Source organism: Pecten maximus, chromosome 13, assembly GCF_902652985.1.
Source record: "Pecten maximus chromosome 13, xPecMax1.1, whole genome shotgun sequence".
NCBI classification, from domain to species: domain Eukaryota; kingdom Metazoa; phylum Mollusca; class Bivalvia; order Pectinida; family Pectinidae; genus Pecten; species Pecten maximus.
Window position 1 is genome coordinate 18,704,528 of NC_047027.1, and position 72,089 is coordinate 18,776,616.

The window sequence follows — 72,089 nt, forward strand, 5'->3', positions numbered from 1 at the left end:
CAAACCTACACTACAACAATATAAATTTTATCCTTTGAAGATAGAAGCTGTCAGTTCAAGATATAATGTACATTGATATCAGGTTTTAGACGAAGGAAAAATCAAGTAAAATCAATTATTATATAATAGATAATAATGAACAGTTCAACCATGAAGACCGGTATTTAATGACGGATATTAATGTTAATTTGCGCTCAATACGCAAAGGCCTTTCCGTCGCGAAAATCACGTACACTCCACTCCCTCCTTCCTAGCCACACGTATTATTTGGTGACGTATATCGTATTTATAAAACAGATGAAAAGAAAAGTTCGCGGAAATAACCCCACGCGTATAGATTACCTTTCGAAATCGCCAATTTAAAATCCGCATAAAAAATAATGTTTACAATATATAAAATATGGAGGATTTTTATTCTGCACGCGCGTGGCGTCATGGGATGACCATCAAAGGCAATCGGCCGTTTCCGTAATCAAGACACATTCACGGAAAGTTACGATTTGTCTTTGACCGATTTGGTTTGTTTATATTAATGGTGTGACTATAAAACGCTCCGTAAGTAGGTTTGATTGTCACACATAGCTTGTTTATATATCAGTCTTTATGGCCTTCATTCTGTAGGGAACTAAGACTGACCGCGTGAGGCCGAATGTCAACAATACCTGTGCGTATTTAAACCTCGGGACAATACACCATAAATACCTTATGGTAGTCTGGACAATAGAAGTAATCCTAGCTAGATTTCTTTGATATATCCAAAACCTTTCTAATTTAATTACAATTTAATTCATTTTTTCTCTATTTTCAAATATAATTTTAATAGAAAAGTTTATTCCTTATTAAAATATGCCAACCAAGTGTTCGTTAAACCTTGAAACTCTCCGGTATTTCGGCTAAGCTATGAGTTGTAACCGTGCCGTTGAGACAGCGTGTACCACACAATGGTAAGGAAATAAGTGTACAGTAATTATCGACAGGGTAGGTGTCCGGGTATTTATTCTCCGGGTCTTTAAATCACAAACATACTGTATTAACGTTCGGTAACTATGTAGCATGTCCAGACGTTTGTGTTGCCAAGTGGATTTGTCGATCGTGAAGAAGAGAATTTAGTTCCGGGAGTAACACAAAACTAGAAGGAAGGAAGGTAAGTAACTGTTATTACTTTTACGTATTATTTGTATATTTACCAACTTTTACAAACATTTATATTATACAAAAAAGTAATTTATTCACTAGTTTCAATAGTTGAGTATATATAATTGTAAACTTTTTCTTTGGTGATCAAACATGAAGATTATAGCTTATCTTAATTCCTCTCGAAAAGTACCATACACGAGTATATATGGAAGGGAATGCTTGGCCACGTCCCTGAGTTAATATATAACTGTAATTTCATATTCATACATTAATGAGAACACGTATAACCAACCCCCCCCCCCCCCCCCCCCCCCCCCGGCCGTTCCCCTCTCACCCTACAACTCGGACCACCCTAATATCATAACAACTTAATAAGATGAGTGACACACACTTCTATGTATCTGTGTAAATAGTGGTTTGATATTAACTGCACGTGAAATTTCACTGTCTATTGAAATCAGAATATATTTTGACACAGATGTTCCCTAGCTGTCGGTGTTAGCTTTGCTGTGCCGTACTGTAGGTCACAAGTCGTATGCATTATAGATGATCGAACGTGTCAACTCATATAGCGGATTTCCTTGTCTTTGTTAAACAAAACAGCAGCAGACTAGTCCCCAGCAATAAACATCAACACCTAACCCCCAGCCCTTGCCCCCTAACTCCAACACCTAACCCCCAGCCCTTGCCCCCTAACTCCAACACCTAACCCCCAGCCCTTGCCCCCTAACTCCAACACCTAACCCCCAGCCCTTGCCCCCTAACTCCAACACCTAACCCCCAGCCCTTGCCCCCTAACTCCAACACCTAACCCCCAGCCCTTGCCCCCTAACTCCAACACCTAACCCCCAGCCCTTGCCCCCTAACTCCAACACCTAACCCCCAGCCCTTGCCCCCTAACTCCAACACCTCACCCCCAGCCCTTGCCCCCTAACTCCAACACCTAACCCCCAGCCCTTGCCCCCTAACTCCAACACCTAACCCCCAGCCCTTGCCCCCTAACTCCAACACCTAACCCCCCAGCCCTTGCCCCCTAACTCCAACACCTAACCCCCAGCCCTTGCCCCCTAACTCCAACACCTAACCCCCAGCCCTTGCCCCCTAACTCCAACACCTAACCCCCAGCCCTTGCCCCCTAACTCCAACACCTAACCCCCAGCCCTTGCCCCCTAACTCCAACACCTAACCCCCAGCCCTTGCCCCCTAACTCCAACACCTAACCCCCAGCCCTTGCCCCCTAACTCCAACACCTAACCCCCAGCCCTTGCCCCCTAACTCCAACACCTAACCCCCAGCCCTTGCCCCCTAACTCCAACACCTAACCCCCAGCCCTTGCCCCCTAACTCCAACACCTAACCCCCAGCCCTAAACCTCAACTCCTAACCCCCAGCCCTTGCCCCCTAACTCCAACACCTAACCCCTAGCCCTAAACCTCAACTCCGTACCCCTAGCCTCCAGCCCTAAACCTCAACACCTAACCCCTAGCCCCAGCCCTAAACCTCAATTCTTAACCCCTACCTCTTGCCCCCTAACTCCTAACCCTCAGCCCCAATCTAATTAAAATATTTTAATTAGATTATACCAGCCCCAACTCCGAACCCCTAACCCCTAGCCCTTACCCCAGCCGCTAACCTCCACCCCCATCGCTCTCCCATCCTGCCCCTGCCCCAGCCGCTAGCCCCCACCCCAGCCGCTAGCCCCCACCCCCATCGCTCTCACATCCTGCCCCTGACTTGATTTAGTGTACTCCCTCCATTTCATTGTCACGACGCCAAATAAAGCATGTCGATGCAACACAAATGGAATTTCTCTGTCACCAGGAAGTCTTTTAATAATGTATAAGATCCTACCTGGCACACACGGTAGAGAAACCGAGAGAAAACTTATAAATTATACATGTACCAATATACTACAGAACGTGGCGTATACCTACCACAGCTACACTCTCCGACATCTTACCTTGACTGTGGCAAAACATTCAACTAACCATGCGGCTTATTACACATGGCTACGCATGATGAAATATTTAGTGGTGAAATATTCGGGTTGCGAACTTTGAACTATAGTGAAATACTCAACTTATTCTGCTTACGTATCTAGCACTTTCAGTGAAATATTCGATCATTCGACTTACCATTGGTTTCCCTATGGTTAATGAATGTTAATGAATGTACTAGATTAAATACGGCTCACGATTCCTGAACTATCGCCAAAAAAAATTCTTCTCGCCCCACTAGCACGCATTTGTACCTGATACTCGACTCTTTTGACGCCGACAAATCGAAGTTCCGCCCTTCTCTCATCTTTTACATCGACATAAAGCGATAATTTTCACAATCTAATTAAAATCAAGATGATCATTATCACTCCGTTACATGAACATCTAACAACATCCCATAAGGAGTCACGTCAGGGTGACCTTTGAAATGTGTGTATTTCACTTTCAGGGCGAACTGTCAATTTGTCGATGTCATCGAAGCAAAACATTTCGTCACAGCATGCAACTGAAGCAAACCATTTCGGCACAGCATGTATATAGATATACATGTATGCTTTGTGGGACGAAATGACTTGAAACAAATTGAGAGATTATGCCAGCTATGCACTCTAGTCAAACTAATTCGGACATATAAAATTCACTTCCAAGATTCTGGGAGTAGTAATTTGATTAGCTAATCCAAAAGGTCACCCTGACGTGACCCCTTTTGGGATGTTGTTAGATGTTTATGTAACGTAGTGAGAATGATCATCTAGATTTTAATTAGATTGTAGTTTTCATTTGTACATAAGATATCGCCTGATTTAGTTTATTATGTCTTGATGACTTAAAAAACAATATACAAAACAGTCTTTAATCAATTAAAATGATAACAATATGTTAATCAAATATCTATATCACAACGAAAACAAACCCCCGTATTGAGTAAACACACCTTCAGTTACACACAAATCATAACTTATGTTATCACATCAAAGTCATATTTAATATATATATAATTTCTATGCAGTCGAGTGACCCCTTCAATGCAAAATGTTCAGCGCTCAATTACAAAATTCTCGTTTGCCGTTTAATTAAGCTCTTAACACGCATCGCGTCAATATCGCCCTCTCAGGTATATCAAGTCACTCCCGAATTAAACACTAATGTCTTTTTGATATAGCATTACATTAAATCTACCAATGAGTGTCTGTCTAGTGAGTAAAGGCCTTTGCTCCTTTATACAAACATCAAATGATATGATCATCAAAATGCGAGTTCACCAGAAATAAATATCTACACAAATATCGTCACGGCTCGGTTGACAAACCAATACCTGTAACATGATCGATCATTTATTTTAGGAGACTATAATATTCGTGATCTATATACACCAGTGTGTGTTATGTTTGATCACAGAGCCTTGGCACCCCGTGATTAGGATACTCCGTTAATGGCCAATCAGGATTTCATTTCATCAAAATAATTTTGTAATCGACGGAACGAATTTTAGTGATGTCCTCAGCACAGAGATTTGTCGGTATTTATTTAACTGTGATAACCTCGGTATGTATTTAACTGTGATAACCCCTGTATATATTTAACTGTGATAACCTCTGTATGTATTTAACTGTGATAACCCCTGTATGTATTTAACTGTGATAACTTCTGTATGTATTAAACTGTCATAACCTCTGTATGTATTCAACTGTCATAACCTCTGTATGTATTTAACTGTGATAACCTCTGTATGTATTCAACTGTCATAACCTCTGTATATATTTAACTGTCATAACCTCTGTATGTATTTAACTGTGATAACCTCTGTATGTATTTAACTGTGATAACCTCTGTATTTATTTAACTGTGATAACCTCTGTATGTATTTAACTGTGATAACCCCTGTATGTATTTAACTGTGATAACCTCTGTATGTATTTAACTGTGATAACCGCGGTATATATTTAACTGTGATAACCCCTGTATTCATTTAACTGTGATAACCTCTGTATGTATTTAACTGTGATAACCTCTGTATGTATTTAACTGTGATAACCTCTGTATGTATTTAACTGTGATAACCGCGGTATATATTTAACTGTGATAACCCCTGTATTCATTTAACTGTGATAACCTCTGTATGTATTTAACTGTGATAACCTCTGTATGTATTTAACTGTGATAACCTCTGTATGTATTTAACTGTGATAACCGCGGTATATATTTAACTGTGATAACCTCTGTATGTATTTAACTGTGATAACCTCTGTATTTATTTAACTGTGATAACCCCTGTATGTATTTAACTGTAATAACCCCTGTGTGTATTTAACTGTGATAACCTCGGTATTTATTTAACTGTGATAACCTCGGTATATATTTAACTGTCATAACCTCTGCATGTATTTAACTGTCATAACCGCGGTATATATTTAACTGTGATAAGCTCGGTATGTATTTAACTGTGATAACCTCTGTATGTATTTGACTGTGATAACCTCTGTATGTATTTGACTGTGATAACCTCTGTATGTATTTAACTGTGATAACCTCTGTATGTATTTAACTGTGATAACCGCGGTATATATTTAACTGTGATAACCTCTGTGTGTATTTAACTGTGATAACCTCTGTATTTATTTAACTGTGATAACCTCTGTATTTATTTAACTGTCATCACCTCTGTATGTATTTAACTGTGATAACCCCTGTATGTATTTAACTGTAATAACCCCTGTATGTATTTAACTGTCATAACCTCGGTATTTATTTAACTGTGATAACCTCTGTATGTATTTAACTGTGATAACCTCTGTATGTATGTAACTGTGATAACCCCTGTATTCATTTAACTGTGATAACCTCTGTATGTATTTAACTGTGATAACCTCTGTATGTATTTAACTGTGATAACCTCTGTATGTATTTAACTGTCATAACCGCGGTATATATTAAACTGTGATAAGCTCGGTATGTATTTAACTGTGATAACCTCTGTATGTATTTGACTGTGATAACCTCTGTATGTATTTAACTGTGATAACCTCTGTATGTATTTAACTGTGATAACCCCTGTATGTATTTAACTGTGATAACCTCTGTATGTATTTAACTGTCATAACCGCGGTATGTATTTAACTGTGATAACCGCGGTATGTATTTAACTGTGATAACCTCTGTATGTATTTAACTGTGATAACCTCTGTATGTATTTAACTGTCATAACCGCGGTATATATTTAACTGTGATAACCTCTGTATGTATTTAACTGTGATAACCTCTGTATTTATTTAACTGTCATAACCTCTGTATGTATTTAACTGTGATAACCCCTGTATGTATTTAACTGTAATAACCCCTTTATGTATTTAACTGTCATAACCTCGGTATTTATTTAACTGTGATAACCTCGGTATTCATTTAACTGTGATAACCTCTGTATGTTTTTAACTGTGATAACCTCTGTATGTATTTAACTGTCATAACCTCTGTATGTATTTAACTGTGATAACCGCGGTATATATTTAACTGTGATAACCTCTGTATGTATTTAACTGTGATAACCTCTGTATGTATTTAACTGTAATAACCTCTGTATGTATTTAACTGTGATAACCTCTGTATGTATTTAACTGTGATAACCTCTGTATGTATTTAACTGTGATAACCTCTGTATGTATTTGACTGATAACCTCTGTATGTATTTGACTGTGATAACCTCTGTATGTATTTAACTGTGATAACCTCTGTATGTATTTAACTGTGATAACCGCGGTATATATTTAACTGTGATAACCTCTGTGTATTTAACTGTGATAACCTCTGTATTTATTTAACTGTGATAACCTCTGTATTTATTTAACTGTCATCACCTCTGTATGTATTTAACTGTGATAACCCCTGTATGTATTTAACTGTAATAACCCCTGTATGTATTTAACTGTCATAACCTCAGTATTTATTTAACTGTGATAACCTCTGTATGTATTTAACTGTGATAACCTCTGTATGTATTTAACTGTGATAACCTCTGTATGTATGTAACTGTGATAACCCCTGTATTCATTTAACTGTGATAACCTCTGTATGTATTTAACTGTGATAACCTCTGTATGTATTTAACTGTCATAACCGCGGTATATATTAAACTGTGATAAGCTCGGTATGTATTTAACTGTGATAACCTCTGTATGTATTTGACTGTGATAACCTCTGTATGTATTTAACTGTGATAACCTCTGTATGTATTTAACTGTGATAACCCCTGTATGTATTTAACTGTGATAACCTCTGTATGTATTTAACTGTCATAACCGCGGTATGTATTTAACTGTGATAACCGCGGTATGTATTTAACTGAGATAACCTCTGTATGTATTTAACTGTGATAACCTCTGTATGTATTTAACTGTGATAACCTCTGTATGTATTTAACTGTCATAACCGCGGTATATATTTAACTGTGATAACCTCTGTATGTATTTAACTGTGATAACCTCTGTATTTATTTAACTGTCATAACCTCTGTATGTATTTAACTGTGATAACCCCTGTATGTATTTAACTGTAATAACCCCTGTATGTATTTAACTGTCATAACCTCGGTATTTATTTAACTGTGATAACCTCGGTATTCATTTAACTGTGATAACCTCTGTATGTTTTTAACTGTGATAACCTCTGTATGTATTTAACTGTCATAACCTCTGTATGTATTTAACTGTCATAACCGCGGTATATATTTAACTGTGATAACCTCTGTATGTATTTAACTGTGATAACCTCTGTATGTATTTAACTGTAATAACCTCTGTATGTATTTAACTGTCATAACCTCTGTATGTATTTAACTGTCATAACCTCTGTATGTATTTAACTGTAATAACCTCTGTATGTATTTAACTGTAATAACCCCTGTATGTATTTAACTGTGATAACCTCTGTATGTATTTAACTGTCATAACCGCGGTATATATTTAACTGTGATAAGCTCGGTATGTATTTAACTGTGATAACCTCTGTATGTATTTAACTGTGATAACCTCTGTATGTATTTAACTGTGATAACCTCTTTTTGTATTTAACTGTGATAACCTCTGTATGTATTTAACTGTGATAACCTCTGTATGTATTTAACTGTGATAACCTCTATGTATTTAACTGTGATAACCTCTGTATTTATTTAACTGTGATAACCTCTGTATGTATTTAACTGTGATAACCTCTGTATGTATTTAACTGTGATAACCTCTGTATGTATTTAACTGTGATAACCTCTGTATGTATTTAACTGTGATAACCTCTGTATGTATTTAACTGTGATAACCTCTGTTTGTATTTAACTGTAATAACCCCTGTATGTATTTAACTGTCATAACCTCGGTATTTATTTAACTGTGATAACCTCTTTATGTATTTAACTGTGATAACCTGTTTGTATTTAACTGTAATAACCCCTGTATTTATTTAACTGTGATAACCTCTGTATGTATTTAACTGTAATAACCTCTGTATGTATTTAACTGTGATAACCCCTGTATGTATTTAACTGTAATAACCTCTGTATGTATTTAACTGTGATAACCTCTGTATGTATTTAACTGTAATAACCTCTGTATGTATTTAACTGTGATAACCCCTGTATGTATTTAACTGTAATAACCCCTGTATGTATTTAACTGTAATAACCCCTGTATGTATTTAACTGTGATAACCTCTGTATGTATTTAACTGTCATAACCCCTGTATGTATTTAACTGTCATAACCTCGGTATGTATTTAACTGTCATAACCGCGGTATATATTTAACTGTGATAAGCTCGGTATGTATTTAACTGTGATAACCTCTGTATGTATTTAACTGTGATAACCTCTGTTTGTATTTAACTGTAATAACCCCTGTATTTATTTAACTGTGATAACCTCTGTATGTATTTAACTGTCATAACCGCGGTATGTATTTAACTGTGATAAGCTCGGTATGTATTTAACTATGATAACCTCTGTATGTATTTAACTGTGATAACCTCTGTATGTATTTAACTGTGACAACCACTGTATGTATTTAACTGTGATAACCTCTGTATGTATTTAACTGTGATAACCTCTGTATGTATTTAACTGTGATAACCTCTGTATGTATTTAACTGTGATAAACTCTGTATGTATTAAACTGTAATAGCCTCTGTATGTATTTAACTGTCATAACCTCTGTCAGGCATATATTATAATAATATTATGATGAAAAAGAAGTATCGTACGTAATCATATGTCACGAAAAAAATCACGTTCGTAAACTTTTCGTAAACGCGTAAGTTATAGAATAGAGAACATTCGTTCGTTTCTTCCTCTCGTCCGCCCATCCATCCATCCATCCATCCATCTAGTTATTTCTTTAATATGTTAACAACACGTATTAGGAAATTCTAAATATTTTGCCAGAGGTGGTTGTTATTCATGGCTAAGATATTATATATGTCACGGTTCCCCAACAAACACAAATATAACTGTAGCGCAAATTTCGATCTCCTAGTTTGATACAAGTAAGTGTTGAGACGCCAGGGAGGGGGTTGTTAAAAGGTAGAGTTTCTAATCGTCGTAAATAAAAGCGGCTTTCCAATCTCCAGATAAAGAAGGTATGTAAATACTTGTCTTATTGAAGTCCGTAACAAAGCACCACTTAATAGTAGGGTTGTAAAGATTGTGTTGATAACATTTACAGTTTAAAAAGAGTCATAAACTTTAAAATGTACAGACTAAACATTCAACAGCGGATACAATGTTCAGAACACAGACGTTCAGAGGGGCTTGACACTTTAATACAGGACACAAAATAAAATACCTAACCCCAAACCCGACCCCAAGATCAGTTATTTGGACCACAGAGGTTTGACACGTTCATATATGAAATATTTAACCCCAGTGTCCGAACCCCATATCACTTATTTGGGCCACAGGGGCTTGGCTAGTTAGCTCCTGTTGTCCACGTGAAATGAAGACCTCCCTAGTGTTTGTTTAATTAGTGGAACAGTCATTTTCCAGATAGAGCTATTGGTACCCAGTGCTATATTACACAATTATGACGTCATAATTATAATGTTGTCCAAACCTTTCATTTGTAAGATGTTCAAACTAAAACAAAAAACAAAAAACTCGTATATAAGATTACGTAGGAACTATATTTGAACCACATTTTGTGACGTGTGGAATACCGTACAATGGGGCCATGGCATTCATGGGGTGATGAATGTCATATGAGATTGTAAGGGCTATATAATCATTGTATATTATTGAATATCATTCATATTTCTTTTTGGCTATAAAATGATTATTAAGTATTTAATATTTCTTTATTTCTTTTCAAAATTCATTTCAGTCTTTCTCCAGCATGGGTGTTATGCGTACAGAGAAGCCATGTTTATGACAGAAATACGAAAGAGATAAGAATCGCCATGCTGCGAAAGACGATTAAAAAGCTTCTGGTCGTGGTCTCCATGGTGACGTTTCTTGTGGTGATGTACATGGTCACGTGGTCTTACGACGCCGGATCGCTAAATCGTAATTATCATCTTCCAGCACAGAAGCAAGTGCCTCTGTTGAAAATGGTGACGTCACCTACTGGGCGTAAAACGTCATTACTTGAGAAGTCTGACGATTACGTGGTACCCAATATTGTCCATTTCACGTGGATTGGAGAACGCTTATATTTACAATTTCATCATTTTCTGAGTATAAAGTCAGCAGCCATTTTTATTCGACCGGACTACATCTACCTTCATTGTGACTATGAACCCGTTGGTATTTGGTGGAAGACCCTTCGGAGCATCGTCAAAATACAAGTGATAAGGGTAAATCCACCATCTTCCATATTTGGTCATAGGGTGAAACGCCCTGAACATAAATCCGATCTTATAAGGTTAGATGTTTTAAAGGAACAAGGTGGTATATTTCTTGAGAGTGACATCATCGTGTTAAAGTCGTTTGCGCCTTTAAGGAAATACGATTTTACAATGGGTTTGGAATACCATGGAAACCCGGGTAGATTAAATAACGGCATTATTATTGCTAAGAAAAATGCAACATTCTTGAATATTTGGCGGGAAACATTTCGTAATTTTACAGAACGTGAATGGGACCAACATAGTTCTATCATACCGTACAACTTACAATACCAGTTTCCGCACTTGATACACGTGGAGGAGAAGAGCCTGAATTATCCAAGCGGACCAGACCGCCGGCTCATTTATGATGACATTTACGACTGGAGAGGTAACTATGCTATACATCTGTGGTATGAACTTCACGCGCTCACGCACTCGCCAGTTGATATAAAGTCCATGAACACGACATTTGGACAAATTGCCCGGTATGTGTATTACAACTCGACGAAGCTAATGTAAAAATACTGTATGTGAATCTGTTGGTGGGACCGTTTTAAGAATGACGTTCGGAGCAACATCTCGAAGTTGACATGTCAAAATGTCTGATTATTTTGTCATTATCACTTTTAGCCCTTAATGGAGTTGGACTGTGTCGATTTGTAATGCATGGAAATAATTATGAATGTCAATATTGACCAACATAAGCGACATTTTAGAGAGTGTGGCAAGGGGATGAAAAACAGCCATAGGCATGTTCTAATATTCGGTGGCACATTACCTACACTTACAGGTACACACTTAAACAGCTTACCTGTGTCATGGCGCTACAACAAAGGACGAACCACAACACACTAACACTGAATACAGGATATGAGAAAACGCGTTCGCGTATGTCTAACTGTGATAAACTATTTATTGTTTATTTATTTATTTGACAATCCGAAACAAATTAAGTCAACTGATGCTAATCACTCTTGATGGTTCGGCCAGAACACGAATGGTCTTACTGTGGAAAGAAACTCAAGTCCAACGAGAAAATCCATGTGATTTGGCAAGTGTCCTCATGCCTTTTCACGTCCGATCGGGGAATCGAGCCCCGGCCGCCTAGATGAAAGGCAGGTGTGTTAACACTGTGTCACCCGACCACCCATCTATTACTTTTCGCGGTCCAGTTTGCCGAGAAAGCTTCCTTTTATCTAATCATCAATTGCAATTTTCACACAACGAACCGCCAATCGGAATACGTCGGCAACTATCGTTTTTTCCCCCGAGCTTTCCGAAAAGTCCCGAATATGTCCGATATATTTTTGTATCCCTAGTCATACTCGATTCATTTACCATTTGATCGTTATTGATTAAATCAAATAAATTTGTGATAAAATTAATTTGGTGGAAAAAAGTAAGTTATTGAATAAAGTTGTTACAAGTCTATCAACATGAAGTCATTGTATGTTGTTACCTTTTCGAATGCAAGTGTACCTCATGAAAAGGCATGAGGACACTTCATTTGTTCGATCATGATATCTATGGTTCGATGACATCTGACCTCTGATTTTCCGTTACATCTATAATATTACCTGTATGTTATAGTTTCTTCATGCGTGTTGGCGCTTTACCATAAAACTTGGAAATTTTGACACCGTGGTGCTTTTTGTCTTCGTTTGTTGACAGCGTGGTGCTTTTTGTCTTCGCTTCTTGACGCTGTAGTGTGTTTTGTCTTCGTTTGTGGATGCTGTGATGCGGTTTGTCTTCATTTGTGGACGCTTTAGTGCGTTTTATCTTTGCTTATTGACGGTTTGATACGTTTTGTCTTCGCTTGTTGACGCTGTAGTGTGTTTTGTCTTCGTTTGTTGACGCTGCGAGTTTTGTCCACGTATAGATATTTCGATAAACTTTGCTTATTTTACAATTGACGCCCTTTTGAGCCAACTAAAAAACCGAGAGAGAAAAAGTCATCATGTGATATAGAAAAAAGGGACAACTGTTATCCCGTGCTGATAATGTTAACCAGGTTAGAATGAATTCCAATACAAATCCAACTTTTGCCGATTTATAGTGCTACAAATGTACCTCACTGAAGCATACTGCCGAAGACACCAAGCAGGACACCCACCCGGTTACAGACTGACAACGGGCGAACCAGTCGTCCCACTCCTAATATGCTGAGCGCTAAGCAGAAGTAGCAACTACCATTTTAAAAGACTCTGGTATGTCTCGACCAGGGGACAGAACCCAATGTCTTCCTCACAGGGGCGAACTCACAATTAATGCCAAACGTGAGGCATTGTCAAGAGAGACATTAGGAAGAAGAAAGTTGTTCACAAAGAAAAGTAAAGATCCCATATTTAGTCGCCTCTTACGATCATGCAATGGGAGCAGCAGGTACAATTCTAACGCCCTACCTGCAGGGACAGTCTCAAGAAGAAATACGAGGACGAGGAAGTAACAAACCGAAACAACTGATTATGAATGTTTTAATGTCAAATACTATCCGACGATATCGACTTGCTGATACCGCAAAAGGATCACTGGGGATATGCCTTAGCGGCTTTACAGATCAACAAAAAATTCGCAACATTTTGGAATACAGAAGAAAGAAGGGTTTATGGAAGGGTATTAAAAGGAATTCGGCATTTCCTCGAAAGGAATGACTAGTAGGATGACATCGGCAAGAAAGACACAATCACTCGATACAAAATAAACAAAAAACAAACAAAAAACAAACAAAAAACAGAAGAGATTCCTGACAGACACATTGAAGAATCTTCATAGGAAATCTTTGTTTGAACAGACGACTGGTTCGCCCGTTGTCAGTATAATGTGACCGGGTGGGGTGTCCTGCTGGATGTCTTCGGCAGTATGCTTCAGGGAGGTAGCACTATAAATCAGCAAAATTTACGGCCTATCACAAGGAGACTTGACACGAACATACCGCAGCCTCCCAAAACACACATACGCACTCACCACACGCATACATGTCGCACGCACAGGAGGCCGTCCTTAAATGACTTTAGCTGTTAATAGGACGTTAAACTAAATAAACCAAACCAAACCAAACCACCCAGAATTACGAGCATCGTATGCACTATTTTGCAGAATGCGACCGTTTTGGAGTCTTTTTCCGAAAGCACAGGACAGAGAGACGTGTCTTTGCCAAAAAGCATGAAAATCTCCGATTGAAGACGGAACGATACGAGAGACAGTGCCCATTTCGGTCACAGTGTAGTTGCATATATTTCTAGGAAATCAATACCCTTTTGTTCGTTTGTTCGTTGTGGGGCAATTCTCGCCATGGTCCATCAGGTGTCTGGGCCCACACTCTGCAACTTTAAACTTTAAAAGTGAATATATACACAAATGTAAATACGTTTTGATGCAGAGTTCTTGCTCAGCATTTTAATAACCACTAGTTAGGTCCGACAGTAATAACCGTGACATATTTACCCCATGAAAGTCAACAGAAGTCAGTACGCAAATCATAAATATAATAGTTTAGGAATGCGACACATGTGAATACGAATGTATGTATTAAAACACAAAATAATAATTATATTTACATTATACGTCACATTTAAATCAATGTGAATGGACCACAGTATATCACAACCAATGCTTGACTTAAGCGTAGGTACTCTGTCGCCTTCAACGGAACGCGATGTTTACCTATGCTGGACTGTTGCCCCGTGTTAGCGGCTCGTTGGGACAGCATTTCACAAATATATACATGCTCTTGATGGTGTGCCGCCATGCGCTCGATCCGACCTTCGAGAAACGGCGACGTGAGGATTTGGAAAGTGTTATAACGAGACTGTTGTAATAGAGTATATAGGGTGATGAAGAGATAAACCTCCTGGTCTGGGCGATACTATCTCAATAGATAACGCTACTGTTTGTCTAGAATCATCATTGCGACCTGATCTTTGACATGAGACACCCGACAAAGAGCAAATCCCTGTCGATATTTTTGACGTCATTAATAGCATAAGCTCACCTACATGCTTTGATAAAGGTAGTGAGCCTTCAATTCCATTATAAGATGTGTTCATCAACTGACCCATTGACCCATTTTTATGTCATAATGCAATAATAAATTTCAGTGATATTAGCGATTGGTGGACATTTTCACTGATACTAACTTAATGCAAGGTTAAAACAAGAAAGCTTTTAATGATCAATTTTGATGAGGAGGGTTTGCGAAATAACATTTACCAGGTTTACTAGGCACATTGACAAAGAAATAAATCTAGTATAACACCACACCCGGTCACATCACATTGACAACAGGCGAACCTGTCGTCCCGCTCCCTAAATGCTGAGCTTTAAACAGGGACATCAGCTACCAGGCTTTCTATATCTCAATCAGGGGCGAACGCTCAGCTAAATGCTAAATGTCAGGCATTGTCAAAAGAGACATTAGGACAGAAACAATTGCTCAGAAAGATAATAAACGATGGTATCCCAAAGATAGTCGCCTCTTATAGTCTTTGACATTTTATGCCCTTCCTACACGTGTGAAAGATCGTAGATTTTATGCAAAAGTATTCGGTAAATACACAAGTAGGTACGCTATTGATTTGTAATTTCTTATGGGATCGCAAATATCATTGCTTCGTAAGGTCTGACGATTTGATAATGTACACAAATATTTCATATTGATAGGCTAATACAAAACAAACCTCTCAATCAGCGTCGCACGATCTACTAGGATCTACAAATCGTGCTAGTTTATATGATATATTGAGGTGTGCGATTTGCATAAGAACATAAGTAGATACCATGTACTTTTGTAAATTTTTAATAATTATGATGAAAAAATGTAAAATGTAACCAATTTCAAAACAATTACATTATTTATATCGGTAAAATTACCTTTAGTTTCATAATGGGTTTTTTTCATTGTTATGTAGCTCCAATTTCCCTAGACAATATGACAGATACGTATACATATGTATGTTAATTTCTTCACATGGTGTAAATTATGGAAATATAACGTTCAGGTGACGTGACGGGCAGATAAGCTGTAGGTATGAAATATCAAGTCGTCGTGGCCGAGTGGTTAAGGCGATAGACTAGAAATCTATTGGGGTCTCCCCGCGCAGGTTCGAATCCTGCCGACGACGGATGATTATTTTTGTTCTCATTCTCTCCCACATCCATCCATGTCATGAAACAATCTTTATATATTATGCCTTTATAATACCAGCAAGCGTGAAAGTTGACGATCTTTGGTTGTAAGAGTATCTTAATTTTATATCCACATTGATTATAATTCCACACTATGCTTGAAAACATTTCATTTGAACAAGCCTATATAGATTTTCTCCTATGATGGCAATTGGATTGTATAAATATAAAATTAATTCATAAATTTACTATGAAATGAAAAAAAAAAAATACATGTAACTAACATTTAAGGGAGATAACTCAAACATTCACACATCATTCATACATTTTGCTTATATATACATGTATACATAATATTTGATAATAAAATATTTAATATGAACTTTATCTATAAGAATAATTCATTGTCAGGCATTGACCAAAAGTCCATGTGCATGTATGCACAGGTCGTGCCTGTCAATAATTAAGCGAAAATAATATATATAAATGTAAGATATTATATTATAAATTGTCAGAAAATTACTATCAACCAAAATGTTTAGCAGATACTATACTTTGCATATATAAAAGACTTAGCATACTCAACTGATGACACATGTGATCAATGGCAATGAAGATGGAGGGATCTTTCAGGACATGTATACTTATACATTTTAACAAAAGATGAATGTATAAATTACTATATTATACTTATATTATATCATATATACCCCATATTTATTTAAATATAAGGTATATATTATATAACACAGTACAATACAATATAATATAATGATATACAATATATAATATCATGGCTTATATATTTAAAGCATATAGAGATGAAAGCGTCTCGATTTACCAATGATTAATTGAACATCATTTAATATTTGTATATTTACAAACTTATCACAGTCAGGGCAACTTTGTAAGAAAGTGTTAATGTTAGAATGATAATGATTTGCATAACTATCTACTGAAGTACACAGAGAATGTCTCATAGCATTATACCTAGGACATTCAAAGAAATAATGTGAAGCAGTTTCATTTCAATATCACAGGCACAGGTGGGAGAGTTTAATAAATGATCATTAAATAAATCAAAATTTAAACTGCTACATGAATTTCTAAGCTGACAAATAATGATATTAGTCTTTCTATTTCCTTCAAAGAAAATTTGCATTGAGTCACATTCAGCATTAATATTATTATTAAGTTTGCATTTAAAAGCTGCTAGAGAAGAAGAGTTGAAGAGGTCAGGAATAGCATTGTTAGTTGTGTGGCATATTTGGGGGAAGAAACTGTCAAAGTAATTGTTAGTTCTGCATAGAGGAGGATTGAATAGTTGTGATTGTCTTAGGGAATACGGGTTATCATTTTGGTTGTTAATAAAAGGAATAAGGATATCTTGCAAGTATTGTGGTGATAGTCCATGAATTATTTTGTACATCATTATGTGTTTGTGTTTATTTCTTCTATCTGACAGAGATTCCCAGCCAATTTCTCCATATGTGATGTTTCTGATCGGAGTCCTGTAATGATTCTGGCTGCTTCTAACCGCGGTGGCCGAGTGGTTAAGGTGTACCGACACTTTAACACTAGCCCTCCACCTCTGGGTTGCGAGTTCGAAACCTACGTGGGGCAGTTGCCAGGTACTGACCGTAGGCCGGTGGTTTTTCTCCGGGTACTCCGGCTTTCCTCCACCTCCAAAACCTGGCACGTCCTTAAATGACCCTGGCTGTTAATAGGACGTTAAGCAAAAACAAAACAAACCAAATTCTAACTGAACATATTCTAATAATTGTTTTGATTGGTGAGTGCAGTGATCCCAGATTATGTCTGCATATTCTAAAATTGGTCTTATAAATGCTGTATATATTTTGATTAAAGACTTACGATTCACTTTAAATTTTATGTATCGAAGAATATTTAATCTACTGTATGCTTTTCTATATATACTGAAACGAAAAAGAAACGCAACATGGAAAATTGTGATTAATTTTGTATTAAATATACATATCTGTATAAAAATCGCGGAAATAAACATGCACCCTGCCTAACACCCATACCAATCTTCAAAATCACCCAAGTGTGACTAGAGACCTATGCACTTCCGGCGCGGTAAAAACATCAAAAACCGTGCCTGTACAAACATATGCGTTCTTTTTTCATTCAAACCAGTATCAATTCATCACTAACATTGAGCCACATCATCGCCAATACTTTTGCAAACAATAATTCCTTTTACAATTATGCCACGGTTATCAAAGGTTGATAGAGGACGTGCTATAGCGATGCTTCTGGCAGGGAACACGCAACTTCACGTCGCTCGACAATTCAGAGTTCACAAATCGACTATTAGTCGATTAGTTTCACGTCTTAACGCAACAGGAAGAGTCGATGACCAGCCGAGATCAGGACGTCCACGCGTAACGTCGCGACGTCAAGACCAGGTTCTTAGGTTGGCACACCTGCGTAACAGGAGATTAACGGCCGCTGAAACGGCAAGGAATACGATTGGTAATCATAACCGTCGAATTCATCCCCAAACAGTGATCAACAGACTGCGTGAGGCTAATTTGCGTGCAAGGCGACAGTACGTTGGTTTACCACTAACACCGCAACGTCGAGCACGTCGTATGCAATGGGCAACGGCACATATGCCCAGACGTTTTCCTATGAGACGTTGGAGGTCTATGCTCTTCACCGATGAATCTCGATTCACGTTATTTCGAGCAGATGGCCGTCAACGTGTGTACCGGCGTCGAGGCGAACGTTTTGCTGACGCCTGTGTTTTGGAACACGACCGATTTGGGGGTGGATCAGTTATGGTTTGGGCGGGAATCTCCCATGGTTTGAAGACGCCTTTGGTGATAGTCAATGGGAATTTAACGGCCGTACGCTATCGGGATGAGATCCTTAGGCCCCATGTTGTGCCGTTTGTTAGGCAGCATCATCTAACCTTTCAGCAAGATAACGCGAGACCACACGTTGCAAGAGTCTGTAGAGACTTTCTTGCGACACAGAACATTGTTCCTATAGATTGGCCTCCATATAGCCCCGACCTGTCCCCAATCGAGCATTTGTGGGATGAATTAGACAGAAGAATTCGAAATCGCCGTAACCCCCCAAATACCCTCCCTCAGTTAGCAAATGCACTCGTCCAAGAATGGAATAACATTCCAATACGGAAAGTCAATGCCCTGATGAACTCAATGCAACAAAGAATTAGAGATGTGATAACTGTTCGAGGAGGACACACACGATATTAGGGCACGGTTTCAAAACTGCTGCCATTTCAACTTGGATTCACGTAGGGTACTACCAATCATGACCTTCTAGCAAAGTGACCTGTTCTTAAAAATCTCTAAACATTTAAAGGATGTTACATCAATATTCAATATTAACTATTACATATGAAATTTAAACATAATGCTCACAAGTATTATTTTATTAAACCTACAATTTGAAGTTGCGTTTCTTTTTCGTTTCAGTATATGTTGCATCTTTTTGTAGTGCAAGTCCAAGATGTTTGTGAACTGCTGTGTCTCTAATTTGTCTATTTTGGAAAGTTATTGGAGGGTGATTTTTGTTGAGTTTCCTTGAAAAGATAACCGATTTAGTTTTGTTAGGGTTAAATTTAATGTCCCAAATACCTGCCCATTCACCAATATTAGAGAGATCATCTGCTAGAGCTTGTGCTGGATTATCATCTATTATTACATACAAAGAAGTATCAACTGCAAAAAGTTTGATATTCCTTGAAACACTATCAGTGATGTCATTTATATAGAGGAGAAAGAGAAGAGGTCCAAGAACTAATCCTTGATGTACCCCTGCATTTACAACTTTGAATTGGTAGAGACTCTTTGCATTCTGTCCGAGATAAATTTTGAAACCATAAAAGTAAATTTCCATCAATTCAATACATTTTAAGCTTCTGTACAAGACTTTCATGCCAGACTCTGTCAAATGCTTTACTTAAATCACAGAAAATAAACCTGAGCTCCTTTCCCTTGTCCATATTACTAGTGATCTCATTATAAACAAGAGGCCCATGGGTCTTAACGGTCACCTGATTTTTGAAATATTTCAGTATATTTGATTGACACTTTTTGGCCTGACCCATCAGTCTAAGGATCAGTCAGGGCCAACATGCCCATACCATTACGCAGTCATCGCATGCGGATAATGTTAAAAAATTTAGAATGAATTTCAAAACAAATAAAACAAATGATAGTTTGGTTTGGTTTGGTTTATTTTGTTTAACGTCCTATTAACAGCTAAGGTCATTTAAGGACGGCCTCCAGTGCGTGCGACATGTATGCGTGTGATGAGTGCGTATGTGTGTTTTGGGAGGCTGTGGTATGTTCGTGTTAAGTCTCCTTGTGATAGGCCGGAACTTTTGCCGATTTATAGTGCTACCTCACTGAAGCATACTGCCGAAGACACCCAGCAGCACACCCCACCCGGTCACATTATACTGACAACGGGCGAACCAGTCGTCCCACTCCAAATATGCTGAGCGCTAAGCAGGAGTAGCAAGTACCATTTTTAAAGACTCTGGTATGTCTCGGCTAGGGGACAGAACCCAAAGCCTTCCTCACAGGGGCGAACGCTCAACTAAAGGCCAAAAGTGAGGCATTGTCAAGGGAGACATTAGGAAGAAGAAAGTTGTTCAGAAAGAAGAGAAAAGATAAGATCCCAAATTTAGTTGCCTCTTACGATTCTGCAATGGGGGCAGCAGGTACAATTCTTACACCCTGCCTAAATAATAGACAAAAATGTGATTTCCCTATATACACTATAGTAAAGTTTACCTCCTCCCCAGGGGCAAACGTGAGACCCCAGGGTCATGAAATTCACAATTTTCGTAAAGCACATTAAGACCCTTCCATTTATGAAGAGTATTTGATTCTACAATATCTGAGAGTAGAAAAGAAGATTTTTGAAATTTAAGTCAATTTGACCCTTTTTGGCCCCGCTTACCAGCCCCTGGGGGTCAACCAGGGCCAACATGTACATACCATCAAACTGTCATCCTATGCTGATAATTTGAACCAAGTTAGAATGAATTCCAACACAAATCCAACAAATAATAGCCAAAAATGTGATTTCCCAATATAAACTATAGTAAAGTTTGTCTCAGGTGACCTAATAAACAACAATTGATTAACTGTGGAATCACCTGGTATAAAACAAGACTGATGCTTTAAGATTGTATTTTCAATTAAATAGTTTAAAAGATATTTAAATATAATTTTTTCCATTATTTTACTGAAACATGAAGTTATAGATATTGGCCTATAGTTTAAAACATCATTAGATGACCCACTTCCTTTATATATAGCATTTATGTTTGATTGTTTCCAACTATATGGCAGTACTCCTGATTCTAGGGTTTTGTTGAAAAGAATACTAAGGGGTAAAATAAGAGAGTTACTAAGCTTCTTTTTTTTTACAATTTTAGGAACAATACCATCAGGGCCAGGTGGTTTGTTTACATTGAGAATACTAAGTTGGTCCATTACATCTTGCTCAGTGACGTGAATATTAGTTAAGGAGTGGGGAGCATATGGTTGTGCTTTCTGGGGCAACTCAGGGCAGTTCCCGGAGATAATCTGTTAGTATATTCACTCCAGTTCTAAGAACTTGCTGTGTGTTTGGACCGTTTTTCTCCGACACAATCCTATCTAAGGCTTCTTCGTCCAGGTTGTCAAATCGTGTTGATGAAACCATTTTGTAGCGTTCACCAGGCGAGTTCTAAACAAATTGTGAGACACAAACTGTGTCTGCTTCGTCATGGTCGCCAAAACGTTTTCGAAAAGCGCTTTCGGACTTTATCGTTAAAACAAGAGGTGGCAGTAGAGACGGTCCGAAGGGATATGCCAAATGCATTGTCCAATCAGAATGAATGGAGCAAAAAAACGCGAAAATATGAATGCGCTCAATCCAGGTAAATAACACTTTTGACTATTAACCTGGCTGCCCTGCAGGTAGGGCGTAAGAATTGTACCTGCTGCCCCCATTGCATGATCGTAAGAGGCGACTAAATTTGGGATCTTATCTTTTCTATTCTTTCTGAACTACTTTCTTCTTCCTAATGTCTCCCTTGACAATGCCTCACTTTTGGCCTTTAGTCGAGCGTTCGCCCCTGTGAGGAAGGCTTTGGGTTCTGTCCCCTGGCCGAGACATACCAGAGTCTTTAAAAATGGTAGTTGCTACTCCTGCTTAGCGCTCAGCATATTGGGAGTGGGACGACTGGTTCGCCTGTTGTCAGTATGTGACCGGGTGGGGTGTGCTGTTGGGTGTCTTCGGCAGTATGCTTCAGTGAGGTAGCACTATAAATCGGCAAAAGTTCTGGCCTATCACAAGGAGACTTGACACGAACATACCGCAGCCTCCCAAAACACACATACGCACTTACCCCACGCATGCATGTCCCACACACGGGAGGCCGTCCTTAAATGACCTTAGCTGTTAATAGGACGTTAAACAAAATAAACTAAACCAAACTATAGCTATGGATCTATAAAGATGTGGTACTATAAGTAAGACTATATACAGCTATGAATCTATAGCTATGACTATACAGCTGTGGCACTATAGCTATGAATCTATACAGATGTGGCACTAGCTATGAATCTATACAGATGTGGCACTAGCTATGAATCTGAACAGATGTGGCACTATAACGAAGACTATATACAGCTATGAATCTATAAAGCTGTTGCACTATAGCTATGCATCTATATAGCTGTTGCATTATACCTATGACTCTATAAAGCTGTGACATATAGCTTTGTAGTTTACGTATACCATTTGGCACACTGAGTCCACCCATCACAATCGTAGTTTACGGATACCAGTGAAAATTAAAGGGCACTCGTATTCAGTGTTCATATGTGTTATTTTTTCAGCTGGTTACGCCATTCCTCAATAGTGATGCCAAGAGACGGACAGTACCACTTCCCTTTCACTTGTGTCTGGCCCGTCTCTGTAGACTTGTTTTCCACATGTACTGCAATTGTATCGGTATTGTCGTCTCTTGGCATGGCGTTTGATGGGTGGCTCACCTCTTTCCAACTTCTCCTGGTCCTCTTTTGCTGCCTGCCTTTGTCTCCACTGTTGTTGGCGAGTAAGAGTCGCAAGATTGCTGGGTGAAAATTGTGTGGATGCCAGGATGGGAGGAGCAATTGGAATATGTGGTGGAGGCTGTTGAGGAGCTTGTGGATGTGACAGTGGTCCTGGTTGAGGGAATACATATGATGACATACAATATTGTTGCCATGGATTCAATGTTGGGTACCCTTGTAGATAATGAGGTGGGCCTGGCAAGGTACTAGGTAAAAAGATTGAAGACTGATGTGGCAGACTTGACTGAGAACCAGAGTCAGTGTCTGGCAGAAGCAATGTTTCTCTTTGTTGGGCGCTTCACAAACTGTCCTTCTCGATTTTCTGGCTCCACAAAGGTCAAGACCTCATGACCGGACTGTCTTTATTTTGTTGAAAGATCCTTAGCTTTTGGCAAACCCTTTTTAGCATCAGAGAGAGATGGCAGGTCTGTTACTTGTAATAGAGCTTCTCTGTCTGCTCGTTTCTGTCGCCAGTGAATCCTAATTAAGTGATATAAAAGCAATAATTAATGTTATTTATAGGATGGAGACATAGTGAACAGTAGAATGAATCAAAACAAGATACCCGAAAGGAAATGGGTGTCAGACCCACTTTTAAACGATGCCGTAACACATTTTTCCTTAAGAAAAATTCAGAGTTAAGAAATTTTTATGGTAACATAGAAAACTGTAGAGGGAATATTAGTAGGTGGTTTCCTAGTAGGATCACCAAATAAATCGGAATTTCCATAAATAACATACAATGATTAGTATTGATTACAGTAATTAAGATAAAAACTCAGTTACACTGGATCTGCCTTTCATTTTATGATTTAATTTTAAACTATCACCAATACAAAGATCAGCCCTGCAGGTAGGGCGTAATATGGTACCTGCTGCCCCCATTGACTGATCGTAAGAGGCGACTAAATTTGGGATATTATCTTTTCTCTTCTTTGTAAACAACTTTCATCTTCCTAATGTCTCCCTTGATAATGCCTCACTTTTTAGTTGAGCGTTCGCCCCCGTGAGGAAGGCTTTGGGTTCTGTCCCCTTGTCGAAACATACCAGAGTCTTTAAAAATGGTAGTTGCTGCTCCTGCTTAGCGCTCAGCATATTAGGAGTGGGACGACTGGTTCGCCCGATGTCAGTATAATGTGACCGGGTGGGGCGTCCTGCTGGGTGTCTTCGGCAGTATCCTTCAGTGAGGTAGCACTATAAATCGGCAAAAGTTCCGGACGATCACGAGGATACTTAACATGAACATACCGCAGCCTCCAAAAACACACATACGCATTCAGCTCATACATGCATATCGCACGCACGTGAGGTCGTCCTTAAAATGACCTTAGCTGTTGATTGGTTTGGTTTGGTTTATTTTGTTTAACGTCTTATTAACAGCTTAGGTCATTTAAGGACGGTCATTTGAGGCATTGTCAAGGGAGACATTAGGAAGAAGAAAGTTGTACACAAAGAAAAGTAAAGATCCCATATTTAGTCGCCTCTTACGATCATGCAATGGGAGCAGCAGGTACAATTCTAACGCCCTACCTGCAGGGACAGTCTCAAGAAGAAATACGAGGACGAGGAAGTAACAAACCGAAACAACTGATTATGAATGTTTTAATGTCAAATACTATTCGACGATATCGACTTGCTGATACCGCAAACGGATCACTGGGGATATGCTTTAGCGGCTTTACAGATCAACAAAAAATTCGCCACATTTTGGAATACAGAAGAAAGAAGGGTTTATGGAAGGGTATTAAAAGGAATTCGGCATTTCCTCGAAAGGGATGACTAGTAGGATGACATCGGCAAGAAAGACACAATCACTCGATACAAAATAAACAAAAAACAAACAAAAAACAGAAGAGATTCCTGACAGACACATTGAAGAATCTTCATAGGAAATCTTCGTTTGAACAGACGACTGGTTCGCCCGTTGTCAGTATAATGTGACCGGGTGGGGTGTCCTGCTGGGTGTCTTCGGCAGTATGCTTCAGGGAGGTAGCACTATAAATCAGCAAAATTTACGGCCTATCACAAGGAGACTTGACACGAACATACCGCAGCCTCCCAAAACACACATACGCACTCACCACACGCATACATGTCGCACGCACGGGAGGCCGTCCTTAAATGACTTTAGCTGTTAATAGGACGTTAAACTAAATAAACCAAACCAAACCACCCAGAATTACGAGCATCGTATGCACTATTTTGCAGAATGCGACCGTTTTGGATTCTTTTTCCGAAAGCACAGGACAGAGAGACGTGTCTTTGCCAAAAAGCATGAAAATCTCCGATTGAAGACGGAACGATACGAGAGACAGTGCCCATTTCGGTCACAGTGTAGTTGCATATATTTCTAGGAAATCAATACCCTTTTGTTCGTTTGTTCGTTGTGGGGCAATTCTCGCCATGGTCCATCAGGTGTCTGGGCCCACACTCTGCAACTTTAAACTTTAAAAGTGAATATATACACAAATGTAAATACGTTTTGATGCAGAATTCTTGCTCAGCATTTTAATAACCACTAGTTAGGTCCGACAGTAATAACCGTGACATATTTACCCCATGAAAGTCAACAGAAGTCAGTACGCAAATCATAAATATAATAGTTTAGGAATGCGACACATGTGAATACGAATGTATGTATTAAAACACAAATAATAATTATATTTACATTATACGTCACATTTAAATCAATGTGAATGGACCACAGTATATCACAACCAATGCTTGACTTAAGCGTAGGTACTCTGTCGCCTTCAACGGAACGCGATGTTTACCTATGCTGGACTGTTGCCCCGTGTTAGCGGCTCGTTGGGACAGCATTTCACAAATATATACATGCTCTTGATGGTGTGCTCGCATGCGCTCGATCCGACCTTCGAGAAACGGCGACGTGAGGATTTGGAAAGTGTTATAACGAGACTGTTGTAATAGAGTATATAGGGTGATGAAGAGATAAACCTCCTGGTCTGGGCGATAATATCTCAATAGATAACGCTACTGTTTGTCTAGAATCATCATTGCGACCTGATCTTTGACATGAGACACCCGACAAAGAGCAAATCCCTGTCGATATTTTTGACGTCATTAATAGCATAAGCTCACCTACATGCTTTGATAAAGGTAGTGAGCCTTCAATTCCATTATAAGATGTGTTCATCAACTGACCCATTTTATGTCATAATGCAATAATAAATTTCAGTGATATTAGCGATTGGTGGACATTTTCATTGATACTAACTTAATGCAAGGTTAAAACAAGACAGCTTTTAATTATCAATTTTGATGAGGAGGGTTTGCGAAATAACATTTACCAGGTTTACTAGGCACATTGACAAAGAAATAAATCTAGTATAACACCACACCCGGTCACATCACATTGACAACAGGCGAACCTGTCGTCCCGCTCCCTAAATGCTGAGCTTTAAACAGGGACATCAGCTACCAGGCTTTCTATATCTCAATCAGGGGCGAACGCTCAGCTAAATGCTAAATGTCAGGCATTGTCAAAAGAGACATTAGGACAGAAACAATTGCTCAGAAAGATAATAAACGATGGTATCCCAAAGATAGTCGCCTCTTATAGTCTTTGACATGTTATGCCCTTCCTACACGTGTGAAAGATCGTAGATTTTATGCAAAAGTATTCGGTAAATACACAAGTATGTACGCTATTGATTTGTATTTCTTATGGGATCGCAAATATCATTGCTTCGTAAGGTCTGACGATTTGATAATGTACACAAATTGATATTGATAGGCTAATACAACACAAACCTTTCAATCAGCACCGCACGATCTACTAGGATCTACAAATCGTGCTAGTTTATATGATATATTGAGGTGTGCGATTTGCATAAGAACATAAGTAGTGAAGATGTACTTTTGTAAATATTTAATAATTATGATAAAAAAATGTAAAATGTAACTAAATTCCAAACAATAAAATTATTCATTTCAGTAAAATTACCTTTAGTTTCATAATGTGTTAATTTCTTCACGTGGTGTAAATTATGGAAATATAACGTTCAGGTGACGTGACGGGCAGATAAGCTGTAGGTATGAAATAACAAGTCGTCGTGGCCGAGTGGTTAAGGCGATAGACTAGAAATCTATTGGGGTCTCCCCGCGCAGGTTCGAATCCTGCCGACGACGGATGATTATTTTTGTTCTCATTCTCTCCCACACATCCATGAAATAATCTTTATATCTTATGCCTTTATAATACCAGCAAGGGTGAAAGTTGACGATCTTTGGTTGTAAGAGTATCTTAATTTTATATCCACATTGATTATAATTCGACACTATGCTTGAAAACATTTCATTTGAACAAATTTTATTGACATTTGATGGTATTAGTCAAAAGGATTAAATAACAGGCCAAGCCTATATAGATTTTCTCCTATGGTGGCAATTGGATTGTATAAATATAAAATTAATTCATAAATTTACTATGAAATGAAAAAAATTACATGTAACTAACATTTAAGGGAGATAACTCAAACAAACATTCACACATCATTCATACATTTTGCTTATATATACATGTATACATAATATTTGATAATAAAATATTTAATATGAACTTTATAAGAATAATTCATTGTCAGGCATTGACCAAAAGTCCATGTGCATGTATGCACAGGTCGTGCCTGTCAATAATTAAGCGAAAATAATATATATAAATGTAAGATATTATATTATAAATTGTCAGAAAATTACTATCAACCAAAATGTTTAGCAGATACTATACTTTGCATATATAAAAGACTTAGCATACTCAACTGATGACACATGTGACCAATGGCAATGAAGATCGAGGGATCTTTCAGGACACGTATACTTATACATTTTAACAAAAGATGAATGTATAAATTACTATATTATACTTATATTATATCATATATACCCCATATTTATTCAAATATAAGGTATATATAATATAACACAGTACAATACAACATAATATAATAATATACAATATATAATATCATGGCTTATATATTTAAAGCATATAGAGATTAAAGCGTCTCGATTTACCAATGATTAATTGAACATCATTTAATATTTGTATATTTACAAACTTATCACAGTCAGGGCAACTTTGTAAGAAAGTGTTAATGTTAGAATGATAATGATTTGCATAACTATCTACTGAAGTACACAGAGAATGTCTCATAGCATTATACCTAGGACATTCAAAGAAATAATGTGAAGCAGTTTCATTTCAATATCACCGGCACAGGTGGGAGAGTTTAATAAATGATCATTAAATAACTCAAAATTTAAACTGCTACATGAATTTCTAAGCGGACAAATAATGATATTAGCCTTTCTATTTCATTCAAAGAAAATTTGCAGTGAGTCACATTCAGCATTAATATTATTATTAAGTTTGCATTTAAAAGCTGCTAGAGGAGAAGAGTTGAAGAGGTCAGGAATAGCATTGTTTCTTGTGTGGCACATTTGGGGGAAGAAACTGTCAAAGTAATTGTTAGTTCTGCATAGAGGAGGATTGAATAGTCGTGATTGTCTTAGGGAATACGGGTTATCATTTTGGTTGTTAATAAAAGGAATAAGGATATAAGTATTGTGGTGATAGTCCATGAATTATTTTGTACATCATTATGTGTTTGTGTTTATTTCTTCTATCTGACAGAGATTCCCAGCCAATTTCTTCATATGTGATGTTCCTGATCTGAGTCCTGTAATGATTCTGGCTGCTTCTAACTGAACATATTCTAATAATTGTTTTGATTGGTGAGTGCAGTTATCCCAGATTATGTCTGCATATTCTAAAATTGGTCTTATAAACGTTGTATATATTTTGATTAAAGACTTACGATTCACTTTAAATTTTATGTATCGAAGAATATTTAATCTACTGTATGCTTTTCTATATATATTAAGGATATGTTTTTTCCATGTTGCATCTTCTTGTAGTGTAAGTCCAAGATGTTTGTGAACTGCTGTGTCTGTAATTTGTCTATTTTGGAAAGTTATTGGAGGGTGATTTTTGTTGAGTTTCCTTGAAAAGATAACCGATTTAGTTTTGTTAGGGTTAAATTTAATGTCCCAAATCCTGCCCATTCACCAATATTAGAGAGATCATCTGCTAGAGATTGTGCTGCCTGTGCTGGATTATCATCTGTTATTACATACAAAGAAGTATCATCTCCACAAAGTTTGATATTCGTTGAAACACTATCAGTGATGTCATTTATATAGAGGAGAAAGAGAAGAGGTCCAAGAACTGATCCTTGAGGTACCCCTGCATTTACAACTTTGAATTGTGAGTGATAGCTTCTGTATAAGACCTTCATGCCAGACTCTGTCAAAAGCGTTACTCACATCACAGAAAATAAACCTGAGCTCTTTCCCCTTGTCCATATTACTAGTGATCTCATTATAAATACACAACAATTGATTAACTATGGAATCACCTGGTATAAAACCAGACTGATGCTTTGTTAAGATTGTATTTTCAATTAAATAGTTAAAAAGATATTTAAATATATTGTTTTCCATTATTTTACTGACACATGAAGTTATAGATATTGGCCTATAGTTTAAAACATCATTAGATGACCCACTTCCTTTATATATAGCATTTATGTTTGATTGTTTCCAACTATATGGCAGTACTCCTGATTCTAGGGTTTTGTTGAAAAGAATACTAAGAGGTACAATAAGAGAGTTACGAAGCTTTTTTACAATTTTAGGAACAATACTATCAGGGCCAGGTAGTTTGTTTAAATTGAGAATACTAAGTTGGTCCATTACATCTTGCTCAGTGACGTGAATATTAGTTAAGGAGTGGGGAGCATATGGTTGTGCTTTCTGGGGCAACTCAAGATCAGGTGATGATGTTGAAATATTAGTAAAGTGACTGTTGAGGAGCTCTGCTTTATTTTGCTTTATTGCTGTGTTTTCATTTAAAGAGTTTTCAAGAGTTTTAATATAATTCCACTTTGCTTCACGAATTAAGTCAATCGTTTCATTCCTTAAAAATCTAAATATCTCCCAAAAGTGGGGGTTATTTGTTAGTTTTGCTTTTTTATGGATTCTATTACGTTGTCTCATTTTCAGTCTGATGTTATTCATCCAAGGCTTGTCAACATTGGCGGAAATTATATTTATTTTTCATAATAACATTAGCTTTGGTTTGGTTTATTTTGTTTAACGTCCTATTAACAGATAAGGTCATTTAAGGACGGCCTCCCGTGTGTGCGACATGCATGCGTGTGGGGAGTGTGTATGTGTGTTTTGGGAAGCTGCGGTATGTTCGTGTTAAGTCTCTTTGTGATAGGCCGGAACTTTTGCCGATTTATAGTGCTACCTCACTGAAGCATACTGCCGAAGACACCCAGCAGCACACTCCACCCGGTCACATTATACTGACAACGGGCGAACCAGTCGTTCCACTCCAAGTACGCTGGGCGCTAAGCAAGAGTAGCAACTGTCACATTTAAGACTTTGGTATGTCTCGGCCAGGGGACAGAACCCAAAGCCTTCCTCACAGGGGCGAACGCTCAACTAAAGGCCAAAAGTGAGGCATTGTCAAGGGAGACATTAGGAAGAAGAAAGTTGTTCAGAAAGAAGAGAAAAGATAAGATCCCAAATTTAGTCGCCTCATACGATCATGCAATGGGGGCAGCAGGTACAATTCTTACGCCCTTACCTGCAGGGCAGTTCCCGGAGATAATCTGTTAGTATATTCACTGCAGCTCTAATAACTTGCTGTGTGTTTGGACTGTCTTTCTCCGACACAATCCTATCTAAGGCTTCTTCGTCCAGGTTGTCAAATCGTGTTGATGAAGCCATTTTGTAGCGTTCACCAGACGAGTTGTTAAACTGTGAGACTCGAACTGTGTCTGCTTCGTCGTGGTCGCCAAAACGTTTTCGAAAAGCGCTTTCAGACTTTATCGTTAAAACAAGAGGTGGCAGTAGAGACGCTCCGAAGGGATATGCCAAATGCATTGTCCAATCAGAATGAATGGAGCAAAAAAAAAAACGCGAAAATATGAATGCGCTCATTCCGGGTAAATAGCACTTTTGACTATTAACCTGGTAAATAGCATTTTTGGAGGATGTGGTTCAAATAGCATTTTTATTGTCTACTTTTTATATAGTGTGAAACAAGGAAAGGTATAATAACAATGACTATACAGCTGTGGCACTAAAGCAATGACTCTATACAGCTGTGGCACTATAGCAATGACTATACAGTTGTGACACAAAGCTGGGGCACTATGGCCTTTAGTTGAGCGTTCGCCCCTGTGAGAAAGGCTTTGGGTTCTGTCGCCTGGCCGAGACATACCAGAGTCTTTAAGTTGCTACTCCTGCTTAGGGCTCAGGATATTTGGAGTGGAACGACTGGTTCGCCCGTTGTCAGTATACTGTGACCGGGTGGGGTGTGCTGCTGGGTGTCTTCGGCAGTATGCTTCAGTGAGATAGCACTATAAATCGGCAAAAGTTCCGGCCTATCACAAGGAGACTTAACAAGAACATACCGCAGCCTCCCAAAACACACATACGCACTCACCACACGCCTGTATGTCGCACACACGGGAAGCCGTCCTTAAATGACCTTAGCTGTTAATAGGACGTTAAACAAAAATTAACTAAACCAAACTATAGCTATGGATCTATAAAGATGTGGTACTATAAGTAAGACTATATACAGCTATGAATCTATAGCTATGACTCTATACAGCTGTGGCACTATGGCTATGACTATATACAGTTGTGGCACTATAGCTATGACTATAAAGCTGTGGCACTATAGCTATGACTCTATACAGCTGTGGCACTATGGCTAGGACTCTATACAGCTGTGACACTATAGCTATGACTCTATACAGCTGTGGCACTATGGCTAGGACTCTACAGCTGTGACACTATAGCTATGACTCTATACAGCTGTGGCACTATAGCTATGCATCTATACAGATGTGGCACAAGCTATGAATCTAAACAGATGTGGCACTATAAGTAAGACTATACTCAGCTATGGCACTATAGCTATGAATCTATACAGATGTGGCACTATAGCTATGACTCTATAAAGCTGTGACATATAGCTTTGAAGTTTACGTATACCATTTGGCACACTGAGTCCACCTATCACAATCGTAGTTTACACATACCAGTGAAAATTAAACGGCACTCGTATTCAGTGTTCAAATGTGTTATTTTTTCAGCTGGTTACGCCATTCCACAATAGTGATGCCAAGAAACGGACTACCACTTCCCTTTCACTTGTGTCTGACCTGTGTCTGCAGACTTCTGTTTTCCACATGTACTGCAATTGTATCGGTATTGTCGTCTCTTGGCATGGCGTTTGATGGGTGGCTCACCTCTTTCCAACTTCTCTTGGTCCTCTTTTGCTGCCTGCCTTTGTCTCCACTGTTGTTGGCGAGTAAGAGTCGCAAGATTGCTGGGTGAAAATTGTGTGGATGCCAGGATGGGAGGAGCAATTGGAATATGTGGTGGAGGCTGTTGAGGAGCTTGTGGATGTGACAGTGGTCCTGGTTGAGGGAATACATATGATGGCATACAATATTGTTGCCATGGATTCAATGTTGGGTACCATTGTAAATAATGAGGTGGGCCTGGCAAGGTACTAGGTAAAAAGCCTGAAGACTGATGTTGCAGACTTGACTGAGAACCAGAGTCAGTGTCTGGCAGAAGCAATATTTCTCTTTCTTGGGCGCTTCACAAACTGTCCTTCTCGATTTTCTGGCTCCAAAAAGGTCAAGACCTCATGACCCGACTGTCTTTATTTTGTTGAAAGATCCTTAGCTTTTGGCAAACCCTTTTTAGCATCAGAGAGAGATGGCAGGTCTGTTACTTGTAATAGAGCTTCTCTGTCTGCTCGTTTCTGTCGCCGGTGAATCCTAAGTGATATAAAAGCAATAATTAATGTTATTTATATGATGGAGACATAGTTAACAGTAGAATGAATCAAAACAAGATACCCAAAAGGAAATGGGTGTCAGACCCACTTTTAAACGATGGCGTAACACATTTTTCCTTAAGAAAAATTCAGTTAAGAAATTTTTATGGTAACATGGAAAACTGTAGAGGCAATATTAGTAGGTGGTTTCCTAGTAGGATCACCAAATATAATAGGAATTTCCATAAATAACATACAATGATTAGTATTGATTACAGTGATAAAGATAAAAACTCAGTTACACTGGATCTACATTTCCTTTTATGATTTAATTTTAAACTATCACCAATACAAAGATCAGCCCTGCAGGTAGGGCGTAATAATTGTACCTGCTGCCCCCAATGACTGATCGTAAGAGGCGACTAAATTTGGGATATCATCTTTTCTCTTCTTTGTAAACAACTTTCATCTTCCTAATGTCTTCCTTGGCAATGCCTCACTTTTTAGTTGAGCGTTCGCCCCTGTGAGGAAAGCTTTGGGTTCTGTCCTCTTGTCGAGACATACCAGAGTCTTAAAAAATAGTAGCTGCTGCTCCTGCTTAGCGCTCAGCATATTAGGAGTGGGACGACTGGTTCGCCCGTTGTCAGTATAATGTGACCGGGTCACCGGTGGGGCGTCCTGCTGGGTGTCTTCGGCAGTATCCTTCAGTGATGTAGCACTATTAATCGGCAAAAGTTCCGGACGATCACAAGGATACTCCACATGAACATACCGCAGCCTCCAAAAACACACATACGCATTCAGCTCATACATGCATATCGCACGCACGTGAGGCCGTCCTTAAATGACCTTAGCTGTTGATTGTTTGATTTGGTTTATTTTGTTTAACGTCCTATTAACAGCTTAGGTCATTAAAGGACGGTCATTTGAGGCATTGTCAAGGGAGACATTAGGAAGAAGAAAGTTGTTCACAAAGAAAAGTAAAGATCCCATATTTAGTCGCCTCTTACGATCATGCAATGGGAGCAGCAGGTACAATTCTAACGCCCTACCTGCAGGGACAGTCTCAAAAAGAAATACGAGGACGAGGAAGTAACAAACCGAAACAACTGATTATGAATGTTTTAATGTCAAATACTATCCGACGATATCGACTTGCTGATACCGCAAAAGGATCACTGGGGATATGCTTTAGCGACTTTACAGATCAACAAAAAATTCGCAACATTTTGGAATACAGAAGAAAGAAGGGTTTATGGAAGGGTATTAAAAGGGATTCGGCATTTCCTCGAAAGGGATGACTAGTAGGATGACATCGGCAAGAAAGACACAATCACTCGATACAAAATAAACAAAAAACAAACAAAAAACAGAAGAGATTCCTGACAGACACATTGAAGAATCTTCATAGGAAATCTTTGTTTGAACAGACGACTGGTTCGCCCGTTGTCAGTATAATGTGACCGGGTGGGGTGTCCTGCTGGGTGTCTTCGGCAGTATGCTTCAGTGAGGTAGCACTATAAATCAGCAAAAGTTACGGCCTATCACAAGGAGACTCAACACGAGCATACCGCAGTCTCCCAAAACACACATAGGCACTCTACACACGCATGCATGTCGCACGCAGGGGAGGCCGCCTTAAATGATATTAGCTGTTAAAAGGACGTTAAACAAAATAAACCAAACCAAATCAATACGAAGATATTTTCATGACAGTACGTGCAGAATGTGTAGAAAATAAACTATAAACAAAACGGCCACCAACCTACAATATGACTCCAGAAATCATGGAATTAATGAAAACAATCTAGGCCTACATGTTTGAGTTCCAAAACAAATATGAATTTCATTACTGAAGTGCAGTAGCGCAAAACTGTTGCGAAAGTAGTGACTGCATTACTATAGATGAAGTAAAAATTATAACTTTACCATGCATTTACTGTGGTGTTGTTGATCGTGACTAACACCAGGTTGGTTTTATCTTGGATTGCTTTGCTGTCTTCGATTAGTTGCTGTATCAGGCTCTAAGTTTTGACGATAGCATGAGCCACCTGCAGAGTCTTCCCTGTAGCATCCTTTGGTCTGTTGCGTAGACTGATACGGCTTCCAGAGACGCATACAGACGCATTCAGAAATTCTGTTTGTATTTGGGGTCTGTGCTGCCCGACCATGAGTCATGTATTATCTAAATGAAATATTTCATTATGAATATTTCGGAAACAATATTATTGAAATAATATAGAATTAAGATTTTTTTCTGAAGCAAACTGTATACTATTACATGCTAAAATCCATAATTTTATCAATTAACAGTCCAATTATGTAAGGATTTGGAAAGAAAATAAAACATTATCAGATGTTAGAAAAACAAAGGGATTTTAAAGGTATGAGAAATAGGAACAGGGTTATGAATTTTTTTTTTTTGAACTTTGGGGAAAAAATGCAAAATTTACTCCTATTGGAAGAATCCATATAATTAAAAATCCCTTATTATCATTCACAATTTAACAGCCTTTATATCTCTTTACCTAATCCTTATGAGTCTTTCGTCTCGAAACTCCATGCAGTTATTTTTGAATTTTTATGGAACAGCAAAATAGATGAAATTAAAAGAGTAGTTGTTCAAAACTTGTTAAATTGTGGCATGAAAATGATAAACTTGGAGCTTACATAGGCTCTTTAACATTAAGTTGGATTCAAAGATTTTCAGACCAGTCAAATGGCAAATAATCCTTAATCGTTCTATCGATGTAGAATGTAGAACTGTTAGCCAATTCTGGTGTTGATTATGTAAAGAGTTGTCAAAAAAAAAAAAAATATGATGTTTTCAAAGCCTGTAATTTATTAATCTTAATGAATGAAAAGAACACTACTAGATTAGATTTACTTTTGAGAACACCAATTTTGTTAACAGAAATAACCAGTTTTAGTAAAGATTTTTTTAGAAGAATGATATTTCAATTAATGACCTGATGAAAGATAAAACAAAATTGTGTTTTCTATTGTTTTCATTAATTTCTTCATGCAAAAATGTTACTACTAATTTCCTTCATTACCATAAAATCTTATCAGCAGGAAGTTTTCTTCATCTTCAGTTGAAATTCATAATCAAAGCTTCAATATCCTGCTATACCTTTGAAAAGAGAAGTATTAAGTGGTGGCGACGACAGAGTGGTGGTTAGATGACAGTATGGTGATGATGACAGTATGGTAATGAAGACAGCTGTGATGATGACAGTGTGATGATGGTGACATTGTGGTGATGATAACAATATGATGATGTCAGTGGTGATGATGATGACAGTGTGGTGATGATGACAGTATCGTGATAATTATGACAGTATGGTGAAGATGACATTAGCAATGATGACAGTGTATTTAAAACAGTAACTGTTTATAATTTATATTGGGGTCATATTTGTGAAAGGAAAGCACATGTCTTGGTAATAAAGCCTTTCAAGTTCAAAAGAAATATACCTCTCAGATGCCTGCACACCAGGAGTTGAACCACTCCGTTGGAGGCTCGCCAAGGCCCTGGCAATACTTCCTTCTTTGACTTTGTGGTATATTTTGTGGGACTTCTGTCATGCTCACAAGGATTATCATAGAGACAGATAAAGTGGCTGGTTTCCGCTACCGACAAGTGTTTTAGAAGTGTCTAGTCCATCTACTAAGTATGCTGCAAGAGAATCTACTTTCTCCCACCCTGGAAAGCCTTTGGTATCATGACGAAGGATAGTATTGTCCAACTATATATGAACTGGTGTAAATGTTATTTTCCCCGAGATCTCAATATTTCTGCTGTCAGTGTCACTTGGAGTTTTGGTGTTCCCACCCTGGGGAAAGTTTTCTCCGAGGGTTTTTCTATACAAAATATTTCCCCATTGGTTTCCAAAGTGAACACTGGGTCATCCGTCCCACTTTTGAATTGTTATAACGCTTACCAAAGTTTCCATTTCTCCAATCGGGTTGAAGGGTCAATGTAAAAATACCTTCAGCGTTTTAATAAAACGAATGACAACATTTCTCCGATTTTCGGAGTTTATATAGTACTTGGAATAGTAGCGCGTGCAGAAGTTTCTGCTGACAGTTAATCTGCGCTCCGCTTGTATTCGTCTTCGGTTTATTGACCAATCAGCGCCGTCCTTACAAATCCAATGCTTTGTTATTGCCGACAGACGAAAGCATTCCACCATGCCGTCAGAGGAGTGGAAAATAGTCATTTCTAGCGTAAATAACATTAGATGCTACTTAAAACTGATACGATCGAAGTCTTTAGGATCTATATGAACAAGGTAAATACTCTATCATGCATGTTAATCGTGAAATCCCCCCGTAAATAGACGATATTGGTATATATGATTCAACCACGTTACAAAGATGACGGTCCTCGAGTTCGATCACAGGGTTTAATTCCTTCTGCTTTCCTCTATAGTTATCTTCTGTCTTCTCGATAACTCCCGGTAATGATTTATTTATTACTATGTTAGATTGTAATTCGAGCTTCTATCAGGCTCGTAACATTACCCCCTTCCATGTAAAGCATTTCGTCCCGAATGCCGAATAATTAATCTCGAATTTACATTACATTAACAGGTGCGTGTCACGTGCTTCCCGCCGTGACAAGTTATCTAGAAAAGTATTTTGAGTTTGCTAGGCCCGTATACTGATCCTGCAAATTCTTCCGTGACATTATTTATAGCTTATAGTACCCAGGAAAAGTATATTGTTTTCTCTGGAGTTTGAGTCCAGTACATACTTTATTTCCTTTTGGCGAGGTCCATCACTAGACATGCATGTGAGAATGTAAGGGATTGTTTTTTTAACCTCCATATCCCCATGATGTCTTCCATTTCCCTTCGTGTGACTCGAGTAAGTTCCCTGGCAGGAAACTGGATCTTCAGGTACATATGTATATATATTTTTTTTCCAACATGAACAAACAACCTTGTAAAGTTAAACTTCTTTTATATTTACATTCGATTTCAATATTATATACACAGTGACACATGATATCAATGTTTACATTGGTCACCTAAAACCCTAAATCTTGCAATACTATATATCTTTAGTTGAAATATTAATTTCATCCACATATTCATAACCTAGATATTTACAATAATATACTACTGATTCTTACATATTTATCTTGCATCAGTCACTCTCATACAAAACACCTTCTTATTTACATTTCAGAAAATAAATAATTTACATTCATGTATATGTACAGATCTACACATAGTTAATTGTTCACAAATATCCCAAGTTGCTGTACAGTAATAATTTCCCCATTTGTAATATTTACAAAACTTGTCAATAACTTAAATTGATATATTGATATGTAATTCCCATACACTTTACCAAAACTATTTACAATATCATATATTTCCAGATTTTTTATATATTTATTTTGGTAATCATTCCACCAATTGTTATTCGCATACAATAAAAAAACATTTTATGTTATCAAGATAAATAATTTGCATAAATGTATATACAGATCTATCAGTCATACACACATATATATACATACAGTTCTACTCAGTCATACACGTATATATATATACAGATCTACAGTCAATTTCACCTCACAATATATCCATTTTACCTCTACAGTGAAATTTCCTCATTTTCAATCTTTACAGTTGAATTAATATAATAAAAAAACAAATATATTTGATTCTTAGATATATACAAATTAATTTCGTAATAAACAATGCCATCTCAATGTCTTTGTCTGAATACATATATGATACATAATGAACAGACACAATATTGTCTCCATTATATTCACTTCTTTTTCTACAAATAGTTAAATTATGTACAATATTTACATTTCACCGAAGAAAACTGTATTTCCCCAGAACAATGATACCCCATCATATTTCAAAACTGGGTATGAAGTTAAATAACTGATATTTGTTTTCTTTCTGTTTCCAGTAACCAGCATGTAAGCATGGACTAATCAATTACAGTCCGGTAACTATGTACATTGTTTCAGAATTAAAAAAAAATTAAATTTCATTAAATAGATATTTCAATATTCTGTAGTTATCTTGATAATGTACTGATAATGATTTAAAAGCACTTCCTTCCTGCCCTGCAGGTAGGGCGTAAGAATTGTACCTGCTGCCCCAATTGCATGATCGTAAGAGGCGACTAAATTTGGGATCTTATCTTTTCCCTTCTTTCTTACAAACTTTCTTCTTCCTAATGTCTCCCTTGACACTGCCTCACTTTTGGCCTTTAGTTGAGCGTTCGCCTCTGTGAGGAAGGCTTTGGGTTCTGTCCCCTGGCCGAGACATACCAGAGTCTTTAAAAATGGTAGTTGCTGCTCCTGCTTAGCGCTCAGCATACACGGAGTGGGACGACTGGTTCACCCGTTGTCAGTATAATGTGACCGGGTGGGGTGTGCTGCTGGGTGTCTTCGGCAGTATGCTTCAGTGAGGTAGCACTATAAATCGGCAAAAGTTCCGGCCTATCACAAGGAGACTTAACACGAACATACCGCAGCCTCCCAAAGCACAACATACGCACTCACCACAAACATGCATATCGCACGCACGGGAGGCTGTCCTTAAATGACCTTAGCTGTTAATAGGACGTTAAACAAAATAAACCAAACCAAACCAATTAAAAGCACTTCCTATATATATTAATTACTTACATAACTTATGAATATTTCAATATTCTGTAGTTATCTTGATAATGTACTGATAATGATTTAAAAGCACTTCCTATATATATTCTGCCCTGCAGGTAGGGCGTAAGAATTGTACCTGCTGCCCCCATTGCATGATCGTAAGAGGCGACTAAATTTAGGATCTTATCTTTTCTCTTCTTTCTGAACAACTTTCTGTTTCCTAATGTCTCCCTTGACAATGCCTCACTTTTGGCCTTTAGTTGAGCGTTCGCTGCTGTGAGGAAGGCTTTGGGTTCTGTCCCCTAGCCGAGACATACCAGAGTCTTTAAAAATGGTAGTTGCTACTCCTGCTTAGCGCTCAGCATATTTGGAGTGGGACGACTGGTTCGCCCGTTGTCAGTATAATGTGACCGGGTGGGGTGTGCTGCTGGGTGTCTTCGGCAGTAGGCTTCAGTGAGGTAGCACTATAAATCGGCAAAAGTTCGGGCCTATCACAAGGAGACTTAACACGAACATACCGCAGCCTCCCAAAACACACATACGCACTCGCCACACGCATGCATGTCGCACGCACGGGAGGCCGTCCTTAAATGACCTTAGCTGTTAATAGGACGTTAAACAAAATAAACCAAACCAAAACCAATATATATATTAATTACTTACATAACTTATGAATAAGGAATTGAATGGTTATTACCTTACCCCCTTCCATTACAGGAATTCGTCCCGAATTTTATCATAAAGTGTCAAATTCTGTTAAAATTAACAATAATCTTCCTTCTATAATACTTGGTATTATACCAGATATTTACAACATATTTACAAATAGGATTACCCTTGTTCTTCCAGCTCCCTTGTGCCATTTGGTAAGGTGCCACTTTGATATTTCTGGGATAGTTTAATATTACCCTGAAGTGTTTGCCATCCCTGTCTATGAAGTATGTGTACTTGTTTGTAACCTCATATGGTTGATGGGGAGAGGTCTTCTGTACCATTTTCTCCAGAAGACCTTTTTCAGCCATAAGGGTGGCAGCACTTGTGGTGAACTTGTCTCCGCCCACATTTAAGATATGACGCTGAGTTTGGTTAATTGAAAGTTGTAGTTTTTTTTTATCAGAGGGGACATATTCTATAGGAGTTGATAAAATACTGTTATTGTCTTCTGGAACAGGTGGGCTGTGCTGGGTCTCTTCCTGATCTTCGTTGAGCATAGGACCGGTTGGTGCAGTCTCCATCTGAGCCAGGTTATGGTCAGGTACAGAAGTGGTGGATGCAGTATCCCTCTGAGCCAGGTCCTGGTCAGGTACAGAAGTGGTGGATGAGGTATCCCGCTGAGCCAGGTCCTGGTTAGTTACAGAATTGGTGGATGAGGTATCCCTCTGAGCTGGATCCTGGTCAGTTACCGAGACAGTGAGGATCTCCTCTGTCTGTGGCTCCTCATCCGATATGTGACAAGAGGAATCAGAAAGCATCAGATCTGCATAAGCATCTGGTGCTTCCGATTCTTCTGAAGATTCTGATGATGAGGATGTTGAAGATGACGAGGGCGATACTATCCTTGGTCTCTTGGACCACGTTCTAGATTTCTCTTTCTTTGGCGGGTGTGGGACAGTTGGAGCTGTCCTTTTTCGGGTAGGGGCTGCTGTCATTTTGTTGGTAACTGAACAACTTGGCTTTCCTTTCGGTGTAACCTTATGAATGACTGAAGCCATCTTTGGTGGGTTAGACCTCTCCGGTGATGTCCTGGTCTGTTTCTCCTTCCGCCTAAGTATATTGTCTGCTTCCAGTCTAGCCTCCTGTCTTTCCTGAGGAATCCTAGGTTCCCTTAGCACTTTATTTATATGGTTCCGTCTCCCTCTTTGGAAATGAGTGAACTCATCCTGCTCCTCTTTGGTAAACGTCATTGTGTTTCTCTTCACAGTTTCCATCCTGCCCCCAGTACATTTGTTATGTCTGGCATCTATTCGGTTTGCAAGTCCTTTGCACGCACTGCAGCGGAAAATGAATCCGGAATGGGCAGCAGTCATATGGCGCTCCACAAAGTACAGTTTAGCCTAATCTGTGTGGTCGTTGCACATCTTGCATTCATATCTGGAAATAGTCTATAAAGAAGCAAAAATCAGTTTGAATATCAATTTGAATTTGCCAAATACTTGAGCTTTTTAAGCATTTAACATCACATCACAAATTCCTATCCAGCATGGATAAGTAGAGTTACCTCCTACCTAGTCCCCCCCCCCCCCCCCCCCCCCCCCCCCCCCCCCCCCCCCAGGTAAGTGTGCCCTTGTAAGCCTTCATATGATTGTGATGAAAAATTTTTGATCCACACAGTAGGGACCCTCCCAGTGACGGTGAAGCTTTGAACCTTTCCCTTTATAACCAGACACGATCTCCCTCCTTAAATTGGTTTAATTGTATATTTCTGTCATGGTCTTTCCTCATACTGTCAGTAGTTTAAGTCGTCCTCTACCAAACTCGTGTATTTTGTCTAATGTTTGACTCAAAGCCATAGCATAATCCGTCTGGATTTTGTCATTTTCAGAACTTATCCGTCCCAGAACGAGGTCAATTGGAAGATTGATGCTTCTCCCGAATGTCATCTCGCAGGGAGAAACTCCGGTTGATTCATGTACAGAAGACCGATAAGCCATCATGAGTAGGTAGATATATTCGTCCCAATCCTTCTTGTTGTCTGATACGAAAGCCGAGAGCATTGCCTCGATTGTCCTATTGGCTCTTTCCACCATACCATCGGACTGAGGTATGTCGGGAGTGGTCCTTGCCCTTTCTATTCCAAGTATTTTACACATTTCCTGGAACACATCCGACTCAAAATTAGTCCCCTGATCCGAGTGTAATTGCATAGGAGTTCCAAATATGGTAACAACTCTTTCCACAAATTACTGAGCAACTGTTATAGCTTTTTGATTTCTCATTGGTATATCATCCACCCACTTTGTAAAATAATCTGCAACTACAAGTAAGTACATACAGACCATGCGAAATATTACTTTTTTTCACAGGACATTCGGTCTGGTGAACTCTGAATATTTACCAGACCGAATCAACTTTCACAGGACATTTCGGTCTGATAAACTTTAAGAAATTACAGGACATTCAGTCTGCGGAAGATATGCATTATATGCTTTACAATTCTAGAGTAGATGATAAAATTGCTTCTTTGTAGAAGAATTAACACACCTACATTGTATGACAAAATGTCTGGAATTGTTGTCAACAAAATACAAAATATCAACAGTCATTTCATCATAACTTTTATTTGATCTCTTAAACAATCTCTTAATTATGACAAAGGATCCAAAAGACACACATGATCGTTGCAAAACTATTAACAACTTCTTGAAAACATCATGATATTTTCAAAGTTCTCCTCTTCGCCTTGATAGTCTTCAGAATAGTCAAAATCATCTGCATCTTTTCCAAAGATTAAATCAAGTCTCATGAGTTGTTCTTCCTCACTTATGATGCTGTCCTCTTCCCTAGACCATTCACCATCAATCTGTCTCTCAACATCACCCTCAATCTCTGTAGTATCACCCTCAATCTTTCTCTCAACATCACTCTCAATCTCTGTATCACCCTCAATCTCTGTATCACCCTCAATCTTTCTCTCAACATCACCCTCAATCTCTGTCTCGCCCTCAATCTTTCTCTCAACATCACCCTCAATCTCTGTCTCGCCCTCAATCTTTCTCTCAACATCACCCTCAATCTTTGTCTCACCCTCATTCTTTCCCTCAATCTCATCCTCATTCTTTCCCTCAATCTGAGTTTCACCCTCTTTTATTCCCTCAATCTCTTCAGTCTCTAAATCATCTTCTCTCTCAATCTGGGCCCCATCCTGTAGGTGAGTAGGATTACCAATCTACCAATTAAAATAAAAACAAATTAAATTCTTCCCATAAACAAACAATTTAACATAATACCAAAACTCAAGTGCAATTGTTTAAATGATTACCTCATCAATGTTGTTGTGGGCTGTACCAGCTGCATTGGTTACATTTTCCAGGTCTGCAAAAAAGTAATTGATCAAATTGAATTTTATAACATTATTAAGGAGTTATATTTATAACAATGAAATGTTTGAATAATCATCTTTTAAGATTTTGTTATTTGTTGTTCTACTATCGTTTGAGGCAAATTAATTATATAACAAGATTTTGGTTGGTTTTAAATATCATTAAAGTAATTACCAGTCTGTTTCTCTCTTTTACCAGTAGATCTTCGGTAGTGTGGCCTCCTTGGCATCAAAGATGAGAGCTACAAAATTAGACATAGGATTTCAAGCACATCAGTCAGAATTGAAGATCATCTAGATCTACTGAAATAATTCATTTGTAACTAACCAGAAAAGGCAACAATTTGAAAAGTATTTAAAGCATTGGCAAAACAAACTCACAAGCCAGTCATCAATGGAATCCTTAGGATTAAATTCTGGGATGCACGGACTCTGGAGTTTGACCAGCAGAAGGTTGTTCAATGTTTCATTGGACATGCTTATCCGTCTGCTTGTCTTGATCAGCTTCATTTGTGAAAATGTTGTTTCACAGCTGACACTCGTTGGTGGAAGACAATGCAGCAGCTCTATTACCAAGGCCATGTGTGGAAAATCCTGTAGGTCCTGCACATTATTCCATTTCAAAGCCTTCAAATCTGCACCGTGCCTGCAAAATGATAGTCAGAAAGTCAGATATGGATAATTTGAACAGATGATATCAAATATATATAGATATATAACAGCATTTGAACAATACTTTAAGACTTTAAAAGGTGTCAATAGACATGCTTTACCTTGCATACAGAACTCTTTTCAACAACTTGAACTCTTCTAGGGCAACATCAGTATCAAAACTTGGGTTGACATGATGGAATGTGTTTCGGTAGTTGGAAGTCACTGCCACAATAGCATCAGCTCCAAAGTCTACAATTTATGAATGTTGTACTTAAAAGTCTTGATATTGACATGAATGATCATGAAGTTCTCAGAAAAAAGACCAACGAAATATAGTAAATGTTGAATTTTCTAGTTTCCATTCACTTTTGGTAATTTATTCCATTTAAACCACATATGGAAAGAATGACTTGTTTACAAAAGTTATCTGTTTCTACAGAATAAGATATACATTTGCATTTCACTAAATATTATTAAATGTGTTCTTAAATGTTTTGACCAAAAACTATAACAATTGAATAAATTAAGTAAAATTGTTATTACTGTGTTGAGGTTTAATAAATGAAAATACACTAAACATTCAATAAAATTGAAAGTACAAACAGTATTCAGACACAGCCATTTTATGGAAAAAAATGAAACTAACTAGAAACAAAAAAAAATAATTGTTAGTAACTGAAATTTTAACAATGGTATGAACTGTAACAGTTTTCAACATATGGATTGAAACCTTTGACATCATGACTATCTTTCTGTGGCCATTTATCAAAATGGAGAATCCTGGTGGCATTGTCGAGAATGGCCTGTGAGGTTGGACGACTAAACCTGTCCTCTATAGCCTTGATGAGGCCATCTATTATCGTTTCTTTGTAAGGCATTGATGGAGTCTGTCCTTTAAGTTTTATACCCTGGTACATACCTGTTGTAAGCACCTCCGATACCTCATCAAACTGATCTGTGTCTCTAAAATGTTAGTATATATACATGTTCAGGGAAATATTGACTTACTTTGAAATTCAGTTGAATATTATCATATCATTGTATTTTTACTATTACATATTAAAGTAGATTATTTAAATCATTAATTTATCATCATACCTTGATCTAAGATCTTTTAATAGATTTACAGTAGCCTCTACCCACACACAGGTGTCTCCAACAGTTGTAGCAGGAGCCTGGAGCTTAAGTGAAAGCATCATCAATGGTTTCAAGATTTCCTGGAAACGATAAACTTATACTTTTATCTACTTAACTAGGCTAGCTACATATGTTAGGTTTAAAAATTAACAGTACACTCGTCAATGCCTACATGTTTTAAATTAAACAATAAAACATGCCTATCGCGTACACTATTATAATTACAAGACAGTGTTCATTAACAATTATAATGGCATCATACATGTAAAACACATACTAATAATTGACTTCTACACTCACCTTAAGGAAGAGGATGAAGCAAAGGACATTCATGTTGATCATGATCTTCAAGAGACCTTCTGCCTTGGCTTTCTCGTGGCTTTGAGTAGAGAGGTGTGCCTCATATGCCCTGAAAGTTCTTAGAAATGCATCTATCCCTCTAGAAAGATGAGCCATCCAGCGTGTCCCCGTCACCTTTGTTGGCATAACTCCTTTAATATGCAGACACGAGATTGCATTCCGCAGACCACTTTTGTTTTTGTATTGTTTTGTGTAGTGGTAGTAGATACCAATCAGTAGTGTCATAACTTTATCATAAAGGTTTTGTTTCTTCATCACGTCTCGGAATGACAATTCAAGTCTATGTGCAAAGCAGTGAATGTTGATCATCTCTGGATTGATGTCTTGACGAAGGAGTTGTGCTAACCCTGATTTGTGACCTGTCATATTAGAAGCCCCATCCGAACCGAGCGCAACAAGTTTGGCTGAAAAACAAAAAACTTAAACTTAACTTTTACAGTCCTCACTATCCTGCATCTTTGTTATTTTTATCGACATCTGAAGTATTTAGAATATAAACACCGCCACATCAAATCCATCACTCTCATCAGTTTAATATAATGGTTTTAATATGACACTTACCTTTATCAATGTCATGTGAGTCAAGCATATTGATGACAAACTCTTTCAGATCTTTGGAGCATGTAGATACTGGTGATCCTATTCCAAGGAAACGATCGACCACTTCCTGACCTATACAGCAACGAATATATATTGCTTCTTGCTCATCTCCAGAAATATCAGTTGAACCATCCATCATTATTGAAAAGAAACTAGCATTTTTCACTAAGGTTGTAGTAGTTTTCTTCTCAATATTGGCTATGGATCTTGCAAATGTCAATGCAGCCTTTGCGTTTCTGTAGGTTGTGCCTATATCAAGCCCTTTGGCTTGATCCAAATCACAATGCCACACAAAGTCTTATAAGGGTTTATTCTGTTTCAAAACAGCATGAGCGTTTCTGAACAAATGTGTCATTTGGTTTCTTTGCGCCTTTTTCAACGATAATAATGCTGCCGCAGCTGGTGTTGATTGTACTAAATGTTGAGACGTTTGTTTTAGTTTCTGGTCATTCTGAAGTTCTACAGCTTTTTTGTGCGCTGAACTGCTTTCGTGGTCAACAACTGCAGATATTCTAGCATTCTTACATCCATGGATAAAAGTGTTCTTACCTCTCATGCTACTCGATGTACTCGTGTACTGCTCGATGCATGTTTTAAAGGTCATACTGTTATTGGCAAAGTCAAGGACAAGCCACGGTCTGCCGTCTTGCCACTTCCCGTTCACATTACGAGATGGCCGGTTTTCCTCGTATTTTTTACTACTGGCATGCTTTTTTGCCAATCGCTCCGGCGTTGACGCTCTGCGTTTCAAAGTCTTGCCGGGCATTGCCCCATCCACATATCGAAGCATGGCGGCGGCCATTTAATTAAAGCATGTTCGCGACAAACGTATTCGGGACCATGATCAGGGGATAGTCTAAAAGCCGGACAATCGGTCCGGAACTGTACAGTTCGGTTCCGGACCGGCGGCAAATTAACCAGACATTGTCCGACGGACCGACATATTTCGCATGGTCTGTACATATTTCCCTTGTTGGTTAAAGGCAAAGGTCCTAATACATCTAGTGCCCATCTTTCCATGGGTCCCCCAACTTGGTAAGTCTGCATTGGTGCTTTAGCATGTTTGTTAGGAGCTTTCCTTGCTCCACATTGATCACAAGTAGCACACCAGTGTTTTACATCCTTGGACATATTATTCGAAAAATATCGCTCCCTTATCTTGGAGAGTGTTTTCTTAATTCCCAAATGTCCTCCAGATACTCCATTATGTAATTGTGTCAAAACATATGATTTAAGATCATTAAGTATGACTATCTGTAAGATTGGTTGTCTCCCCTGATTTGATTCCCATCTGTGACAAAGTACATCTTCAACCATTTCCAATGAGTCTATTCGCATCCAGTAATATTTGAAGATATCATTTTGAGGTGCAATATCAGGCCAAGCTGGTTTATTTCCAGTTTTTACCCATCTAATGACAAGTTTCAATACTGTATCTTGTTCCTGCATTTCTTGCATATATTTGGAAGTAAAAATGTTTTTCTCATCTTGATTTCCAGTTGTCTCCCCTGAACTGCCTTGAGCTTGTTGAGTTTTGTCCACCACACTGGTAACTGATGAAGTCTCTGACTTTGCATCCTTATCTGAACCCTGTGACCTGGTGGTTACACGTAAGCATGAGGTATCAGGTAACTGATTGATTGTGGAGTCAAATTTATCTGAACACAATATATTTTGATATTTCTCTGCCCTAGTGCATGCAGTGTTTGCATTCCTGTTTCATACAAGGTCTGCGAGACAAAGCATCTGCATTTCCATGCGCTCTTCCAGCCCTGTGTTCTATTTTGAATTGATATGTGGAAAGAAATTTAAACCACCTGGCAATTTGTCCTTCTGGATTCTTAAAGTTAAGTAGCCACGTTAATGCTCCATGATCAGTTCTTACTTTGAAGAACTGTCCATACAGGTAATGATGAAAATGTTTAATGGAACTAACTATAGCAAGTAACTCTTTCCGAGTTACACAGTACTTTCTTTCTGGTTTACTAAATGCTTTACTATAATAACAAATGACCTTTTCTTCTCCTTCTTGTATCTGTGACAGCACTGCACCTAGCCCTTCATTGGAAGCATCCGTATCCAAGATGTAGAGTCCATCAACCTTTGGATAAGCCAGGATCGGGGCACTTGTGAGTGCTCTCTTCAACAGGTCGAAAGCTTCCTCACAGTCTCCATCCCAAACAAATTTCTGGTACAGTTCGGTGAGTTTATGTAAGGGACGAGCTAGATCTGCAAATTTGTACACAAACCGCCAATAATAAGAACAAAGTCCTAAGAACATCCTCACTTCCTTTACGTAAGAAGGTATTGGCCAGTTTGGGTTTTTCCAGGATCGATTGCCACTCCTTTGTTACTGACCACATGTCCAAGAAATGATACTTCCTGCTGGAAAAGATGACATTTCTTTGGGCTCATTTTCAAGTTAGCTTCTCTCAATCTCTGAAATACTGTTCTAAGATTTTCCAAATGTTCCGGAAAACTCTTTGAGAACACAATAATATCATCTAGATATACCATACAAATTTCAAAGTCAAATTTTTTAACACTTTCTCCATAAGCCTTTCAAAAACAGCAGGAGCATTTGCTAGCCCAAATGGGAGACAGACAAATTGCCATAATCCTCCACCTTGCACCGAAAAAGCTGTCTTAGGTCTATCTTCTGGAGCTACTGGCACTTGCCAATACCCACTTTTCAAATCCTGAGTGGAATACCACTTTGATCCTGACAGTGCATCTATTGTGCTATAAATCCGAGGTAAGGGATGGCTATCCTTTACAGTGACATCATTTAACTTCCTGTAGTCTATGCAGAGTCTTAGACTATTATCTCGTTTTCTAACTAACGCACCACTGGAGGAGGAAACCCCTGCAGGTAGGGCGTAAGAATTGTACCTGCTGCCCCCATTGCATGATATCGTAAGAGGCGACTAAATTTGGGATCTTATCTTTTCTCTTCTTTCTCAACAACTTTCTTCTTCCTAACGTCTCCCTTGACACTGACTCACTTTTGGCCTGTAGTTGAGCGTTCGCCCCTGTGAGGGAGGCTTTGGGTTCTGTCCCCTGGCCGGGACATACCACAGTCTTTAAACAAGAGGCCCATGGGCCTTAACGGTCATCTGACAAACACTTACACTTACAGCAGGGACACACCCCTCGATCCAGCATTATTACCATAAATTATTTAATGCAGCCAGTTGTGTTTTAGATCAAATTTGGTTTTTATCCATTTAGCTTGTCTTGGAAGACCAGCATCTTAAAGCAAAATTTTAGCCAAGTTCCCAATTTTGGGGCATGCCCCTCTGTCCCAATGGGTCAGACAAGACTCATTTATATTAATTAGGATTGCCTTTCCCCAATGATGTTTCATACTAAAAATATGGTTGTAATCAATTAAGGCATTATATAAAATATAACCACCCTTCCCAAAGGATGTTTCACGCCATATTTCGTATTAATCACCCAAGGGTTAGAGAGAAGTAGGATTTATAGCAAAAATTCACCAAAGTTCCCCTTTTGGGGCCCCGCCCCTCTGGCCCTAGGGGTCAGACCAGCCTCATTTATATAAAATATGATTGTCCTCCTCCAATGATGTTTCACACCAAATTTGGTAATAATTCACTATGGGGGTTACATTATAGGAGGCGTAGTATTTTAAAGCAAAATTTCATCAAAGTTCCCCTTTTGGGGCCCCGCCCCTCTGGCCCCAGGGGCCACACTAGCCTCATTTATATAAAATATGATCGCCCTCGCCGAATGAATCCAGCAAAGGGTTAAGGAGGAGTAGGATTTTATAGCAAAATTTCATCAAAGTTCCCCTTTGGGGCCCCGCCCCTCTGGCCCCAGGGGCCACACCAGCCTCATTTATATAAAATATGACCACCCTCCCCAAATAATGTTTCACACCATATCTGGTTGAAATCCACCAAAGGGTTAATGACGAGTAGGACTTTATAGCAAAATTTCATCAAAGTTCCTTTTTTGGGGCCCCGCCCCTCTGGTCCCAGGGCTCACACCAGCCTCATTTATATAAAATATGACCACCCTCCCCCAATGATGTTTCACACCAAATTTAGTTGTAATCCACCCTAGGGTAAAGGAGGAGTAGGATTTTATAGCAAATATCCACCAAAGTTCCCTATTTGGGGCCTGGCCCCAGGGGTCAGACCAGCCTCGTTTATATAAAATATGATTCTTCTCCTCCAACGATGTTCCACACCAAATTTTGTAATAATCTACTTTTTGGTTTTGGAGTAGTATTTTAAAGCAAAATTTCATCAAAGTTCCCCTTTTGGGGCCCCGCACCTCTGGCCCCAGGGGTCACACTAGCCTCATTTATATAAAATATGACCGCCCTCCCCAAATGATGTTTCACAACATATCTGGTTGAAATCCACTTAAGGGTTAAGGACGAGTAGGATTTTATAGCAAAATTTCATCAAAGTTCCCCTTTTGGGGCCCAGCCCCTCAGGCCCCAGGGGTCACACCAACCTCATTTATATAAAATATGACTGCCCTCCCCCAATGATGTTTCACACCAAATTTAGTTGTAATCCATCCAAGGGTAAAGGAGGAGTAGGATTTTATAGCAAATATTCACCTAAGTTCCCTTTTTGGGGCCCCGCCCCTCTGGCCCCAGGGGTCAGACCAGCCTCATTTATATAAAATATGATTGCCCTCCCCTGATGATGCTTCAAACCAAATTTGGAAGTAATCCACCCAAGCGTTAAGGAGGAGTAGCGTTTTGAAAGAAAAAGTTTACGGACGGCGCATGGCGGACGACGACGGACGAAGCACGATGGCTATAGGTCATCCTGACCCTTTGGGTCAGATGACCTAAAAATGGTAGTTGCTGCTCCTGCTTAGCGCTCAGCATACAAGGAGTGGGACGACTGGTTCGCCCGTTGTCAGTATAATGTGACCGGGTGGGGTGTGCTGCTGGGTGTCTTCGGCAGTATGCTTCAGTGAGGTAGCACTATAAATCGGCAAAAGTTCCGGCCTATCACAAGGAGACTTAACACGAACATACCGCAGCCTCCCAAAACACACATACGCACTCAACAACACGCTCACCTGTAACATTAATAGATTAAAGGTTATAACTTTCATATTACAAGTGAAAAAGTTGTGCAAATAAATATTGATATATAAAGTTATGTATATAATATATATATATAACACAGTAACACAATTGCCGAAGGAAGACAACTTTATGAGTCATGCCCTGAACGGGCCGCGAACTCATGATATACGGCACCCAATCGCCTAGCCAGAAATACACGCAGCGTATACCACTGCGCCACATCGTCGTTCTTAAAAAATCAATGGCATAGTGATAGTCGGCCCGACATCTTGGCACGATTGTTATTGGATTAAGAAGATTTTTTAAGTTGAAAATACTTTTAAAACATTTAACAGGAGTGCAATATTGAAATATATCATCTCCAAAGCATTTTTTAAAACAACTTATTTTCAAAGTGAACTTCAACATTATCATACTTAAACATGTCAATATATCAGTTCTAGAATTTAAGTCAGGGAAAATACTATTATATCTACATGTCCTCATACAAAGTATCAATGCAGATTTGGAAATGTGGAATACAACTGATAATTATGAACTGACATCATACAAATTAATCATTTTCTCACAGTGTACTATTAGATAAAAACTGAATGTATATTTCCAGATGTAGATGCATGTGGATTATGAAAGTATTAGCAAGAGTTTCCATTTGTACTGTACAGTTGTATTGTTTGATGTGTTGTAACCGGTATTTTATGTTTAAAATGAAGAAAATCAAATAAAAACAATAATTTGGCTTAACACGTAGGTATTTCTACTTTTCTCTTGCGCTATGAAGAAAAACATAGCAAATATCCTGTGTTGTCAATTCTGTCTCAATGTCCTCCATCAGGCACAAGGTGACATCAGTGACCTCTTCAATAGCTGATCATTCCGCCTCGGTTTCAATTTCGGGAAGGACGCTTCCAGTCTCTGCATCGAAAGATGGTCGCATGTCACCTCTACCTGACTGTGCCAGCACTGCCACTCTATCATCTGAAGTATAAAGAAGTAAATGGATGCATTGAAATTTATGCTTTAATAACTGAACATGATGCTCATGAGACTAAAGTAGTCATTGGACTACAAGACTTATTGCAAAAAAAGGATAGCATTTACACTCACACCACTTTCAGCAAAAAACACAATGATAATGTATTTTCCAATATGGTAGTTTTGGTCAGCAGTGGATAATTTTTGACATAAGTATCTGCTGTTTAAATATGTGAACCCTTTTCTTTATCATTAAGGTTCCTTACTGATTGAAGAAAGATGGCTTAAGATCATTCTGATGACCTAATTATTCATAAAGTTTAAAAGATAGATTGATTAATTACATTTAAATGTTTGATGACATATTTTATACCCTGCAGGTAGGGCGTAAGAATTGTACCTGCTGCCCCCATTGCATGATCGTAAGAGGCGACTAAATTTGGGATCTTATCTTTTCTATTCTTTCTTAAACATTCTTTTTCCTAACGTCTCACCCTTGACACTGCCTCACGTTTGGCCTTTAGTTGAGCGTTCGCCTCTGTGAGGAAGGCTTTTGGTTCTGTCCCCTAGCCGAGACATACCAGAGTCTTAAAAAATGGTGGTTGTTACTCCTGCTTAGCGCTCAGCATATTTGGAGTGGAACGACTGGTTTGCCCGTTGTCAGTATAATGTGACCGGGTGGGGTGTGCTGCTGGGTGTCTTCGGCAGTATGCTTCAGTGAGGTAGCACTTATGCATATCGTATTTTTTTTTTTTTTTTTTTAGTAATTATTTCATCACATCAGATTTATTAACATATTCCATCAAGTTGCCCAATAATATGATATGTTTTATCATAGATGTGGTATTATCATGGTGAATGTTTTGCAATAAGATGCAGTTTAATGGTATGTAATCTTACTTTTAACATTCTGTGCTCTAGTTTTGAATAAAAAAAGTAATACAAATAATAAAACAGTGACGTCACTTTGCTTCGATCCATATCATGATTTATGGAGCTAATATAAGCAATAAGCAATATTAACTTGGACCTCCAGCCTCTACAATTGATCGATGCAGCAAAAATGAATTACCTGTAGGCTTGCCTGGGGGAACATATTCTGGTAGCAGGTATTTTCTCAGAATTGATGTTTGACATCAATCTTATGTCATAAATTCTGGTCAATGAGGTATTTTCAATCGAAACTGCCTCTCTTGTCCTGTTCATATTCCATTGGCTACACCTTTCGACCATGTACATCTGTGTGTGAACAGCATTGACCCTCCAATCTACAAATGAAATTACAGACTGTAAATAATGTGACAAAATATTTACCAAAGCTGTCATTAATATATCTTAACCAGCCTTTTATCATAAAAGATTTCCTTAAATAGTGTTCCAAGCCATGTGGAAAAAATGAACTTTTCAAAATCGTCACTTGTAAGACAACTTCCTCCATTAACAGATAACTGCAATTACAGTTAAATAATGGCTATGGTATTTGAGCGTTCGCCGCTGTGAGGAAGTTTCTGTCCCCTGGCCGAGACATACCAGAGTCTTTAAAAATATTAGTTGCTACTCCTGCTTAGCGCTCAGCATATTTGGAGTGGAACGACTGGTTCGCTCGTTGTCAGTATAATGTGACCGGATGGGGTGTCCTGCTGGGTGTCTCGGCAAAAGTTCCGGTCTACCACAAGGAGACTTAACACGAACATACCGCAGCCTCCCAAAACACACATACGCACTCACCACACGCATGCATGTCGCACGCACGGGATGCCGTCCTTAAATGACCTTAGCTGTTAATAGGACGTTAAACAAAATAAACCAAACCAAACCAAATTCATGTTAATAAAAATCATTGTTAAATAAAATATAACGAATTTCAAAACTATCTGACAAATATTTAGGACGTTAAACAAATAAAACCAAAGCAACTTTCAATAAAATATTGGTTCACGAGGCGGTTTTTTTTCATTGATGTGTTCCACCAATTTCTACCTGGACAATATGGTAGGTATGTAAACATATTGTATGCTAATTTTCTTACATATTGTATATTATGAAAATATAACGTTTAGGTGGCGCCATCGGCACATTAGCTGTAGGTATGATATACCAAGTCGTCGTGGCCGAGTGGTTAAGGCGATAGACTAGAAATCTATTGGGGTCTCCCCGCGCAGGTTCGAATCCTGCCGACGACGGACGATTATTTTTTTCATTTTCGTTCTTCCATCCCACAAACCCATTTTATGTTATAATGTAATCAATTTCAGCTGTTGTTAGGGATGCCGCCCTCAAACTACTAAAACGCAAGGTTAAATTTAGACAGTTTATGAATTTTAGGAGTGATTTTTCCTTTTTGTCATTACAGTTAGTTACATAAATCATTGTAAATAGCGTGTTTTGTAAGAGATATAAGACATATCCCATTCCTGATCGGGGAAAGTTATCGTCAGCAGTGCAAATGCGTTACTATTTCTATGAACGTTGTAGTGGTGGGTTCTGGCTAAAAGACTTTTGGCTTTTCTATCCAACAAAACTTGCTCAAAAACACCAGTGCTATGTTAGGATGTCAAGGTTATCACTAACCAAACTACCTTGCGAAATATTCATCATATTGTGAATGCTGCCAGTGGATTAGGGTCTGACCTTCATGATATCGAAGATTTATCTAAACCACGGTAGCATCCTTGATTACAATCTAATTAAAATCTAGATGTTCATTCTCACCACGTTTCATGTAACGTAGTGAGAATGACCATCTTGACGAATCCGGCCTATCACAAGTAGACTTAACACCAACATACCGCAGCCTCCCAAAACACACATACGCACTCACCACACGCATACATGTCGCACGCACGGGAGGCCGTCCTTAAATGACCTTAGCTGTTAATAGGACGTTAAACAAAATAAACCAAACCAAACCAATCTTGACGAATCTCAACTTAAGTGTCAGCTTGATCATAGAAAACTAGTTCGGATATTGGCGGTAAAAAATGCGATTCTTGCGAGGGGAGAATGAAATATTTGTGAAAGTAAACGGATATTCCTCACAAGTTGCAAAATTTCTGACTAATTCGTACATTAAAAGAACTCTTATTAATGATTATCTTGCTAGCATCGGTTTGTTTATGTTTTACGGCCCATCGACAACTAGGGTCATTTAGGGCCAAACAATATACTATCGGTTTTTTTTGGGTTTTTTTAACGTTAAAATCGGATAAAATTTGTCATTTTTAAAAGCATTCGTATTGTATATTTAGATCATTATGATAAAAAAGTTTGTTAAAAATGGTTAAAATATATATATGTACGAATTGATTATGTTAACTTTGTGATATAAATAGAACGTCAAAGAGAGTAACGTAAAAGACATCAAAGTCTATAGAATAGATCGATTTCTTTCAAGTAGCTAAATATTGTTTTCAAATCCACGGAACTGAAAAGGGTATTCATATCCGGGACTCGAAAGTATTTATCACGAATCAATCTAATTAAAATTTAGATGGTCATTCTCACTACGTTACATGAACATCGAACAACATCCCCTCAGGGGTCACGTCAGGGTGACCTTTTGGATTAGCCAATCAAATGACTACTTCCAGAATCTTGGAAGTGAATTTTATATGTCCGTATTAGCATGACTAGAGTGCATAGCTTGTATAATCTGTCGATTTGTTTCGAGTCATTTCGTCCCATAAAGTATATAGCTAAATACTGTGCCGAAATGGTTTGCTGCAGATGCATGCTGTGACGAAATGTTTTGCTTCGATGACATCGACAAAATGCCAATTCGCCCTGAAAGTGAAATACACACATCTCAGAGGTCATCAGGACGTGACCCCTGATGGGATGTTGTTACATGTTCATGTAACGTAGTGATAATGACCATCTAGATTTTAATTAGATTGATCACGAATGTACTTGAAATAGGAACATTCTATTAACAAGAAATATCTTTAAAAAAGATAAACGGCATAGTTTTAATGCTGGTGGTTATAATGTAAAACTACTGGTGAAATAAATTAACGAACTACGATGTAATTAATAAATGCGCAGTTTCAGCACGGATAACAAAATTATATCAGTTTGAATCATTTTTGGTGATAATAAGACTACAAATGTGTCATTTGAATAGATGCATCCGCTTTTTCAGCTTGCATTCAATTTAAAAGGGACATCACGGTAAAAACGTTGCAATTTTCACTGAATGTACGCGTTTTGTTCCTTTCCAGTTATGTTTCTGTGCTGTTCGAATGTTCACAGTCAATCCCTATATCCAGCTTGACCACTCGATTCAGTTGGGAATCCCCCTCTAAATTTAGCGCGGAAATTATTTTTAGATCATTACGTGACTGTTTTGAAATCGTGGCAACACAAACACACGATAGTTTACAAGGCGATATCTATATTCCATCTGGGTTAGTTGGATAACGATATTATACACAGTGGTTTAAATGTTAAATAACACGTTCTGTAAATATTACGGCACACATATTTATGTGTAAACACTGTTCATATAGTATAGTGACAGTAGCGATGTACCGGTACAGACTGTATTTGTGTAAATATTACCGAGATTATCATGACCTACTATCAAACAATCAAGCAGAATACGAGCGGCGTCCGTATTACTGCTGTTTTCATGTTTGAACTGTTACAATCTATTGTACTGCTTCCCAAGTTTAATTCTAGGATTGTGTTTGACCCATTTTCCTATTATTCTCTTCATTGCGGAAGCTGTTATAGTTTTCAACCGCAGTCGATTCACATTGGAAGCCATTTTTGTTTCCGTATAAGCCTATGTCACAACATTTGCATATTCAGCATTTTGCATTGACCGCTAGATTGACCAATCACATACTTCATCTGGACCAGAACGCCACCTGTCGCGTCATATCCGGGGCCAAAACCAAATTAGACGGCTATGCCGAAAAAATGCTCCACTGTGAATTGAGCATCACATGCATAACACATCGGTGGATCCTCTCGTTTCAAAAGGAACGAATGAGTAGGATATGTGTGCCCGGTACGGAGCCGAGAGAGGACTATTTCCTCTCTACGATCCTTCCGACTTGGTGTTGATGTTTTAAGTTTCGGTTGTACTTTAAAAAGTTTGTTGCTCGTCTCGAGAGACCAGCGTTGCTGCCATTTACTCTGAATGGCAGAACTAATTACAGGTTTGAAATCTGTATATGGTATTTTGATATTTGTTTGTTGCAGATTCAGAGCATGTTTTGCTTGGCGGTCAACAATTTCGTTGCCTTTAATTCCGACATGGCTCGGAATCCAAAGTAATGTTATTTTGCATTTTTTTAAGATACGAGATATTCGTAAAATAAGGTTTTGTATGAGTATATTCTTTGGATCTCGTAAGTGTAAATTCTGAAGGACAGATAGAGAGTCGGAACAAATGATTGCCTTTCTAATGCGTTGTTCATCGATATGGTCGAGGGCCAAATCGATGGCACATGCTTCCGCAGAGAAAATAGAGTCACCGTCTGGTAGGCGGATTGAAGAGCAATGGCGATCGGTGTAGCATGCTGCGGAGACCTTTTCTCCATCTTTTGAACCATCAGTGTAGATCTGAACGTGATCGGGAAAATCTTTAATGCACTCCCGAAAGGAGGATTTTTGTTCCCCGGTTAAATCATATTGAGTGACAACGACGAATAAGGATGACCTACAGTCATCGTGTTTCGTGCGTCGTCCGTAAACTTTTCACATTTCAAGCTTCTTCTCAAGTTCTACCTCTTAGATTCAACTATAACTTACCTGTAATGATCCTGAGATCTCACCAAGTGCTGTTATTTACTCGGGTCAGTCCGAAATCCAAGATTACCGCCATGACCACCATCTTGATAAACAAATTTTAAAATTCTTCTCCAGTTCCACTTGTACCACTGAGCTGAACATTGTCAGGTATTTTAAGGAAGGGGAGCCAACACCGTGTTGTTACTTCTGTTTTGCCTCTTAAAAACCAACTTTGACATGACAGCCATGGCGGTCATTTTGTAACATGATTGCGCAGTCATGGTTTTCTTGAACAACACCTATTTTAAACTTCTCAAGTTCCACTTGTAGGATCCAGCTCAACCTTGGCTGCAATGATCCTTAGATGATCAAGTGTTGTTACGAAGCCTCCCAAAACACACATACGCGCTCGCCACACGCATGCATGTCGCACGCATGGGAGGCCGTCCTTAAATGACCTTAGCTGTTAAAAGGACGTTAAACAAAATAAACCAAACCCTGCAGGTAGGGCGTAAGAATTGTACCTGCTGCCCCCATTGCATGATCGTAGGAGGCGACTAAATTTGGGAGCTTATGTTTTCTCTTCTTTCTGAACAACTTTCTCCTACTTGGGTAAAGTCCGGTATATTCGGACAAAATTGTCCTTCTAATCTCGCCGCCGCTATTATACTACCACGGTAGCAAAGTGTCGTCGTATGGTAGCTTTTGTTCGAAAGAAGCGAATACAAAGTAACCAACAAAGTTTCCGGAAAACATTTACGTCAACTGTATATTATAATACTAAATTTAGCACGGGTAGAAAGCCGGCAAGTTCGGACAGTCAATTTTTTTTTTTTTTTTTTAATTTGTAGGTCTTGGTAAATGATCTTTGATATTCAATTATTTGATTTCTCTAGTCTGCAAAGTAGGGTAATAAATATAAGATTATAATAATTATCATTTCAAATATATTTCTTTTCCCAATCAATCATTTTTACAACGTTAAACAAAGGTAATAGTGATACTACAGTAAACACTGTGTAGTAATATATTTTATAGGGTAAAGTCCGGTATAATGACGATGTACACACCATAGCAATAAATAGATACTACGATCACTGTGTAGAGAACGTAAGTAATGTATATAGTAAATTGTATAAATTCCTTGCCTGTTGTACAATTAAGAATTTATCTAATGCAATCCATTACATATTTTAAGTAAACTTAGATGATATTCTACTCCTCACAAATGTAAGTTATTTAAGCTGCTTTGATCGTGCAATACTGTAGGTAGTGTGTTGTGTGAGGGGGTAATGCTAGGATAGTTATGTTTTCCTGCTCTGCCAACTTAAGGAGACCAAGTGTTTCATGTGAGCCGTGCCCGTCTAATAGCAATAGCTGTGGACGTTCCTCTGGCCACAGTGCTTTAAAAAAAACATTCCGAAACCATTCTTCGATAGCTCTTCGTTCATCCATGCGCGTTCGTGAAATGTCCACACGGAATCTTTTGGTGAAGCGGACTTGTCATACCCGAACAACGACTTTCTTGTTTTCCCTTTCACAATCAACATTGGATCTGTCATTGCTTGTCCGACCAACAACAGAACGGGTCCGGCGACGGGCGATGACGTTTACTGGGTTATGCTCCAAATGTTTACCCGTCTCGTCACAATTCCAGATTTTTTCCGGGGCATAGGTAAGGTTCAGACTGGAAATGATATACCCAAGGTCCTTAAAATAGCGTTCAACAACTGTTGAGGTTAGCATTCGTGCACGGACTGTATTTCAAGTTTTCTCAAACCTATTTCAGGATGTCGCCCCTTGAGTCCATACCACCAGTGTTTCGAAGGGGTTACGTTGCGAAATCCAGAAATGTTCGCACGTTTGCATAAAATTCCAGCTCTTGTCAGCAGTTGTTGTCTGGATAAACCAAACCCCTTTTCTGCATTTCAGTAACATTCTTAAGTATATGATTTTTTTAGTGACCGAGTCTAATACTGGTTACCGTCCAGGTTTAGTGTTCAGGTCGAATCGCCCTGAAACTCGATCATATAGCGTGGAGTTTGGCAGTCCGTTGACGTTCAGCTGCTAATCTTACGGACATCTCCCCAGCTTTAACTGCCTGGACGGCTTCTTCCATATGTTCATATTTATGTTGAACATATTTGCCCTTGTTATTGGCTACGTACTTCTTGGGCATTCTGCAAAATTAAAACAAAAATAATTACAAAGTATAAAGTTTCCGAATATTCCGGCCACTTGAAATTACTTGTCCGGGAAATTCGGACACTTTAAATCACATATTTATTTAAATAATTCATATTAATTACATGAAAATCTCTACGTAATTCTTGGCTAAGAACTTTAATTAACCTAAATAAAATGATTACTTGTATAATTAACTTTGTATTACTTACATATCAGCGTTTGCGTCCGATGACCTTACCAGAGTCTTTAAAAATGGTAGTTGCTACTCGTGCTTAGCTCTCAGCATACTTGGAGTGGGACGACTGGTTCGCCCGTTGTCAAGTGTTAAGTGTTAAGAGTGGTTAAGGTGTCCCGACACTTTAACACTAGCCCTCCACCACTGGGTTGCGAGTTCAAAACCTACGTGGGGCAGTTGCCAGGTACTGACCGTAGGCCGGTGGTTTTTCTCCGAGTACTCCGGCTTTCCTCCACCTCCAAAACCTGGCACGTCCTTAAATGACCCTGGCTGTTAATAGGACATTAAACAAAAACAAACCAAAAATCGCCCGTTGTCAGTATAATGTGACCGGGTGAGGTGTGCTGCTGGGTGTCTTCGGCAGTATGCTTCAGTGAGGTAGCACTATAAATCGGCAAAAGTTCCGGCCTATCACAAGGAGACTTAACACGAACATACCGCAGCCTCCCAAAACACACATACGCACTCGCCACACGCATGCATGTCGCACGCACGGGAGGCCGTCCTTAAATGACCTTAGCTTTTAATAGGACGTTAAACAAAATAAACCAAACCAAACCGATGACCTTTGAAGTTCAAATGTTCGCGGCATACAGTCTTTTCAGCAAAGCACGCAAAATATCCGGAAATTGATACGTTTTTAATCGTTATACATTACCTCAGACCGGAAGTATCAAGAAAAACATCGCCGACAAAGACGGAAGAAAGGCAGGAGACAATGATAGTTTATAAATAGAATATAGACACACCTGTATTTGATATTTTATTAATTATTGTCCGAATTTACCGGCTGTCCGAATATACCGGACTTTACCCTAATGTCTCCCTTGACAATGCCTCACTTTTGGCCTTTAGTTGAGCGTTCGCGGCTGTGAGGAAGGCTTTGTGTTCTGTCCCCTAGCCGACACATAACAGTCTTTAAAAATGGTAGTTGCTACTCCTGCTTAGCGCTCAGCATGCTTGGAGTGGGACGACTGGTTAGCCCGTTGTCAGTGTAATGTGACCGGGTGGGGTGTGCTGCAGGGTGTCTTCAGTATGCTTCAGTGAGGTAGCATTATAAATCGGCAAAAGTTCCGGCCTATCACAAGGAGACTTAACACGAACATACCACAGCCTTCCAAAACACACATACGCACTCGCCACACGCATGCATGTCGCACGCACGGGAGGCCGTCCTTAAATGACCTTAGCTGTTAATAGGACGTTAAACAAAATAAACCAAACCAAACCAAAACACATACGCACTCGCCACACGCATGCATGTCGCAGGCACGGGAGGCCGTCCTTAAATGACCTTAGCTGTTATAGGACGTTAAACAAAATAAACCAAACCAAGCACCAGTGGAGCTGGAGAAGAAGTTTAACATGTGTTTTTAAGATGGTGGCCACGGCGGCCATCTTGGATTTCGGACCAACTCGAATAAATAACAGGACCATCTCGGCATCATTTCAGGTAAGTTAGAGCTGAATCCCACAGGTGAAAGTTGAGAACCTAGAAATGTGAAAAGGAGGTGGTGCATAGGAGGGCTAAATCGGCCCACGGCGATTTTTTTGCCCGGAAACATATTTTTGTCAAATGCATAATATCCCCGATTATGTGGGAGGAATTAATTTCCATTCCTCAATGTATATATTCTTTTTTTGGTGATTTCGTTATTTCCCCATCAAACTGCATAAGAAGCTAATGTTTTGACCACTAATTATTATAGAACACATTTTTATTTCCTATTTGTGAAACAAATTCACCCCATTTGTTTAAGGTTTAATTTTGTATATGAATCATCACGCTCCGTGACACTAAAATTAAATTTCAGCCTAATTTGATGTCTTCTTTGTGAAAATCATTGTTTTTAACTTTTCATTTAAAGTCTAATACCACAAAGTTATTAATGGAGTACTATCAAAATTTCCGATTAGAAATAATCTATGGATATTCATAAACATTTAATGAAACAAATTTATTGAATAACTGGATATGCCAAGATTTTATTATGTTAAATGCATACACCCCAAATGTTGGACAACATATCAAAGTACCGAAAGTACTGAAAAATAGAGGCAAATGCTACAAAAGGTACATCAAAACGTTCGATTAAACATTATTTTACTGCTTTACTGCTTGTGTCGAACAGGGTGCTCCTTTTTAACCCTAGCTTTTTTAATACAATTTACTTCATGACCTTTCTTTGTATGCAAAAATCTTTTGTTATCCAGTAATTTTTGATGATTTTTTTGGTTGTGTATTAAGATTAATATGCAAACATGTTTTTTAAAAGCAAAATTTGATAGTACTCCAACGATTATTACATTTTATCTACTTAACAAATAAAAGAAAATTTCAAGAAGGTAAATTTTTTACTGATAATTTTGTTAAAAAAGCTGTAATTACACTTTCTATTATACAAATTCATACTAAACACACATGTTTTTATAAAATATAACATCACATGAGACTATCAATGCAATATGAAATTTATCAAGTACTTTTGTACGAGAAATATATTGAATTTAAAAGGGAGGGTACACATTTTTTACAGAAATCATGTTAGGTGGCGCTGCGTATACAGCATTTTCCAATTTTCGTTTTAGTGTCTAAAATGACATGTATTTGGTAAAAGTCTATCATTAAATAATATCATGCATAAAATAAGAATCGGCCGTGGGCCGCCATGCACCACCTCCTTTACGGACGACCTACGACGACGCATGAACATTTTTGCGATAGGTCAACCTGATCCTTCGTTATCAGTATAATGTAACCGGATGGAGTGTCTTGCTGGATGTCTTCGGCAGTACGTTTCAGTGAGGTAGCACTGTAAAGACGGCACCAGTTCTGCGATATCGCAAGGACAAAAACATATACACTACAGGCATGCATCGCGCACACAGTATAGGCCGTCCTTAAATTACCATAGGTGTTGATAGGACGTTAAACAAACCAAAACCAAACCAAATCAGTTATCCTTCAATTCCAATTCCGGATTTCCTGATGCGCTACATATAGTCATTCTAGTTGGATATTTGCCGGGTGTATTTCCATCGATCTGGCCTGTCCAAACTGACCAGAGGAAACATATTTTGAATTTTTGATGCTGACAAGACTCGTAAAATAATGAATAAGAGTTCTTTTAATGTACAAATCGGCCAGAAATTTTGCAAATTATGGGGAATATCCCTTTACTTTCAAGCTTTACGCTTGCGCGTACTATAAAGACAAATATGACTATTTCATTTTCACCTCGCATGGATCGCATTCTTTACCGCAAATATTCAAACTTGCTTTTTACGATCACGCTGACACTTTATTTGAGATTCGTTACACTATCAAGGTTCTTTATCAATTTCGAAGAGTACCATAGACTCTAGCATTTAATAAGGGTATCTAATACTACCGAGACTTGACAAATCTTCGCTATCGTGAAGGTAAGACCCAAATCCATTGGCAACATTCACAAAATGATGAATATTTCGCAAACTAGAGTTTGGGTAGTGATAACCTTGACATTCTAACATAGCACTGTGATGTTTTTGAGCAAGTTTTGTTGGACATAAAAGCCAAAAGTCTTTTGGCCAGGACCCACCACTACAACAGAAAAACATTAACGCATATACTGGTATTTTACATTGAGAACAAGTTTGCACTGTTGTCGATAGCTTTCCTCAGGAGAGGGATATGTCATATCTCTTACAGAACACGCTATTTTACAATGATTCATGTAACTAACTATAATGACAAAGAGGAAAAATCGCTCCTAAAATTCATAAACTGTCAAAATTTAACCTTGCGTTTTAGTAGTTTGAGGGCGGCACCCCTAACAACAGCCGAGATTGATTACATTATAACATAAAATGGGTTTGTGGGATGGAAGAACGAAAATGAAAAAATAATCGTCCGTCGTCGGCAGGATTCGAACCTGCGCGGGGAGACCCCAATAGATTTCTAGTCTATCGCCTTAACCACTCGGCCACGACGACTTGGTGTGTCATGCTTATAGCATGAGTCCCCGTTGCGCCATCTGAACGTTATATTTCCATAATTAACATGTGAGGAAATTAACACACCTAAGTATACATATATGTCATATTGCCTAGATGAAATTAGTGGAACAGAACAACGCATTATCAAACAATAGGTAATTTACTGAAAGAAATAATCAGATTGTTTGGAAATTAGTGATTTTACATTATTATTTAAAATATACAACAGTACATTTTATCTAGTGATGTTCTCCTGGAAATCGTACACCTCAATTTTAAAAAAACGACGGAAGAATATTTTTATATTATCATTTTCTGAAAATGCGTCTGTACTGTAAAATTAGATATACAAAATATTATATCTACGTTTCCCCTTAGATTAAACACTTACAAGTATATGGGAAAAGTTGAACATCAACATAGCTGTACTTTTCAAGTTTTCAGCATATCTATCGCTATTACAAAAACATCTTTTTCTAAAAAAAACAAAAAAAAAACAAAAAAAATAACTGGAACAAACAAGCTGATAGCATTAGCATTCAATCATCAACGCGTTTAAATATTCGAGAAAATTGAAGTTCAAATTTGACAGAAAATATTTATCCTTCGGTAGAATACGTTGATGTAGTATTTTATTTTCTCTATATATGATATATTAATTCATAAAGGATTTGGATTTTTACTTGGTGATAAAAAAGGTTATACTGAATTATATAAATATATGTACATAGTGTCAATTGTATTACGGGCGTCTGCATCTGGTTAGTATTTATAGAACAAATATTAGCCCTACTCCTACTGTTGAAGTAGTAGGAACTGGGGCTAACAATTTTATATATGTATTTTTTTCTGGATTAAGCCTGGCAAGTGATGTGTGATCCCTGAAACAAAACACCCACTATGTGCAATATGTGCATATTACAGATATATCACAATAGATGTACAGTGTATTCTGATATAATACAGTTACTGCCCTTCGTTACAGGCGATCGGGACCGACAACTTCTCTAAACCGATCATGAACGGTACAGGAATATTTGGCCGGTTTAGAGAGGATTTCCGTTTGAAGAAGTGATTCATTTTGACACGTCATGACTCGCCGATAATATTAATCGGATAATTTATATCTTTGAATCAATTTTGATATAAAAATAAACTAAACAAGAATTTAGATTGAATACTGATTGCACACGTATGCCATATATAATTTCGCTTATTATTTCATTGCCAACTAGAACATTTTAGGTTTTTTTTTTTTTTTTTTGGGGGGGGGGGGGGGGGGGGGGGGTATTTTCTTCGAGATGATCGGCTTTTGAATATTGTACTGTATACTAGCTAATCCTGACGTGCTTATAGTTACAGCTATTTCATTGCGAAATAGTTTTTTTTCGGTATTAAGAAACCTTTAGGACTTCTGACTCCTGCTAAAGTATGCCATGGATATAATAGTTTAGGAATATGAATAATTATGTGCGTATTATTAAGAATTGCATATAATTATTGTGAATGGACTTCTGTATGTCACAACCAGTAAGATTTAGGTGTGACGTTTCGGTGATAACTCTGTCACCTACAGTACATTGAGATGTTAAGTGTACGAAATTGTAATCAAGTCGACATTCTCTTTCGTCTACACTACAACCTAATATTTACATTATGTGTTGCATTTGCCTATATGTCGTTAGTAAACCACATTGTATTCATGGGACTGTATACTGCAATTTACAGTGATTCGGTCTGTATAGGAATACAGCTCCAGGTTTTACAGTTACTTTCAACCTAGAGAGCTTTTGAATGCTAGCATTTATATATATAATCCACAATAACAAATAAATTAACTTCACAAGTTATGAGAGCAATATTTTATAATTAAAACAGAATGTAGTAAACACAAAATAACTATATGCGCCGTTCTTGATCTTGAAATTATCAAATTGTCAATGTCGTCAAAGGGACTCGTTTCCGAATTTTCAGAAATGCAAGATACGACAACATTAATTAGCTTTTAGTTTTGTTCACTGATGTCAAAGGTCTACCTTACAAAATCTAGCCCCTGTGAAGTTGAAAATCGTCTGCCAAGATGTGACCAGTTAGACTGGAATCTGCTTCGAACGAAATATCCTTGAAATCGTTTCCACCTACTGTGAAGGACGACTTTCATTTAGAATTTAAGAACTGATATTCTTCTGAAAACAACGTAAATTCAGTTGATAGAAACTTAAGTGTTTCCGAGAAATCGAGTTTGTCCTGTGCAATACCCGTTCAAAGCCGCATCACTTCTAAATGTTAACTGTATAGCATTGCGCCGAAAAACAGCTTGGATTTTAAACTATCAAAAATTATGCAATTGTGAATAATTTGACGATATCTACAAACGTATATGAAATAGAAAATAAAGCCAAATTTGTGCGAAACCACTTAATGTGTTTGCTATTAATAACGACACGAGGGACAACAATATTATTCTTTCTGGAAATTTTGGCTGTTCCGGTATTTGAGCTTGATGACGTCAGTGATAGGGTAAGCGGCAAATTTAAGCGCATCATAACCTATAGTAAATAAAGAAATCTTTATGAATGTAAATAAGAAGCATTGAACTGTTACCAAATGGTAGTTTACAGTCGATATGAATACAATTTGGGTGACAGATAAATATTTCATGTCGCCCTAACACTTGGTTACAGTTCAATACTTACAGTTGAGTGTAGACTAAAGGTTACACCCAAGTGCACTCCGAGTGCGCTCTATTTGGACTTCAAAAATTATTATGTTAGACCTAATATGTTTAAATTTATATATGTTATGACATCAGAGAACTGTACCAGCATTCAAAACCTGGCCATGTATATTTATAAAGCAAATGAAATACTGTTTAACTAAGAGACATATGAAATTACGTGTACCGGTTTATTATCATTCGCTTACTTTATTGTAATACTGTTGTTCATGCTTTAATATTCTGTCGTGAATACTGTGACGAAATGTTTCATTTGTCAGTGTATCAATTGTTGTTGGTTGAAATCGTATGTAAGTAGAATTATATCTATAACTGTTCCTATGAGTATAATCCTAGTATGTATTGATTTGTTAGCCTATCAATAACAAAAGATTCATTGGAGGCAGGTCATATGATAGTTCTTTTTTACGACCAGCTGGGATGGGGAACCCAGTCTGTCTCCGATGCTAAAGTTATCTCTGCAAATTAATTGATAACAGCTTGTTATTCAATTAATTTGCAACAGATATGTTTGTAGAATTTTAAGTATTTTTTTTATTGTACCCGCACATACAATATTATCTAATAACTGGGCTACTGTAATTATGTATAGCTATTCCTTAACCGAATTACATCAAATGACTCATAAAAAAAATTCAAACGCAGGCTATTCATAATACCTTGTCAAATAAGTAATTTACAACGCTGCAACTTGCAAGTGATTACATTGTTGTACTAGTTTAGAACTCACAAAATTGCAATTAAGGAGACAAATAAAAAATGAATTAATTCCTGTCGATATTGTTACCCAAATACATGAAAAAATACACTAAAGTTTGAAATTTGAAGAAATTGACTATAATTATGATTTTCAAATTATGTTATCAATGTACAACTCGAAATAAATACTAAAGCACTGTGATGAGAGAAAAAAAATGCAAAAGCAAATTATGATTCCATGAAAAATATTTTTTGGAAATTACATATACGTGTATATATATACATATGTATATAAATGTAAAAGTAGTTGTCTGTCTGTATGTGTATTTTATGAGTGTAACCAACTTATAAGCAACGACAAATGAAAATACATAAATTTGTAATCTTATAATTTGCTTTTCTGCTTATGAAAAAAGTCTTTGCTATTTACTCAGAGTGAAAAAAAATAATAATAATCAGATGGACAAATATTATTTTGCTCCGATAGTAATGTTTAAAAAAAAAATGACTTGCCTGCCAAGATTCTGAAAGAAAGTTCAGTCTCTCTGTCATTGCCACTTACAAATTTGTAATTTCTGTAAAGCAGAAAATTCCCGATATATTAAATACGGCTAATGTAACTGTTTTAACCAGTTGGATTTTAGTATTGTTTATAAGGGCGGCCTCCCATGTGTGCGAGATGCATGCGTGTTTTGGGAGGCTGCGGTATGTTTGTGTTTGTCTCCTTATGATAGCGCGTATGATGCCCAATTTATAGTTCTACCTCACTGAAGCTTGCTGGTCAGATTATACTGACAAGGGGCAAACCAGTCGTCCAAATAACTCTCAAAAGGCTGAATGTTAAGCAGGAGTAGTAACTACCATTTTTATTGGCGTCCGACTGTCTTTCCAATGGACGGTTGATGGACTAAGACTAAAAGGTATGATTATTGGAGTTTTTATTATCTTAAATGGTATCAGTCTTCACAACACCTCGATTTTGTGAATTTTAAAATATCAAATTATAATTACTCTGCTAAGCGAATGTCAAGACACCTAGGTGTGACAAATCATCACGATGAAAGGCGGTCCGGATATGAAACAGTCTCCCTACCCACGTAAGTAAGTCTAAATAACGTCCTATCTTCCGGAGACTGTTTAACACCTGGGACGGCTCGATATACGGTTGTAACATATGTTATGATAGTATCTGCATGTACATTAAATCAATTTGCCATATTTGCATTACACACACATCTCTCTCTTGAGTCGATTGATATGCTGCAGGGACATTATGTTTGCATAACCTTTAATTTGTGCTTCTTTACTTTTTATTTTGCCATCTGTGATGTAGGATTTTATTGTAATTTGTTGTTTGTATTGTTGAATTACTGTTATAGTCGTAAAAAAATTATCAAACTTTAGTCACTGTTAAATTTACTACTCTATGGACAGTACAAAAGACACACCCGATATTATCACATTTTAAAATAAAGTGAGAGTTAGATAAATTAGAACCAAACAGTTTCGTAATTCTAAGACTTGTCTAAATAGATATGCTTGTATCTGCTCGGCCTTGTGTGAATATGTTCGGAACCAGGAAACTGATTAAAATCGGTACATTGAGTACATCTTGTGATTTCCTATTGTGAAGTATTCTTCAATCATTTGTACATATAGTTAAAAAGATATTGTTTAAACCAAACTAGATACAAATAATCTGGTACTTTTAATTAGTTGGGTGATTCTTTCCAAAAGCTTTGATAGTCTATGACTCTCATTCTTACCAGCTGACCCTGTCTCATGAAATTCCCAAATCTTACGGAAATTTAACATAGATTCATATTATTGGTTGAAGGATTTTTTTACGGAAGAAACATTAATTCTGTAATAATTTTATGTAGAATTTCCTTTAAACACTACTGATAAAACTTGGGCCTGGTGGAGTTTCATGCTGTTTTTTTTCAGTGGCATAACATTTCATATATATTGTATTGTAGGTTAATTTCATCACCTTTTGTAAATTATTAACATATAACGGCCGCGACATACGCTAAACGTAAGATACCAAGTCGTCGTGGCCGAGTGGTTAAGGCGATAGACTAGAAATATATTGGGGTCTCCCCACGCAGGTTCGAATCCTGCCGACGACGGACGATTATTTTTATATTATTTTCTGAAAATGCGTCTGTACTGTAGAAATTAGATATACAAAATATTTTATCTACGATTCTGTTATGTATCCCCTTAGATCAACCACTTACACGTATATGGAAAAAGTTAAACATCAACATAGCTGTACTTTTTAAGTTTTCACCATACCTATCACTATTACAAAAGCATTGTTTCTAAAAAAAAAAACGATGACTGGAACAAACAAGCTGATAGCATTATCATTCAATCATCAACGCGTTTAAATATTTCGAGAAAATTGAAGTTCAAATTTGACATAGAAAATATTTGTCCTTTGGTTGAATACGCTGATGTAGTATGTTATTTTCTCTCTATATGATACATTAATTCATAAACTTTTTAAAAGGATTTTTACTTGGTGATAAAACAGGATATACTAAATTATATTTGTATGTACATAGTGTCGATTGTATCACTGGCGTCTGCATCTGGTTAGTATTTATAGAACAAATATTAGCCCTACTCCGACTGTTGATGTAGTAGGAGCAGGGGCTAACATTTTTTTTGTATGTATTTTTCTGGACTTAGCCTGGCAAGTGCTGTGTGATCCCTGAAACAAAACACCAAATATGTGCATATTACAGATACATTTTGTATATCACAATACATGTACAGTGCCTTCTGATCTAATACAGTTACTGCCATTCGTTTCACTCTAGCGATAGCTTGTTACAGACGATCGGGACCGAGAACTTCTCTAAACCGCTCATGAACGGTACAGGAATATGTGGCCGGTTTAGACAGGGTTCCGTTTGAAGAAGTGGTTCATTCTGACACGTTATGACTCGCCGATAATATTAATCGGATGGTTTGTATCTTTGAAGCCATTTTGATATTATGGAAGTTATGCAGAATCTAACAGAAATAAACTAAACAAAAACTTAGTTCTATTATTGATTGCAAACGTATGCAAGAATTTCAGTGGGACTGACCTGCTTATGGGACACAATAAGGAACAATTATTTCATTGCTAACTAGAACGTTTTTCCTTTTTTGGGGAGGCCGGGGTGAGTGTTTAGAGGCAATCGGTTTTGGAAAGTTGTACTTTACCAACTAATCATTAAGGACTTCTGATTCCTACCACAGTACGTAATGGATATAATAGTTTAAGAATATGAATACGTACATTTCATTTTTTTGTATGTGAGTATGAATAAGAATTGCATATAATTAATGAGAATGGACTACGGTATGTCACAACTAGTATGATTTAAGTTTCGGTGATAACTCTGTCACCATCATGTACAATGAGATGGTAAGTGTACGAGATTGTAATTAAGTTGTCATTCTTTTTCGTCTGCATTATAATCTTATGTACACCGAAGTGGTAAATGGTGTGGAGTTCATTTCAGCTACACTTTGTTTATAAATCAACACCTCAAAGAAAGTCTGTTTATACCAAATAGAACATTTTGCATAATATGCATCTACTGGATATCAAATGACATTTTGGAGCTAGCCTCGTACAGTTTCACCATTACATGCCCCTTCATACCCATCTATACTATCGCCCCTATGATCTAGATATTATAATACGGTGAATTCGGACGCTTTAGTTAACGTTGCCCCGTTATGTCACATACCCGTCTTGTCGTTCCACCAACGTCGTGTTGTCAATTCCATGGATTAGCACTACATAGCTGTTAATATGACGTTAAACAAATAAAACAAAACCACTATATAGCTGTTTGAAAGAAATCGATATATTCAATAGACTTTGATGTC

At 37.9% G+C, this 72,089-nt stretch overlaps 2 protein-coding genes and 5 non-coding genes across 8 annotated transcripts; 5 read left to right on the plus strand and 2 right to left on the minus strand.

Moving 5' to 3' along the window:
• Positions 1-920: 920 nt before the first annotated feature.
• LOC117341285 lies at positions 921-12,426 on the plus strand. Its single transcript, XM_033903138.1, has 2 exons — positions 921-1,144; positions 10,491-12,426. Exon 2 carries the CDS (start codon positions 10,567-10,569, stop codon positions 11,512-11,514), a length of 948 nt encoding a protein of 315 aa, XP_033759029.1. The 5' UTR covers positions 921-1,144; positions 10,491-10,566; the 3' UTR covers positions 11,515-12,426.
• Positions 12,427-16,033: 3,607 nt separating this feature from the next.
• Positions 16,034-16,115, plus strand: Trnas-aga. Its single transcript has one exon. It is a non-coding gene; the product is annotated as a tRNA-Ser (tRNA).
• An 11,189-nt stretch (positions 16,116-27,304) lies between these two features.
• Positions 27,305-27,386, plus strand: Trnas-aga. Its single transcript has one exon. It is a non-coding gene; the product is annotated as a tRNA-Ser (tRNA).
• A 15,644-nt stretch (positions 27,387-43,030) lies between these two features.
• On the minus strand, positions 43,031-44,779 carry LOC117341520 (protein Ycf2-like). Of its 2 annotated transcripts, XM_033903390.1 has the most exons (6): positions 44,585-44,778; positions 44,193-44,457; positions 43,987-44,053; positions 43,752-43,804; positions 43,494-43,658; positions 43,031-43,427 (listed from the first exon to the last, which is right to left on the minus strand). In XM_033903390.1, exons 2-6 carry the CDS (start codon positions 44,391-44,393, stop codon positions 43,122-43,124), a joined length of 792 nt encoding a protein of 263 aa, XP_033759281.1. In that variant the 5' UTR covers positions 44,394-44,457; positions 44,585-44,778; the 3' UTR covers positions 43,031-43,121. The 2 variants fall into 2 exon arrangements, with proteins under 2 accessions (XP_033759281.1, XP_033759279.1); XM_033903388.1 differs by having other exon boundaries at positions 43,031-43,658; positions 44,585-44,779.
• Positions 44,780-54,718: 9,939 nt separating this feature from the next.
• Trnas-aga lies at positions 54,719-54,800 on the plus strand. Its single transcript has one exon. It is a non-coding gene; the product is annotated as a tRNA-Ser (tRNA).
• A 9,871-nt stretch (positions 54,801-64,671) lies between these two features.
• Positions 64,672-64,753, minus strand: Trnas-aga. Its single transcript has one exon. It is a non-coding gene; the product is annotated as a tRNA-Ser (tRNA).
• A 5,489-nt stretch (positions 64,754-70,242) lies between these two features.
• Trnas-aga lies at positions 70,243-70,324 on the plus strand. The gene has a single exon. It is a non-coding gene; the product is annotated as a tRNA-Ser (tRNA).
• Positions 70,325-72,089: the final 1,765 nt, after the last annotated feature.

Bases quoted from the DNA above. Each gene is read 5' to 3' on its own strand.
- LOC117341520 (XM_033903388.1), bottom strand. From the start codon at position 44,393: ATGGCCTTGGTAATAGAGCTGCTGCATTGTCTTCCACCAACGAGTGTC. The intron at 44,054-44,192 runs GTGAGTTTGTTT...CTAATTTTGTAG, and splicing joins ATTCCATTGATGACTGGCTT to CTCTCATCTTTGATGCCAAG. The intron at 43,805-43,986 runs GTAATTACTTTA...ACTTTTTTGCAG, and splicing joins TAAAAGAGAGAAACAGACTG to ACCTGGAAAATGTAACCAAT.
- LOC117341285 (XM_033903138.1), top strand. From the start codon at position 10,567: ATGCTGCGAAAGACGATTAAAAAGCTTCTGGTCGTGGTCTCCATGGTG.